General features: G+C 35.1%; 1 protein-coding gene across 1 annotated transcript; it reads right to left on the bottom strand.

The window, feature by feature from the left end:
* Positions 1–52,400: 52,400 nt before the first annotated feature.
* DTHD1 (death domain containing 1) lies at positions 52,401–66,814 on the bottom strand (the record flags this gene model as incomplete). Its single annotated transcript, XM_079306337.1, is given in 12 exon segments — positions 52,401–52,812; positions 53,353–53,410; positions 56,088–56,332; positions 57,498–57,787; positions 58,308–58,472; positions 59,273–59,517; positions 60,301–60,480; positions 61,134–61,223; positions 61,227–61,461; positions 61,954–62,789; positions 65,390–65,658; positions 66,628–66,814. Coding segments are annotated over 12 exon segments (3,090 nt in total). The 3' UTR covers positions 52,401–52,522.
* Between the last annotated feature and the right edge of the window lie 5,275 nt (positions 66,815–72,089).

Here is a 72,089-nt window from a genome sequence, read left to right as displayed (position 1 = left end):
AGCTGGAGGACTGATCTAACATTAGTGCACAAAATATTGTACATACAGATTGCTGGAAATGTAAATGTTAAGTTGGCAATGTATTGTAAAAAGCTTGGTAGACCTTACCTGATATGATTTAGCTTTTGGAGAATTTATTGTGGACTTATATATTGAGGGCAACACTAAGAAATTCTAACATTTTTGTAATTTTTAAGGATATTTTTATCCTCTTTGATAAAACTGTAGTGAACTTTAATATACCCAGCTCCAGCTTCTGTCAGGATTAAAAAGCTCCCCAAAGCTCAATACAGTTATATGTATCAGAGCAACATTTGTGTTAGAAAACAAGTTATAAATTCCCTAAGGAGAGAGGTCAAACAAACTGAAACCTTCAGCTCAAGGTCTCACGTGCTATTACTCAACATAAACTCATCTATTGGGATGCTCAGTAAATAAAAGCAATTTAACATTTTTTTACTCTTAAAAATAGAGAAAAGGCCAAGAAACCTAGTGTTCCACCACATGAGATTTCAACATTCTAATGGATGGATTTGGAGCACGGCAATTACCCAGCTGCTCAGCATTTTGTAATGTCAGTTTTCCTAGAATAGTTCTTACAGTCCTATTTTTTATATGTTTGCCTCTGGTCATCACAGCATGCTCTAAGGTGCCATTTTTCCCATTTGGCTATGTTCTTCAGATGAAAGTTTATTTAATTCTAGTAAGTGAAGTATTCTACAGACAAATTCCTCGCTTTCCAGCCCACTTTATTATTTAACTTAGTCCTTTCTCCTAATTTTCTGTTCTGTACTGTCATTTGACACATATTCTATATCATAATTATAGAAAAGATCAAATAGTAATTTTCCTTTTATTTTTGTGTTTGTTAAGCAATCAAAATTATTCTAGTATTCAGACATCAAAAGTATCAGTGTGAGTGACCTGAAGAAAGAACTGTTGATGGAGCAATAACAAACTTTTATGTTCTAATGAAAAGTAAATTCCCTTGAACTTTAATCTAAAGTGTTAGAAATTTATATGAGATTGTCCAATAGATTATTGGACAAAATTCTATGAATAACCCTTCTTGAAAGAAGACTTTTCAGTTCTGTCTGTTCCCAAACAACATCTTACACTAGTGTTGGGTTATAGCCATATGTTGCAATTTATAAGAAGAATTTCAGCTATGTCTCATAAGTTGTTCTGATATCTCTGTTATGGTTTTTCAGTTCACATAGACATTTTCAAATTTTTTGGCCACCATACTTTATTTTTTTTTATTTTTAGCTAAGAAATTAACATTGTGCATGCCGCTATCATATTCTCATGTGGCCTTCCCTCACCTGTCTATATCTTACTTGCTTAAATTCAAACTCCCTGAAGCAATGCTAAAGAATAACAGTCTGTTGCAATTTTTCTTGAAGCAGTCTGATTCATTAATAACTTTAAGAAATTTAATATATAGTCAAACCATGACTTATTCATTTCAATTAGGATGAGAAAACAAGAATTAAAGACTAAACAATTGCTTACAAATAACAAGAACGCCAAACCATCTGAAGTTTAAAATTATTGTGTGTGCACAAAAGATACTTTAATATGATTTCCATCTCTTCAAAGAATGGTGTTCTGTTTTTCCTTCTGTCACATGAAAGACTGCCTGAAAACAATGTGAATTGCAGTTAAGGTGACTGAGGTCTGAAGTTGCTTGGCTTTAGTGTCTCTAGTGAATAAGCTGACCAAGCCTTGTGCTTTGATAAACAGGTGAATACAGAATTATCTCATTTCTGCATGCAGTTCTGCTGAGACAGTCTGTTAGATGACTACATTACCTAAGCTATTAGTACATTGGTAGATGATTGGAATTGGAGAGTTGTAAGTCCTTACTGGTCTCCTGCATAATTTCAGATTTAAAAAAAAAAAATCCAAAAATTATACAGTACAGGCAAAAGCAAAGATATGGTTACATGAAAGTCAGAATTTAATATGGTACTTAATATGTGGTAAGCCAGCAGAATCTGTTCATGTTGGTTGTGTGGATATCTGCCTTTTTTCAACTAGTAGTAGCAGTTCAAGAGGTCTCTAGGGATAGAATTGCAGTACTTCCCTTATGAAACACATAAAAAGAGCAATGGTCTGCACCAGCCAATTATTACCCCACAAAATCAACCTACTTCACACTGGATGTCCCAAATATGAAGGACAAAACATACAAAAAGCCCCAAAAACTTAATACAAGATGTATGTAGAATAAGTGCTGCTTCCTGTCTTTGAGAACTTTTTATAACACTTTTGCCATTAAATGTGAGGATACTGAGCACTGAAAGATTTAGAACATGTGGGTGGGGCTGCAGGTCAGTGGCCTTGGGTGATGTGTTTTTTCAGCCTCAGCACTGTGTTGGATACCTGCTATGTCTGGAAAGCTATGGCAGAAAGCCCTGCATTAATTCCAGCTTTCACATCCAAGGTCATTTTTGGAGCTGAGTGGACGAGTTAAAGGTTGCCTGGACAAGGACATTTTTCCTCTCTGAATCCTGCAGATCTGCCCTGTTACTTTCAGGAACCAGGATATCTCCTGAGTCAGTTTTGCACTTCCCTTCTATAGGTTTATATCTTTTAGTGTAACTAATTTATTCCTTCCAATGAAGGATTAAGAAGAAGTGAAAAACACTGTGGAGACAGCAGCTTTTCCAGTCCAGAAAAGGACCTTATTTGCCTATTTTGGCCCTGCTTAGAGCATCTCTAAGTGGATTACCTTAGACCTTACTGACTGAGAAATGACATGCAAGATCCAGTCAAGGGCATTTCTGCCTTTGAATGTGTTTTTGTTATAGCTCATCATCCAAACTTCTCTGAATACACATCTCCCAGGTTTCCCTGTCTTACATTAGTCCAACAGCTTTTTCTATTCTGAACATTAATCACTGTTTACCCCAAGTAAATCCAAATGTCCTCCAACATTTAGAATGACAGATATTCCACTGCTTAAGCAGCTTCCATGTGTCCTTCCTCTCCTGGCAGGGCTCCCTTTTGTCCCCCCTGTCTCCTGGCACAGCTCTGCTTTCAAGAGTTAGTATTCCTTTCACTTTTCTGTTTGGCATTTCCATTCTTCTTGTCATTAATAAACATCTGTTACTTGAGTTCTGTGATACACTATTAATCATCCAGCTAAAGTTACCAGGTACTTTTTTTTTTTATTTAATCAATTTCTCCCTGCTTTTTCTTGCACTGTCATTTTCATTGTGTTTGAAAAATACTGCTGTCTGTAGATTATTCCAAGCAAAGATTTTCTTCACTTTCGTCAAACTGGAAGGTGTGCAAGTATTAACAAAATATGAAAGTTCTGTTAATCTTCACATGCATGACCCAAAGAAAATACAGTTGGAGCTCAAAAGATATAAAAAAGCTTTTAGAAATATTCTTCAAGGAGAAAATTCAAAATATAATAAATGAGAACTGGTTAATTTATTTTTTTTATTCTTAGTCTTCAGTCTGAAAAGAATTCTTTCATTGAATTACAGATAGATCTTTGTCCCTTTAAAATTATCAGCTGTAGGTTTTTCATAGTATCACAATTTAAAAAATCAGTTCTAAAGACTTGAATGATATAGCCTCCCTAAGAATCTATGATCTAGTTTCATGTTTTTCTTTTACGTACCTTAATCTAAAGCTGGAATTTCCAATTTGCTTTGATTTCAATAATACAATGTCAGTAGCTACCCCATTTTCATTAAATTTATTGCAACTATAAATCATTGTAAGTAGATGAGTATAATAAATGCTAAGATTCATCTTTTCATCTTTTAATTTATTTTACCTACATCTCCAGATTTTGAAGCTACAAAACTGCTTTTAGTAGTCAATCAAAGAATGACAAAAATATATATAATCAAATATTACATTTTTAACCCCAAATCACTGAAGTCAAGCCCAAAAGATAATAGCACTTACTTCTTACATTGTAGGTAAAGTAAAACTCTATACTTTCTGACAATATAAATTATTTTACTTTTTCTCAGTCCATTCCTGAATACTAGTACTTAGCTGGTATTCCTGGTAGAAAGCAGAAAAAATGCTCAAAAGATTTCCTCATGAATTTCCATTCTTCAGTTGAACCAGAAGTCAAAACAATGCAAAAAGCTGCTGCATTAAGCAGCCTTTTGAATTTGGGTACAGAAAGAGTAATAAAGAGTAATCCTTCCTACTAATTTATTGGCTTATTACTGTTAGAAGAACATATAGATGTTTGCATGAGCTAAATTTAATTAATATAATTTCTATGCTCTGAATAAGACTAGAGTCTTCTGCTTTCATTGAGAGTGTGCTCATGTGTGCCTGAATGTCCTTTCCATATGCATGAGCACTCACAATCTGCAGCACTAAGAAATTAATAGTCTGCACTGCCTTTCCAAAGACAAAGTCGAGACGCATGAGTCACTTTACTATTGATTCAGGGATTCATACTGCCAAGTTGTTACCAATAAAGTAATTTCCTAAAAACCTAGCAGTTGTGGTCTAAGATTTATCACTGTCTTTATGCAGCAAAACATCACTTTTGAAAGACAGAAGAAAATTAATTAGAAATCCAGTGAAGGCAGTAGCAAAGCTCCCTGAAATAATGCAATATATAAGAGGAAGATGTTTTGATAGTGGGGAAAGAAACTCTAATGGTTATGTTTTTTCTCTAAAAATCACTAGGTAAAAAGGATTTAAAGTAGTGATTCATCTATAGTATTACAAATTGTGTTATAGTTCAAGAAAAAAATTAATTGGAATAATCCCAGACAATGTTCTATACAGTTAAGGTAAAATAGTCTATTCACAAAATGTATGGTTACCTAAAATGTTTCTTATTTCTCAGAAATGGTTGTAGATTAATCAGGTGGTGGTCAGATCCACTGTGCTCTTTTCAGCACTCATGCTCTGTTACAGAGAAAGGCCATGTCATTTCTCCTTCCTATAAATATGACCTCATCTATCTTATTGCTGGGGTAACAGAAGCCTGTAGGATCCTGCTATAATTTAACTACAAAATTAATCTCTTTTTTCACACCACTATCTTAATGAGGTGTTATTGAGCTACTGATATTATTTTGCTGCTTTGTTTTCTTGCTTTCCAAACTTACTGTATTGCTATGGAGCCAGAATTTGAAGGCTCAGAAACACCTTCTGCAGACAGGTAAGCCCAACATTTTAACCAAGAAACAAGCAAAAGTTATACATATGAGATTTTTTTCTTTCTAGAGTTAAGGTTAACTCTACTTTAAACTGGAATAACCTTCTCCTAAAGATATTAAAGCCAAGATCTACCTCCTTAATTTAATCTCCATTCTCAGTTGGACTTACATAATTTGCTGTTACGAATATTTTCAGATATTTGTGCTAGTTTCCTTGGCCCAGTAGCACAACAAAATGTCCAGCAACAAAATGTCCTTGATAGATTATCTTGTCTAGAGAACATACAGTCACAGAAGAATATAAGAATCAACCCTTAGTTGACATTGAAAAGTATTACATAACTCCCCCAAAAATGTCAGTTCTGAGTTTATTATTTCCCTAGATCCAATTGCTACACTGAAACTTGGGCAAGGTACCTTTGCCCTCCACAAGGCCAAAACTTCCCCAGTGATATTTCTTCTGGCAGCCCCTTTCCCAAGTCCCATTAGCTGTAGCTATGAGCTCTCTTTTGCTCTGAACCCCATCTCTAACCATATATAGGTTATCATACCCCAGGGGACCCCTCTCCCTCCAGGAACCAAACTCTCCCCTGGAGAGTTCTAGCATCAGCCCTTGGTTGTTTGTACATAATTTTTCCCAGTATATAGCTTCAAGCATCCACTCTCTTTAATCTTCATTCTATACCCTAGGCTGAGCTACAGGGAGCCAGGGCCCTTTGACTCATCTAGAAACAAAATGATAGTTATTTAAAAATACCCAATTTCCTTTGACAGCTATTCATTATTATTATTTCCTTTGTAGCTCTGGGCTTTCCTTCCTCTCAATCCTAAACTGACTCTTAAACAAGAAATCCTTTGCCTTCCTCTCTTCCTCACAGAGAAAAATAGTTCTCATGTCCACCATTTGCCTCTCACAGACCCTCTCTGACTGTTTTACATCTGTATTTTCTGACCTTTTATTTCTTTCATCAGTTAATTGAACACTGAGCCATTGGTTGAATTCCATGCTCCATCCAGGGACTAACCAGTAGCAGCTCTAACACTGTAGTTTCTGGGGACCTCCATGGATTATTCTGAAGTTTGTGTTTATACATGCTTGTGAATAGTGTATGGGAGAATTAGAACAATAATGAAATATTAAGATTTTAGGGTATTTGCTATCCGAACAATGCTAAAGAAGCAAAAATATTCTTGTTATATTTTAGAAAATTGAAAATATTTGTAAATTGTTCTTACATATCCCTCTGCTTTTTATTTCTGTTTTTTTTGTTTGTTTGTTTGTTTTTGTTATTAGGTTTTGTTTTTTGTTATTATTATGTAGCCTGTACTACCAGAGAAATTCATACTATGATTGACTTCGCTCTAGAGCTCTCTACTACATCAGTACAAACTCTACTAACATGAACATTTATGAAAAAAGGGTCATGGAAACCTGCTACACATGACAAATCCCACACACTCTACATTGCTCCCCATCCTACACATTGTGTTCATATAAAAATTACCTTGGCCATGTTGTTCATGTAGTGGTACAAAATGACAAAAATATCAGTGAGTTTTGAACAGTTCTGCCGTCTTGGCTCTAAGGTAAAAGCTTACACTAATTGTGAGCAGAGAGGCTGAATTCTGCTTTTCAAGTCATCTGCTGTCTATGCACATCGTGTTTAAACCCCTTTCCCACTTCACCCCCAAAATCTGCAGTTAGCCACTGAGATTGAATGAAGACATTTAGAAAACCTTGCAAGAAGGCTGGAATGTTTCATTACCTGAGAGTATTTCTTGTAAGAGCTGAGATTAGATGGATGATCTTTGTCCTTAGATGAATGCTCTGGGCACAGTGACTGATTTTGCAAGAGCTGTATACTGAAATACAGACCTTAAGGCCTGCTTGGAGATAGATACAATCAAGGCGTGGCCCAGAAATTTCAGGAATTAAGAAATATCTCCTCAGCATTGGTTTTGGCTGCCTCACCTGATACATGATGTATTTTAAAGCATGTACATAGGGCACTTAAGGTTATAGAATGCATTCAAGGAGTCAGAAGCCAAGTTCACCATGCTTAATTAAGACTCAAAGTTAAGACCAAAACCACTTCAAGTTCTGAACTTTATTTTGTGCTGTTGAGAGTCTTATATCCTGTGACTCTTGGAGTACACTAGAAAATTTTAACCAGTCAGGTTTTCTCTTTCTTTTCGGAAAGAAATACAGAGAAATGACCCATATGAAATGTTGATATCCCAGCATCATACTGGCAGGTTTTATTATGAAGCATGTTCAATTAAATCTGTGAATCGATAATAGAGATTTATATAAACAATGTTTAATGCAGAAAAAAAAGTGTTGTCTTTTGTGAAAGGACTGGCATGTCTTCTAAATGCTAGTGGAGACAATGAATCAGTAAAATAAGTACCCCATTGCACTGGGTAACTTTATTTAATTTCTGACACTGTAAGTGAAACGAGCTTGTTATTAAATGTGAAGCCATAATGCCAGATTTTCTATGTTGTACCAAAAGAGAGTGCATTTCCATTGGGTAATTGCTATTTGAAATCCTTTTGTCATTACTTCAATATACAAAGTAAGCTTGAAAATGTAATTGGTCTGATTTCTGGAAATCCTGAAGGAAAGATTTATACTTAGCTACACTTTGTACATTACAAGGCATATCTTTCAGGCTCTTGACCTCTAGAATTACTTATTCTCTCTGTTAATTGGTGAAGCTTTCAAATGTGGTGAGCTAGGCACCTAGGGATAGACACTTGGCAGAAGAGGAAAACCTGCATGCCATCTCTTACAGCTAGCCAAAAGAAAAAGCAAAAAAAGGTGTTTCTGAAACCCTACTGCTCTCTGCAGAGTAGAAGGGATTTTGAGAAAACATTCTACTTCTATGAAATTTCCAAAATCACTCCTTAGAATAGGCAGGCATTCTTGCAACCAGATGAGCAGGGCTGTCTGTTTTGGAAGCATTCAACTCTGAAGGTAAAACATCTTCATGGTAATGGACAAGTATGAATCTCTTCAGGCTGTGGAGACCATAAAACCAACACTTTCTGCACAGCACTGTTACTAGCATGGTCTTTAGAAAAGTTAGTGACTGCAACTTCCTTTTACACTGCACTTGCTAAGTTCTGAGGAAGAACAAAAAATGAAATGTCAGGATTTAGGAGGGAAAAAAGATACTTTCTGCTTACTTATATTTCTCTGGTCTGATAACTGTTGTTAACTAAGAGCAGTAAGGGTTTGAATTGTGTACTAAAATATATTTCAGTGGTATTTGATGAAGTTATAACTATGCAGCTGTAAAACATCAGAAGTTAAAGATTTTCTACAATGTGAAACCAGAAATGAAGCAAGTAAAATCATCAGTTTAAACAGGAAGTGCTGAATTGAAAGAGCATTGTAAAAGGAATTGGGTCATGTGTTTACATGTTAAAGCTCAAACTGCACCCATGTTTAAGCTTGATATTACTGCTTTTCATATCTTACTACTGAAGCCTAGATTGGAGCATCTGAATATAAGCCCTGAAAACCAGCAACCCTCCAAATTCAGATGTGTCCTAAAGATGGATCATACAGCACCACAAATATCCATGAAGAAGCTAGTCCAAGAGCTATTTAATCTAGGTGATTTTGTTTTCAGACAGTTACAAGCTATTTTTGCTGTGAATTGCCTTCTATTTCCTACCAAAATAATTTTCAGAATAAAAAAGAATTTTTAATCTTCCAGTACCTGTCGATCTCTTCACACATTTTTAAAGGTCTATAAAATAGCTTAAAAAACCAATCCCAAACTTGAAATTACTTGTCTATAAAATTAGAAGTAAAGTGGTGACTGTGTAGCAAAAGAGAAAGAGAATAATTTTTTTTTTTTTTACAGAAACAAAACAAAACAGCAACAACAACAACAAAAAAAAAAAAACACCAAACAAAAAACTAAATAAAAAAGACAAGTTAAAAACCTAAAAACCTAACAAGTCACTTTATTCTCCTCCAGCTAGATGACTGAGTGTTGGGATCCCTTGTACTCATTTAGCAGTCTGTTAACCTGGCATTGCATTGAGGAGCAGAGAGGAGGGTAGGCAGTACACTAATAGTACTCATGAGGTACTTGTTAAATTAATTTTGCAGATTAGACTCAGGGTTGAACATCATATTCTTTGATTAAGCATATGTAAAATAATGTTATTACAAAGTAGTTTCAAACACAATCTCAAGATTTCAGTTTTGTTTTCTTATAATATTAATATGAATAAAAAGTAGTGCAGAGAGTGCAGGGAGTATTGCAATGGGGTGGATGTCCATTATTTGGGTTGCTCTCTTTCTCTGAGAAAGACCTGAAAAATCAAGAACTTCTGCAATTCAGTGAAATAACTATTGACTATTTGAATGCCATGGAATGAATAGCTACTACTGGGTTGCACATATTTCAATGCAGAATGCTCGGAGAAAGAAAAAAATGCTTCTGCATATGAGGATGGGAAGGATCCAAGCACTCTGTCAGGTGTGCTGAGCCTCTATTACATTTACCCCAGATAACAGACTTGATCCTAGGAGTTCTGCTGGGGATAAAATTATTTCACTCTTCCAGAATCCTGATGCTTCTCCTTTCTTTTATAATCTGTTTTCAAGTAGTTTTCTCTCATCTCTCATCTAGATTGCTTTTCATTTCTGAGCACTCTCTGTACCTGTTTCCTAATACCCTCAATGAGGAGGAGATACAGCACTTTTTTTGTCTGCTGTGTGTTTTGAGGATTGTTTGTTGCATGATATCATAGCTTTTCTTTCACCTTTTTCAACAATTGGGACATAAAATTCTCTGTCACTGAGTGCTCTATTTGCCTGAGTCCCTAATCCTCCCTTAATGCCTACTGCCCAAAGCAGGTTTAAATGAAGGAGGAAAAGGTCCTCAAGAGTGATAATGAAGGAGGTTCTTCCTATTGTTTTACTAACTACAAATCCCAAAAGACACTTAGAAAATTTGGAAAGGGTAAAGATGAAAAAATATGTCAGAATGAAGAAGGTTATGAATTACCTGCAAGTCTATCCTGTTGCAAAATTCTTTCCATGTTGACTTTCTGCTTGCTGTTTTTGTCACTCGTATTTTTTTTTAGATGACCAGATGAGCCAAAGGATTATTTAAAGAAGCTAATATGGGACTGCCCTATATAGTAATTCCCATTGTGCCACTAACTTTTCTCCTTGTATATCACCTTGTTCAGTCTCAAATCTTGGATAGACAATATAACGTGTAGAATTTTAGCGATCTACCTGCTTGAGGTTTTTCTTAAATTTTACTTGTGTAGACTGAGAAATTTCTTTGTGAGCTTAATATTTTTAAGGTAACAGCAACCATTTTTATTAGATGTGTTTGACCTATTGCAAATATGCTGCAGACAAAATACAGAGAGCATGTGCACAGCATTAATTATATTGGCAGAGGGATCAACAGCAAGGATACAGGGAAATGCCTCAGGTGTAAATGACATACAGCTGTGCAGTATGTAATCTCCAGGACAGATTCTCTCTGAAAAATCCTTCCTAACAAATTACTTTTTCCATCACAGTGCATAATGTCAGTAGATCCAATTATTTCACAATATGACTATATAAGGTTATGTATAAGGTTACAAACAGAAATGCTGTAGCTCATCTTGCTTTGAGTATTGCTGACTTCATGTTTTGCCCTATAATTAGGCAGTATTTTTTGGCACAATTTATGAAATGGAGATGTTATGCACTTTTAGGTTTTCATTCAGTGGGAGAATTTACTTTTCCTTTAAGTACTTTTAGCATGTGTCTTTTTATCATAGGTCATTATTTCTAGTCAAAATAATATCCTGTATTCTGAACAGGAATTTTCAATATTAATTGAACCCATTCAGTTAAGTGTGATTACCACAATAAGTGTGATTTTTCAGAAAAAATCCTTTTTCATTTGATGCTCTCCTAGTTAAAGTCATTATGACACCAACTTTGGAGCTATGGGTGAATCAGAGATCTTATTGTAGCACAGAAGTTAATGCTTATAAGATTAATAAGTTGATCTTATTTTCATTTTCAGGAACTGAATTGTGCTAAAAATGCTATTGCATAGAATATAGTATATTTAAAAATTTAAAAAGTATATGTGAATTAGTCTGTGAAGAGGCTTCTAAATCACCTAAAATCTGTCCAGAAGGAATATTTTTACTGGATTCTGTGGATCTTAGCAGTGTATAATGCTTATTCACTCCTTCTCCTGTTCATAATTCACTACTTGGGACAGAAGTTTGTGTTTGCAAATCAGACTCCTTGGCAGAAGCCAAATGTCTCTGGGACCAGGAAAGAAGGAACACCACCTGCATCTTACTCACTTCGTGGAGAATTACAGTATTACTATGTCATTATGCCTAGTGGCACATTTCCTAAATTATTTAGATCTGTACATATATTTGAGGCAAACATCTATTCATTTCCATCTTTTGTATGCAGAGAAGAAATGCTTTTGCCTTACTAATACAAGATATGTAAATATATCTGAGGACAAGCATGTTTTTTGTACCAGAGTTTCAATTCTCTAATGTTGTGGTAAAGTCACCTTTCTTTGTATGAGTGGGAGTTGGAAGAAGCAGATTAATTCTCAGCTCAGACACAAAAATGCCTGTATGATGTTAATGAGCCAGTTAACTGAGCTTCAATTTCCAAATATACAAAATAGAATATTATCAACTGCACAATTCAGATTCAACAACAATTTTTAAAGGCTGTGAGATTTGGAATTGCCTTTTTTTCCCCCTCCCAAAAGTATATGTGAATAACAAACCTTTTTAGGGAATTGTAAGGTGTGACGTTGACCTGACCTTTCTCATCTTGGTTCCATCTGTATCAGCAATAACTCTGCTACAAGATTTGCAAAGTGAAACAGTTATGCCAAGGATCTCATATGCAGACTAAAATAGGTTTTTTGTACTAGCATTAGTCTGATCCACGGAGTGGATGGTTGGAATGCAGTAAGTAAGCACCTGGATCAGATCTTACACTCCTGTTTCAACTAATAGAAAAGGTTACTCCACATTGTAACCTAAAGACATGCTAAATGTGGATGATCAGTACATTGAAAAGGACACTTGCTGCAAACTAAAACACTAATGTATCACATCCTTAGCCTATAGCAGGAGTATTATATTTGAATACAGGAGAGGTTTTTTCCTATGTTTTCACAGAAATGAGATAATATAAATTCCATCCTTTATAAGAAGACCTCCTTTAGGGTATTTGTTTCTTTCAGACCAGTCAGACTGATCAGCTGTGGTAGATCTTAACAGTCCCTTTCCCTTAAATTCTCAGTGTTATTCTGACAACAGATTCCATCTCCAAATCCTTTTAATGCCAATTGTATAAGAATTTTTTCTAAGGATTTCAGTTTTTCCAGACAATGCCTTTTTTTAAAATCTTCAGTCTCTTAATTAGGTCATTATGATTTAACTAAAAATCTTGTTCAGGACAGAATTTGTAGTTGCTTTATGCCTCTGTGTCACAGCTGAAACTTCTCCTTTGGAGAAGACCGTAACCAATAAACAATAAAAATCACTGCAGCCTCTCTTTTTTTGAATACAGGGAAAGCAATAATCTGTGTGCTTCAGTCTGGTGCAAGAGAGGGAAGAGCATCCTAACCCTCACAATTATGATAAAGGCTGGAAGTGAGGAGAGAAGAGGACCTGTGATAAAATCTTGACTATCTTCTTTGCAGACAGGGATTACCCCTCAACTGGGAGACTATTTTTTGAATACTTTCACAAGGATGGTGAGGTAGGAATATGGTAAGCCAGAGAAACTTTTTCTGCACACAGAAAAGCAATTGAAAAGTACAAATTTCAGTTTGTCTCTGTTGGAATACTAAGTGGAGTAACTAGGCATTTATCAGCTTGCACTTGGGGCTTCAGAGTAGTCCAAGTCTGTTCTTGAAACAGTCAAAATGTTTATGTGAAACTATGCAGAAAATTACACTAGTAAATTTATATGTAAACTTTAAATAAAATGTTCTGATTGAGTAATCTCTAAATGCCAACCAATTCTACCTCAGCCTGGGCAGAGTGCCCACACTGGTTTTCAAATGGAATCTGTTCTAGTCCCATAATGCAGAACGAACTAAATCTGTTCATTTTTTCAAAAAAAGACAGCAGATTGTTCAGACAGGTTTGTATCTGACTAAATAAATAAATTTGTAAAAGTATTATTAATACTCTTTCCAGTAGAGCAAATAATAGTAATTAATGGCTTAAAGAGATGCTTGTATACAGATATATATTTTAATAGTGGCTCCAAGCCTGGTTTTACAAACCACAGTTATTCTGTACTAATGGAAAAGCCCTGTCAAGCCATGGTTGATTGTCAGATGCAATCCTTAGCAGCTTAGTGCACAAACATTCCAATGAACTCTTCATATATATTCCTGTAAGAGCCAACATGTATAAAATAGGTAGCACAACTGCATGAAGTGTTTACAAGTTAAAAAAACTTACTTTTACCTCCTTGTATGCACCTGGAGTGGCAGGATTATCCTGAGTGATGTTTTTCAATGCTTCACTTTTTCATCTCCATTCTGATTACCTAAAACTGTAAAAAGAGCAAGGAATTGTGAAAATTAAACAAGCCACTAATGAAGATAATAATTGTTCATGCAATGGAAGCTGCAGTTGATCTCTAGGGATCAGCTGATATGAATATTAGTTTTTGCAGTCTCAAGAACTATTCTACAGCTAGCGTAATACAAAAACAGAATATAAAATGCCAAGCTCCAAAAGTTAAAACCAATTTTTTTGCACATTTAAATGCTTTTTTTTGCAAATAAGATAAAATATATCACACTTATTCAAATTAATTTTCACTAAACATGATGTTCAGAAAGCCTAAAAAGACCAGCAGGCTCAAATTTTTTGTATAATTAGATGTCTTTTTATAACTATCTCTTTTTGACTGTGAAATCATTCTTTCAATTTGTCAGGAATCATCCAATTAAAATAGCTTTACAGGTGTCATGAAAAATTATTAATATACTTTTGAGAAATCACATTAAGTTTATCCTAAAAAAAGAAGTTTTCTGTTGAGAAACTGTCTGCAATGAGCTAAGCTAATGCTGGATTTGCTGCTCCCACAGGCTCCACCTGGAATCATCTTTCCACAGTGTCAATTGTGTCAGATAATAAGCTCCCTAAGGAGACCATCCCTCCCAGGTATGTGTACTTGCCTTTACTAACATATAAATAATTGTCTGGAGTCTGTTCTTCCCATGAATGCACACCTGGATTTGTTGATAAGAACATTATTTTCCTCACCTCTTTCCTTTCTTTGAAACAGTCTTGGCAACCCACTGACAGAGAAAAGGGAGCAGAATGTCCCAGTGATCTCTTGCTACAATCACAGCTAAAAAAGTTTCTGTCCAGCCTGTCTTAAATTGTACATGCATTTTTATGCATAAATCATGAGAAGTCATGGGGTTATTTCACATCATATCTTTATTTTAGCACATTAAGTGGTACAGATGAGGATATCATGCATGTGGGTGGCTTTTTAATCAGTTCTACAAGCCACAAACACATTTAGAAATGGAGCAGTTAATGGTGTACATATGAAAACAATTAAGTCAGTAAAGATCTTGAAAGGTTGCTGGGATGTTTGAACGTTCTAGCTGAAGAAGTTATTGTGGCTTTGCAAAAGATTGCACACTTGTATTTGCAGAAAGAGTACAACATCACACAGAGCTAGAAATAAAAGCTATTCTGGACACATTACATATTAGTGCTACTGCATTGTCTGGAAAAAGCCTAGAAAACTGATCTTTGAGTTCAAACATTGTCACTTACACAGCTTTAAAAAGAAGATGGATTTAACCCTTCCTTGAAAAAAAAAATGGCTACACTTTCATAGGATGAGTAAAATGAAAATCATTATTTAGGTTGAGCTTGAAAAACTAAATTTTTGAGAAGAAATTCCACTGATTAAATGTAAAAGTAGAATATCTTTGGGTTTTAAATGTCACTGGATAAAATAATGTGATTTTATTTGTTCTTAATTTCTTTGTTGAGAAGAAGTACAAAATATATTAGTTCTTGATATCACTGATATAGCATGCAAAGTCAAAGTGTGGGTAATATTAATTTTTTAAAATTTATATTATCATTACTGGCTGCTCATAAATGCTTATTATGTCAACCAACATATTCCAGTAGTGGTTTTTTAAATTTTTTTCCTACAAATACTCTATCTTGGGTGACAGTTGTGTAATTGTAAAGGGAGGAGAAGAAAGGTGATGGCTCAGAATTGTAAACCAACATGTATGTTAAAGAAAAAGATGAATGCAGAGGGGGAATCCCTCTTCTCAGCTAAAATGAGGTCATACTTACCTGGGTAAATAAAGATGCAAGAGGCTAGGATCATGTATGACTTGTAGCCCTTAAAAGTGAGGTTCATGCATTGCTTTCATTTAAAAAAAAAAAAAAAAAAATTGCACTTAAGGAAAAATTGCTTCTCCCTTTCCAGAAAATGCATTGATTCTGCACTCTTCAGAGAAGGAATTACCATAAGATGGTACCATAGACTATTTTCCATCATCATCTGAATCTCTATTTTGTTTGCATTATTCTGTCAGTTCTTGCCTTTGGAGTTCATAGTATCATCTGGAAATGAAATATTTTGCTAGGGAGCTGCACTAGTGAAGAGATCAAAGACATGCAGCAAACTAAACAAAATACTCAATGTCTATGCAGTGAAGCTGACTAAGTGATGCTATTAAAACGTTTTTCTTTCCATTGTTCAGGCAACTTCAGTGGTGCAAAAAATTCAATTTTCCATTGTAAATACAAATAGAAGAAGTTGAATTTGTGTAAGGGACTGATCTTTTGAGTGTAAGATCCAGGCAGCTTAAAACCTAGTGTCACTGTGTAAATTATAGTACTGGCATCTGGCCAATCTCAGTCTAAAACTGTCCCTTTGACAGATTTTCATAGTTATTTGGAAGAACTTTTCATTTTCTGTTCTTCTGCAGAATGCTGTGATATATGAGCCTCATGCATACAATTGTCAAATTGTGTATTTGTCTGTCTACATTTTGCCTATCTTTAAGGTGCCATTGAAGAAAATAAAGAAAAATGAGCATATGCTCTCTTGTACAGAGCAAGCATATCCTGAGATACAGATGCAGAGTTCAGGAAAAAGTAGGTAGTACAACTGAAAACATCTGATCAAATTCAGTCATTATGAACCTAGAATATGTAATACTGGAAGAGCAGTCATGGGATAGAAGTATTGAAATTTTTAATAAACAGCTCTCTATAATGGGAACACATAGGAGAATAACTTGTAAAGGAGGTGTCAAACCAAGCATACAGAAGGGACTTTGGTTTATTCAAACTTGTATGATATTTCTATCAAACTCAAATATTCTTTGCCTTTGACAATAGTGGTTCTTCAGTCCTACAAGCCTTTTACTGATATTACTTATATCCTTTGTGGGGTAAGAATTTTGAGAAGTAAAATTTAAGTGTAAAAAGGAACAGAATTGAACTTGCCAAGAAAAGTCACACAACAATATGGGCAAGACAGACCATGCAATTAACCAATCAGATTATATGAATGTTATTATTACCAAATGGGAAGGTTTAAATTCTCAGCAGTCCAATGACAGGACAAGAGACAATGGGCACAGATTAAAATACAAGAGCCAAAGAGAAACTGAAAAAGAAAGTTGTTGTCTTGGTGTCAGTATTTAAGATTGGCTTAGCTGATCTAAGAGTTCACTGATGACAAACCAGGAAGCTCACACCAATCTCTCCTGTCCCACTGCCAACTGACTGGGTCTGTTTCTTTGTCCTGGGGGCAGTTTTCAGGTACCTAGATAAAATAGAAGGTAACAGCATAAGATCACCTTGGGGCTGGATGAAAACCTGGAGAAGATGAGGGAATACAGTGCTTTTTTTGATTAGGAGCAATCTCTTATATTGGTTCAGCATCTTATTTCAGATGTAGGTGTAGAAAATTGCAGAACCTCATGTTATGAGCAGTGAAGCCTGTGTACATCTCCAGAGAGCCAGCAATACAACAGGAATCATGAATTTAATACAATGCATAAGTGGTATTTAACAGCTTTATGTTTAGTACATTTGATGAGAAGCAGGCCCACTGAAACCTACAAATGAGAATTAAAATGGGCTAAAATTCACTTGGGAACAGGTAGTGAATATGGGCAGATACACAGAAGTTAGCTCATGTGATCTGAAACCTGACATGTGCCTTGGGAAGAAATAACAGATTCAGAACTTGCATCACAGATGAGGGTTTATCTGTCCTGACATGTGGGATTCCTGATGCTGAATTCTAGAACAGGTTTCGAGTCAAAGGTTTTGCTTTAATTAAATCATACTGTACTTCTTATTATCTGAAAAACTCAGAAAAACAGCTCTTCATCTGAATGCTAACCTTCAAATGCCACTAAATACACCTTTTCCATGGTCAGCTGCTAATCTAATCTATAGCTAAAGAAAAAGTAGATATTGAATTGGTCAGTTGAAGGTTTCTCCACAGATGAATCCAGCTTAGGTATCCCATGGGATAGCACCATATTTTTTTGATGCTGATCTTCTAACTAACGTTTTTAAAGAAAGAAGATTCAAGCTGATGTGTCAAGCTTTCACAAAGTGTTGTTTGTAGTAGGTGCTAATATTTTCTACAGGGAAAAAAGGACTGAAAAACTGAACGTAACTCTGGGAAAATCCAGAAATGTAACACTTCACCTTCAAAAACTTTGATTAAGTTTTAATCAGGTCCCAGGAAATGCAGCATTAGAGTAATTTTCAGAAGCCTCAGGCACCTGAAACACACAGTGACATGTTCTCTATTGGAGGTCTTAATCAACTCAAACATGATATTTTATTTAGTCACTAATACTGGTACTCTCCCAGTGTTTTCAGTGGAGTCAATGACAGTTTATTTTCAAGTATGCTGCCTGTTTAAATGAAATTGCTGAAACTCTAGCTCTCCTTCAATACAGCACAAATCTATTGTTTTTAACTGATGTACACTGATATAAGCATATTGTGATGTGAAATGTATAAAGCCATTTAAAGTTTTCTTGCACGTTTAGGCAATACCTTCCCTTTCCTCCTGCATTTGGAAGACTTCCTAGACCAAGGCTGGAGGACTTGTGCTCGTGTCCAGTTCCACCTGCAGAAGGCATTACCACAGAATCTGTTAAAGTTGGTGTTGCAGTTCATAAACAAGCATTAATGTAGGTTGAAATAATGGCATACTACATTTCCAAGGCTGACTGCAAGTGTTGATCAACTTCAAAAGTGAGTTTCCATTTTATTAATTTGAATATACATAAGATAAAAATTACCTTATAAACTGGTCAATAGGAAAGGTTGTCTAACCATGCATGACATTATTTAAATATTTTTGGTCAAAGGCTATTTGGATTATCATTAATCTACCCAGTAACAGGTAGAAGTTTTCTGGCTTATTTTATGTGAAATAAAATTATATGTTCATAATGATGCCATCTATCTTCTGTAAATCAGAATTGTTCTCTTAATTAGTCTTGTCATAAATAATCTCAATATAGCAGCAAATATAATGGCTTTTAATCAGCATTTTGTGCAATGCAAATTTAATTTTTGACTATGTGAATTTTAGTTAGTTGTAAAAGCTATTAAATACAAGATTTTTTCTTTGCATCTATATGGTTCTCAATGCATTTTTGGTTTCCTTTTAAACATGATTGGTGTCTTCTTTTGAACACATTTCGAGGGCTCCACACAGATAAAGATGTTCTGACTTCTATGAACTATTTTCCAGCAGTATTTCAGCAAGGGAACAGAAATGTCTTTGCTGATTTATATGTTGGAAACTTTTAAATTTGCCTTCCCTCAGGAAGACTTTCATTGCTTTCTTTCCTCTGTGCCATTTTGCTGCTTTATCACAGATATTTTTCAAGTTCCACTGTCTCCAATGCCTGAACCTGCAAATGTTCACCCTACATTGTCTTCTTTTTGTCCAGAGTTTTTCAATTTATATATTTGAGAAAAAAAGGAGAGAGTAATAGGTCATGTAAGTTGACTTCAGACATGTTCATTGCTGTTGCAATTGCTGAGGGTTGGAAGTTCAATAATTGAAGAATCACAACAGGAAAACATGGAAGTGGTTGCCATCCTGCTCCAGACTCAGGATATAATTTCCATTTAAAATATTTAAAGTAAGTTCACTGCTGCAAAATCCAGGTAAATGAACAGGGAAAAAATGTATTGAAGAAATGGTGATAAAAAATTGAAGAGATAGAAAAAAAAAAGAAAAATACTAACTTGTTTGTAGAATCAGAGGCAGAAGAGAACACAGGCTTAAATGCAAACCAAGGAGGTATTTCAAACACATAATAGGAATTCTATCTGCTTGAGATTTTAGAAAAAACACATCTGCCACTAAATTTAAAATGAAAAATGCAACTGAGGTTACTGTAAAAGAGAAATGCAAAATTATTTGTAGCAGTTTAGACTTAAGGTTTTGGGTTTTTCATCTACTTTGACAGTTTACTATTCTGTCTTCCAAGAACTCTTTGTGTATCTCATCTAAATATTGTTTACTGTAAAATCATAATTAACTTGCATTCAATTACCTGTCTTGCAATTACTTGTATTAATCACCAGGAGCAATAGATCATCTGTTGTCAAAGGTATTCTTCTTGGAAAAGAGACAAAGAAATCTGAAACTTAAAAGAACAAATACCAAAGTGAAATAATTTCTTTGAGTCTGAGGTTTTGGGAATATGGGTGTGAATGCTGGGGATGGTAATTCCAGTGATTGGTTTTTATCTGTTGGATATGAAATATAGTACTTCATACTTTATGGATTAATTCAGTAGTCACCAAAAATATTTGTTGATGGCAGAATTAGAACACAAGCAAGCAATAAATTAATGGCAAGTGAAATTCAAAGATACTGTGAGTTACAAGTAAATATCTGACTCTTGCTGTTCACTTCAGTGAATGTAACACACACTTCATGGGGTTTGAAATGGAGCAAGTGGCATTATACTCTTCTTTGTGGTTTATATTAGGATTACAAGTATCATTTACACCATGATATTTATTTTGACCTATTTTATATGTTTCAAGGTAGAGTTTAATGTCTCAATATCCATATACACTATTTTTATAACAGCTTTTTATTGTATTTCAAAAGAGCATTTCTCTTATCTTGTGCATGCCTCTAAAGTGTTTTAAGAGATTTGCTAACAGAAATCCTTCTTTCCTTTTAAAGCTCATGTTGACTTCTTCATGCTGCCAGCATTGACTTAGTGCATATAGGTCTGTTTTCACCCAATTTAGTGGAGTAAAATCAACATTTACCTTTTGAAATTTTTTTCTCACTATATGCTAAAATTACTCCTGCATTTGAAGGAATGAACAGACTGGTTATATAAAACTGCTTTGCTTGCTCAGGTTCAGATGCCCCAGTTTGCTCATAACCAAGAAGCTGTCTGTGCTGTGAGACTTAACAAGCCTGAGAGGAAAGCACCTGTTACAATCTCAAGTTCAAGAAAAGCATTTATCTTATTAGAACCTCCTCTAAAATAAGAACTACCGAGAAAAATGTAAGGAAAAACAAGCTGTCAGGTCTTTCTAATGTATGCATTTTTTTCATCAGCTGCTTCCATTTTGCAGTTTACATGCCAGTGCAACAACTTTTAGAAGCACATAATTCCTGCAGTGCCTGTAAAGCCACAGACTAGTGTGTAAAACCCTGTGTAAATCACTTGCTGGAAGAGGAAGGAAAGATCTTGAGGCTGAATTTCTCATTTAATTGGAAGTGTTTGTATCTCGCAGATGAGCAAGGTTTATGGTTTTGTGCTGAATATTTTATATTTGCAACAGTTTTGTAAAACCTCTTTGATTCTTGCTGCAAGAAACAAATTGTGGGAGGGAATGAGGATGTAAATGTACACTTGAAGGGAAAAAATTGAAGCTATTGTGGCTGAGTCACATTGATATAGATTTGAATCTTATATACTTCTCTGTGTAGTGTCTATATAGATTGTGTGGGTGAATGTCAGGGAACCTTATCCCCACTGCAGAGAGCTAAATGTGAGTAAATGCTCTGCATAGTAGAAATACTGGCATGTTCTAACTGTACTAACATGGATTAATTGGAATTCTAAACTCAGGTTCAAGAATTATGTAAGAACAAATGCAGCTAAATTAATGAATGTATTTTAAATGCTGTATTTGAATTTACAGGTATTAAAATGGAAAAAAACCCACATTTATTCTGCCTTTTATCTTTGAAGCACATCCAAGCTGACTGAATTCTCTGCATGAAGGGAGGAAGAGAAGCACCAGGTGACAGTAATGGGCAGCTATTTGGACAAAGTAGAAGAGGAGTAGGTCTGGACCATCAGTCTGTACTTGGCTTATGTCTAACTTCACTGTTCAACAGGAGTACAGCTGCAAAAACTTGAATGGACACATTTACTTGAGAAGGTAAACAACCACTATGGAATCCTATTATTCTTTGCTGTCAATAGCACAACTAGAATTTATCCCATTGAAGTAAAAAGGATAGACCTAAACATTAAAACTAAGTGCTAAATAGAGCTGACATGAGTTTGTCCTTTGAAGGGTACCAGATTGCCCCAAAGGATAGTTCTCAGCATCAGTTGAAATCTTGGATATCTCAGATAATGGAAATGGTATTTGCTGAGAACTACAGCTGCCAGTTTTCCAGTTGACAATATGAGTAAATACTTGGGCTAAAAAAATAATTTACTTGATATTTTTTGACAAATTATTTCTAAATATCTAGTAAATTAAATTTATCTCTGAATTTTGAGCTATTATTTCTACTCCTGGTGATATCCCCAAAGAAATAATAACAACACTTTTGAAGTGCTGACTTGTAGAGATTTTAAATGCCTGTGTTCCTACCTCATCCTTTATAATTGTTAAGCAAAGACATGCATATTTATGTTAACACATATTTTTAAATATCCAAATCAAATCCTCCAGATTATTAATGGTTGTCTTTATTTTTTTTTTCCTGAATTACCTCTGCAACCTAGAGTTAGTGAGGTGCCTCCTTTTTCCCATACATATCTGATTGATATCAGTTATGGAAAATAGTGTTCAAATATGGACGGTTGTTTTTTCACATCTAGAGAACTAAAGCTATTATGTCTTTTTGAATATGTTCTAATTATTTTCTATTACAATTAAATGGCAACCTGAATTATATAGTTCTATTCATGTTTGTGCTTAGTAAAAAACTATACAGAAACAAATCAATCCAGAATCTTTCATAAATATTTTTTTGTACAATAGCAATTTCCACTGCTGTTCAATGAGAAGGTTAGTGGATTGACATTTGCTTTCCTTTCATTTTAAACAAAAGGATTAGTCAGACTACTCACTAACTATTCACAAAGTTAGAACACAATAATTTAAAAATCATTTGGAAAATTTAATATACAAGTATGTTACAGGACAGTATCCAATTATTTCTTCCTTGCCGGTCTGTTGTTGTAAATGGGTAATTTGGTCTAAAGTGTATATTGGTCTGAATTACAACCAAAGATCTGGACATTTTCACCCTAGGAAAATTTGACATGCATGCTTGAATTTTAATCAGTAAGTCCTGTATTTCTCCAATGAGCTTCATCAAAGCCAAGATACAACAGCACTTTTATAAATTTTAATAAACTAATATGTTTTGTGATAATTTCTTCAGGATTTGGTAACAATGTCTAATGGCTTCATAGCTCTAAGATCACAGATATTTGGTCCAAAATTCACACTCCATCTATTCCAAAATAGCCCTGTGTAATATGTAGCATATGTGTTATAAGTTCCTGGTATAAGTGAGGAATTTTGACACGTACTGGTTTAATCCATTAATTTACTGGTTTTGCATTTAATAGTAATGTATAATGTGCTAACACTGTGTATTGGATCCTGCAGGAGCAAAGAGTGTTTGCATTGGAGAAATATTAAAAGGTTGTGACCTTTCAAAGACAGTTTCACACAGTGTAGTCTGAGACTTACAATCAGATTCTCACCAGCAACACCTCACACAAACCATCATGCTTTTTAAAAAAAAATTTTCTGTTAAAAAGATGAAAATAACAACAGCATAATAAGACCAATAAGAAGAAAATTACAACAGCAGAATAAGAGCAATTATTTTTCTTTCTAGAGCTCATAGTTTAATCTGTTAGGAGTAGTTACTTTGTCAGCCAGATTTTGAAACCAGCTACTCATCTGTGAATTAGTTGCATGTTGTTTGAGGCTATGTATCATTATGCAGATATGCATATTGCTAAATGACCTTTGTGGTTAAATTTAGATGATCACTTAAGGAAAAACTGTCAGTTTCATTTCATTTCCCCAAAATCTTTGTCAGTGCATTTATGGATCTCAGACACCCTGGAGTAGTGGTTTAAAATATGTCAAAATGCATTCAAGATATGTGATCAACTAACTCAACCAGTTTCCTCTTTGTTCTTGTAGCCTCTTTTTGTTTGAGAGATGCTCCTTGATTTGTTTTATTTAAAAGCATGCACTATAAATGCATAAATGTTTTATGATAAGTATCATTTAATCCACATTTTCCCTCAGAGGCTTCAGTCAAATTTGGGAAAAAAAAATTCTGAAATAGCACTTCTTGAGACAAAGGATGGTGGGTTTCTTTAAAGTTAAATATTTTATTGTAATGAACTGGTTTTACTTGTATATAAGTGAGAGAACAGGCCTTCCAGGTTTTTAAAAGAGGATATCACAGCAAATGTTTTCTTAAGTAATTGCAGTGCATTTACCAAATAGAAATGCACTGATATTTACCACATTAGTGATTACAAGGCAATTATAAAATCACACCAGCTTATTAAAATTGATGAGAAATGTTATAGATATACGTGATTTGTTAAAAATATCACTGTAGCTGATAATTTTACAAAGTATGCAGAGAGAAGATTAAGAAGTTATGTTTGTGGTAAAAACAGGAACATTTAAATTCTTCAAAACATTTCTTACTTACTTTTTTGACTGAGAAATCACAGTTTAAAACAACCCTTACAATTAAATGTTTGAGTTTTTTGCATTGAAGTTGTAATACCAAGTCCACTTAAGATCAAAACCTTCCCTGAAAACAGTTCTGTATATTTCCTCTTTCCTTTATCAGTTTTGTAATAACAGCAATAGTGAGATACTTTAATTTCCTATTCTGGTTTAAACTGAAATTTTAAATCACGCAACTATTTAGATAGATTTGCTTAAGAAATTACTTAGGCTCTTCTATGATCTTAAATAAACCACAGCTGTTTAGTACTTCAGATATGTTTTATTTGAAGTCTGTTGAAGCTCATGGGGATGTTTCTACTGACCCGCAATGGCTTAGGACACACATTTTTTATTGTAATTGTTAGGGATTGCTGAATTCAGTAGCCTAGCAGGGATGAGGCTGCTGCAGCTCTATGGGAGTTTGAGGTGACTGAGCATGTGAGTCTGTGAATTTGTAGAGTAGTGAATAGATAAAGGATTACTGCTGATATTTTTTTTTAAAGAACAGCAGTCACATCCATATCTAAAAATATTCTCAGCTATGTTTCTATAAATGCAGGAGTGCTTAGCTAAAGGGCAGAAATATTAGCACTATTATCTGACTAATATCCAGTGTGCAATACTTAAATTTGGAGTAATATTAATTTTATCACAAATATTATAAAAATCTGAATAATTACCAAACTGAAGGAAGCTGAAGGAAGCTCCTAAGATTTCAAAGGCAAAAACAGCTGCTAAACTACACAGATTATTCTTCATGAGATGTCTGCTCAGATCTAATATGTAGCTAATTCAATTTTCATACCAAATGTAATAAGCAAACTAGAGAAACTAGCATAGCAATTTCAGGAAGAAGTAGGGAATGATTTCATCAAATATGTTACTTTTAAACTTTGTTGTTCATCCAAGAGTCATAAAAGTGACACCTTGTGGTAATGAAGAACATTGTTCCAGTACTCATTAGCCACTGAAAGGGTGTTCTAAACTTCCTTCCCTGTAATACAAATAGAATAAGGGTATAATTCAATCACAGAGTTGGACAGTAATCTTTCACTCTGAAAGATACACACTGAGAATCAGGTTAATGTTGTTTCAGATCCAAACTGTCTTAAATGTTTTTCTAATCTTGGACTGGTGCTTTTGTAGCAATTTCACATCTTTAGAGTATTTGACTGGGTTTAAAGAATGCTCCTTGGATTCAGCTGAATTTGCACTTGCTCCTGATGCAGAGGAATACACAAAGCAAAGAAAACCTGAGAATCAGATTAATGACATCTTCTGTGCACAAACATATCCCTCAATGGCAATACAGACTGTTTAACTGTGCCTGCAGCACACTCAGGGGCTATACCTTGATATCTCTGTTTGCCACCTTCCTTTTTGTCTATCACAGGCATTGCAGAGCTAAAGGCCAAAAGGATAGTTCAGTGATCTTAAGCAATATTGATAAGTGGTGTAGTCAAACTGTTTCCCACTTAAAGCTGCTCTCCTAGCAAGTAGTCACAGTTTGATAATTACAGCCACACTGTGCTGAGCCTGAGTTCAGTGAGGTCTCTAATTCTGGTAAGAGTCAGCTCCTTTTCCTACAAGATGTGGTCATAACTTACTTAGAAACCAAATTTATTAAGAAATCTAATTATTCAGCCTTCTTCTCATTCTAGTTTTCAATCCAGCTTTAGCAATCCTGATGCTCACTACAGATAAACTTACACATAAACCAGTTTTCCCTCACTTGGCAGCAGCTCACATGCCTAGGAGGCAGGAATGAAAAAGCATATTCCAACTACCTTCTCATCATCAGGCTCAAAGACTACAGAAATTGAGAAATGTGAGACAAAAGTTGGTAAAAAAATTTTAACAAATGGGTGATGGATCTTCCTGAAGAGTTGGCCAAACACCATCCAAAAAGATAATAATATTTTTGAAAGCAGTAGTTGAATTAATTTCATCTTTGTTAAATGATTCTTCCAGGAAACAACATTGAAGAATTTGAAATATTTCCTGACGTGAAGGGATTTATTAAAGGAGTAACTAAAATGTGTCAGAATGATAATCATAGTTCCTACTTTTAAAGCCTTTTTTCTACTGGGACAAAAAATGAAATATAAGGGTGATATTGAATTAAAAACACTGTAACAATGTACTGAGGAAACAAGACAGAATGGGACAAAGATCTTTGCAGGTTTATATAGTTTTAGGAAGTGATCAATAAGAATTTTACTTTAATCTGAGGACTTTTTGTGGTATTCTAATGCCACATATGGTTGGAATTAATGGTTCTGTAGCTCTATATGAAATTGTTGAATACTTAAGAAATAATAGGATTTTTATGTTGCTGCATTACATAGACAGTAGAATTAGTAATGTGGTAACAGGTGTAGATATTGATGACTGTTGTAGCAAAATTCAACATGAAATATCTCTTAATACAATGAGCAAATAGCACCACAGTATGGTATGAATATAATCATGACTTATTACAAATTAATTACACTGGAATATTAAATGAAGAAATATATTTAAATCTCAAATGCAAGTTATGGTGGAATGAAGTGAAAACTTGCAAAGTAGTCAATTGTACTTATGATCATACTGTAAAGTCAGATCAATTGATTCTTCTTTTAGTGAAGGATTAGGCAGGTACAAGGTACAGGTGGTTACTGTGGAGAGGCTGATATGCTGGATTTTGCTGCATAATTCATACTTATTCATACCCCTTCCATTAAGTACTCAATTTTAAAAGGCATTCTTTCATTCATCAGCAGAACTAAGTACAACCAACTTGTTAAAGGACTAGTTGATACAGAGCCGGTACAGAACTGTACAAGACTATACAAATCAATAAAACCACAAGGAGTCAGGATTTCAAGCAAAGGGGGTGTGGAAGAAACTTGTATAATTGAGGTCTAGCCTGAATTACCATCTGTGAAGTGCCAAACAAGCTGATAACTTACTCAGAACAGAAAAATCATCTGAACAGAGAAAAATTGCTAACTCTCAGAGGTCATATGCATGGGTAACATGAGAATTGCCAAGGTTCAAGGAGAATTACATCTTGCCAAGATAGTAAAATAAAGTGTAAAATAATTTTTTATTTTATTTTAAAATACAGATAAACCATTCACACTCAGTGCCAGAGTCCTATTCCTGCTACCCAGGGAATAACATTGGCAGGTGGTGTGTAGGACACAAAAGGATCAAATAACTCTTCAGGTTCCTAACAACTAGGAGCAGTGGAACATCAATCTCTTTGTGCAGCTGTAAGATCCAGGATAGGGAGTAGGTTTCAAGGCTGTTACTATTTTCTCTTTCTCCAGTGAATAGTTTCAGATCTACTTGTCAAAGAAACCCACATATTTACAGGAGAGCCAACACACCCAAGAAAGTAATTAGCCTGCATCTACTACTTACCTTACTGACCTTTGCTGACATGAACTCCCAGACCATTTGAGAAAGACTTCTCTTATCCAATATGACAAAATATAGAGTAGATACAATAGCTCAGAAGAACCCTTACTAGCTGCTGCCATAAGAGGAGAGGAGCAAAGCAGCATCAAATCTTGACCTCTCTGAAGGTCAGTAAGTAAATAGTGGCACTGTCACAAGGCAGGTCTTCAGGCACATTTTGTACTGACTTTTAGCATTTGACTGATTCAGTGACCCCTCTCACATCAAGCCTGGGTAACTGTGCAGCCAGCAGGCAGGAGACAGAACAGACTGATTGTGATGTGGGTATCAGCAAAGACTGACACATAGACACTTACACACACACACACACGTCAAAAAATATGGAATCCTGAGAATGCAGACACTTGAACTGTTCTGTCACTGTCACAAGAGGAGCCACCAATATCTATTCTGAACAAAGGTCTTGCTTAACATTTCAACAGATGACTTCAGAGTAGAGTAGAAAATGAGAAGCAGTCTAATGAGAAGTACACAAATAAAACAACATGGTAGAGAAGAACTGGAGAAGACAAAAACAGTGCAATTGAGAAAATGAATATAAAATTTGGAAGTACAAGGTGGTGCGCTAACAGATCAGGGAGGGCTGGCATTGCCATCCAGACCTTGCAGCTAAACTCAGCAGCTGGAATCACATCTGTGCAGTAATTGAGTCAGACAGTGACAACTGCTGAGACACAGCTGCACAAAAGAAAACTTAGATATTTCAATCAGCTGAAGCATTTACCAGTGCCAGGAAAAATCTAATTAAAGCAGTCTTAAATAGTCTAGGCCTGATGACAGTTCCTGCAGGATGCTTAGAGAATGGTGAAGTGTCCTTAATTCAGTTAGAGGATATCCCTGAAAATCTTTACTGCTTGGGAAATACATCAGTCTGGAGAAGCTATATCCTCTTGACAAAGGGGATATTGTTGGGTAGAAAAACTGGGTGAAATTTGGATTCTAGCTGTTGGAAGAAAAAAATAGCCAGAAAGTGTAAGTGTCAAGAATTCTGTATATAACAGATCTGTGTTGTTTTTCAGGGATGAAGTATGATAATTAGTTACTTTTTGTGTTAGGCTAGCAGCTTTGCTAGACAACTGACACAACTGTATTTTGCTTATTTTCTAATGCAGGTAACAATTCTGGTTTTGGCAGTCCTATAACTGTTTCTCAGTCAATGTATATTTTTTTCTCTTTAAATAGAACGAGATATTCCATCTTAAAGAAATGGACAGCCATATGTTAGGCATCAGAAAAACCCTTTCTAAGTTTATAGGAGGTTTCTCTGGAGAAAAAAAAAAAAAAAAAAAAAAGCACATTTTCTATTTTTCCCTATGGGCAGATTTCTATTTTAGTTTATTAACTCTGAATCATTCTTCCCAGATGATTTCCAGCATCTGTGTACTGTTTGTTCAGAGCATAGCAGATGCTTGTTTAGAACCTTAGAGAGGTGCTGTTATATGTTGTTCTGTTATAAGATTAGAGTTAGAAACAGTCTTCAAATATCATGTTTGTTCTTGCTCCTAGGAAAAATTCTCCATCTATGTATTTGAAGTTCAAGATACCAACAGAACAGTCTGGGATTCTGTGCTTCTCTGTGCCTCTTTATCATATCACCTCCTGCATGATTTCCAGCAATTTTAAATGAATATGGTTAAATAATTGAAAGAAAAGCCCTTTGAAAAAATTGAAATATTTGAATTCTTTTGTTGTAGGGCACTTTTACTTCTCTGTGTTATTCCTCTTGTAGATTTTGGCTGCTATAAAAAACAATCTGCTCATGGCTGCAAGAATTCTTCTCTGGGGTGTGATTTGAAACATTTACAGACACTTCCTACTCAAATATGAATATTAGACAAGAGTATCATAAAAAGATTCTAAAAATTAAAAAAATACATCCTGGCAAATATGTATGTATAGGCAGTTTAATTATAAAACCTGTTGCAGAGGGGCAGAATCAATTCCCTCAACTTACTGGCCAAACATGCAGCCCAAGATATGATTTGCTTTCTGGCCTGCTGGAGACCAGAGAATTGATAGACTGACTAAAAACAACTAGGTAGACAGTGTGTGTGTGTGTGTTAGGGAAGGGGCAGGGCAAGCTCTGTGGAGGTGGGACTGTGCAGTGCTCCACACTCTGCTCCTGGAGCCTGTGGTCTGGTCCTAGAGTGTCTGCCAAGCCACGTGGCACACTGACAGCCCAGAATTGCTCCTGACAGCCCAAAATTGCTCCTGATGGCCACGTGGGTCCCTGGGGTATGTTAAGGTGCAGGCATGTACCTGGGGGAGGGCCCTGGGAGACCAGAGAAGATAAAAAGCAATGGCAGTGTTGTGATGCTGATGAGCCCCACTGCCTTGGATTTACAAGTAGCTGAGGCCATGCTGGATCTAAGGCATTGACTATATATATATATATCTATCTTTATCTTTATCTTTATCTTTATCTTTATCTTTATCTTTATCTTTATCTTTATCTTTATCTTTATCTTTATCTTTATCTTTATCTTTATCTTTATCTTTATCTTTATCTTTATCTTTATCTTTATCTTTATCTTATCTTTATCTTTTTTTCTTTCTATCTTTCTTCTAATTTATTGAAATACGTTTTAAGCTGTGTCTGGATAACTTGAAGTTGGCTAATTCTAAGTTTCCTAAGATAAAGTTTATGAAGTGACTTATTTTGAACTGAATGTTGTTTTTTAAATCTGCCAAGTACCTTATTTTACCTTACTGTTTTAAAGTTTGCAAGTAAAACTTTGTTACTAATTCTCCTGATGATTTTGATGCTTCTCTTGTGCACTACCAGAGTGAACCCAATTACCTTTCCCCTTCAACTCGCCCAGCAAGATTGCAACTTATTTATGGTGTACATTACTTACGCTTTCCACCACCTGTGCATTTAAATGCTTCTTTCCTTTTAGTTTAACCAGTAGTTCCCTACTCTGCCATGTTGGTCTCTTGCCTTCTTTACTCTGCATCATTCCTAGGATTGGCAAGTGTTGCTCTCTATGGAAGATTTTCTTAAAGATTTGCTAGCCCCATTGAGCTCCTTTGTCCCTGCAGGCAGCCTCCCAGGGGATCCTATTGACTATTGCCCTGAAGAGCTGGAAATTTGCTTTCCTAACGTTCATGATTCTGACTTTACTCCTTAACTGACCCATATCCCTCAGGATTGCAAACTCCAGACTGCATCCCAGGCTGCCTTCAATCTTGACATCTCTGATTAGCCCACTTGCATTGGTGACCAAGAGACCCAGTACTGCCTCTCCTTTGGTAGAGCTGGCTATTACCTGGCTGGAGAAGTCATTCTCCATGCACTGCAGGACTGTCCTGGACTGCCTGCAGCTGGCTGTGATACTTTCCTAGCAGAAATCAGGGAGGTTGAAGTGTCCCAGCAGGACAGGAGCCTGTCTGTGTGATGCTTCCTGAAGCAGGAGCAAGAAGGTTTCATCAACAGGCTCCCCTGCATCAGGTGGTCTGTACTAGATATCAGCTATTAGGTTATCTTTGCTATTTTGATCTCTGATTCTTACCCATGGGCTTTTGACCTATTCTTCTAAGACAGCTCTTCATATTTAATTTAGCCCCTGATGTAAAGGGGCAATCTCCTTCCTCTCTTCTGAGCAGTCTGCAGCTGTCACACTCCAATCCTGGATTCTTCTCACCAAGTTTCAGTAATGGCAACAAGATCATATCTTTTCAGCAGTACAGTGGCTTCCAGCTTCTCCTGTTTGTTGTCCATGATATGTACATTAGTTACTAGCAATATCCAGCCAAAGAGAGAAGGAATTTGTCTGATGCGTGGTGGTGTCTTATCTGTATCTTAATATTTTAATTCATTCTAATTTCTTAATTATTGTACTTGAGCATAACTTATTTGGCATTAATCTCCCTCAACAGTGAGACTTTTTGCCTTCAGTAATGCTGAACTATTTGAACCTGAGTCAACAGGCTGTCAATTGCTGAGCTGCCTGTTAAAATAAATGCATATGTGATCAAAAATTGATCTGATTGAAAACTGATTGCTTCAGTTCCTCTTTTCCCAGTATATTAACTTAATTAAAGTAACTATAATAGCTAGGAAAAAAGATAAAATGAAGTGTGCTGCATCTTGTTCAGATACTATTTGCAACAGAGAGTTAGAAATTGCCTAGTGAAGTAAAGCCTCACGGAAATCAAGTTCCAGCATTAAGCACAAACCAACAATGAAAGTGTGAATTAAAATATTGTTTTAAAATAATGATAGCTATTTTTCCAGTATACTTGTTCATAGTTCAGTTATCTCTTTCTGAACAGCTACTCTATAATTCAGCTTAAGCATTCTGCAACCCATGATTCTATGCTTTATCTGGCATGCATTATGCAATATCTGCTTCTAACATAGCTATTGTTAAATTTCATTTCTATGAATCACTTCACTCCAGAATGTGCATTTCTTGAATGATCACACACAGCGGTAAAGAAGGAAGGTTTTCTCTGACTGTGAATCAAAGACATAAAAGCATCAGTGTCAAATCTACATGGTGAAGGAGTATTTAACTGGAGATATCTAGGATGTTGAGGTTTTTTTCAGAGTACATGCATTCTGTAAATCTGAATTACAAACTTCCTTGGTTTCAGGTAGATTCCTGGACTCTGAGAAATTCTGCAACTAAGCTAGAGGTGTTAGGCAACATAGAATGAACAAAACCCTGAACAGTCTGGTCTAAATAGAATGCCTGGTGTCATGTGAGATCTATTTTCAGATACAAACAGATTACAAAACTGCCAATAAAACATTTTCAACCAAAGATTTAGTATTTCCAGCAATCTTCCACCTCCTAGGGCATCCTCCATACCTAATACTGCAGCAAAGAAATTTATTGCTAGAAAAACTCCAGTGCGGACTTCAGTCTTATCCTTCTTGCAAATATCTTTGACAATATGAATCAATGTGTTGGAGTTCATAATTGTGCTCTTTAAATGTTAGTTTGTTGGCTAAGAACCACTAAGTAACAGCAGGAAGTATCTTCCTCATGGCAAAGTACATCCAGCTAATCTGGGTGTCTGGATAATCTGGTAATCTGGCTCCCTGCAGATTTAAGCATTGATTCCAGTTGCCAGTTAACCACATGCGTTTCCCCTTGTCATTTCTTTTCCCACATATTTTATATCACATGGAATTTCATGCCACATTGCCATTTTTATTGGAACAGAAATTTACTTCTTATTTCTAGGACGAAATGCCAAACATTTGAGTTCCCTCATTCAAAGCACAGTCATTCCAGACTTCAAAGAAAAGAAAAGGTCATCAGATTTTCTTTTATCCTCTACATTTTTTTGCTTCAAAATTACATTTATTTTTGCAATAGCAAAATCTCTCTAATAAAAATAGAGAATACCTTCAAATATGACTTGTCAGTGGAAGAGATCTGGAAAATATCAGTTTATATTTGAAGCTTGGCAACTGAGAAGATGAGCTCTTATAATGAAGAGGCCTAAGAAAGTTTTAGTGATAAATTATAGTATTGGTCCTAACTGTAACTATTCAATGTTGCATCCTCTATCCCAGATGCTAATGGCAATACTTTCTAAACCAGCAGTTTTGATGACAAATGACAGCTGTTAAATGAATTCAGCCTCCTCCTGCATGTAGACCTAAGCATTTAGTATTGTAGTATCCTGTCATCAGTCTCACAACATCAGGAAAATACTATTGCCCGAAAAATTAGATTAAAAAGGTAGGAGTTAAGAAAATTAATGAAAACTCTTTACAGGAAACAGGTATTTCTGCATGCTGTAATTCCCATGCAATCATTAATTGGGCAGGCTGCCTAAGGTAAAGAACTGCAAGATCACAGTAGTGCTGCTCGCCCTTTGTGAAGGCAAAGAAACCACTGAACTGAGTCATCAGTCACTTTAGAAGGTTGGTGCCAGGGCCCAGGTTTTGCCTTGACCTTCTTGGGGATTTAGCTACCTGGGCTCAGGGCCAGCTTAGAAGCAGCACAGCTGAAGCCTTGGTGAGTGATCAGTGCACCCTTGTGTGTGCAGGGGCAGCTCTGCGAGGAGCCTGGGCTGGGGCTGCCTGCTCCTCCACCTCACACTCTGTCAGATCATGGCTCAGCATCAGCCAGGCAATAAGTTTACTTCCAACATATTTCCATGCCTTTGATAAAGTTGTTTCTGTTGTATTCATAAGTCTGGGAAATTCCAGAAACCCTATGCTAGTACATCCATCTTTCAGTGTTGCTGTGTTCCACTCCACATGTTGCCCTGTGCTATAACTGTATCTTCTAATTCACATGAAATAATTCTAATGGTTTATGGAAAGCTAAAGCATTTGTATAATAGAGTGTATTTGCCCACTTCTCTTAAAAATAGATCCAGATTGTGTTTGTGGTTACAGCTGGTGGACATCCTCAAGGACATCTCCCACAGAGGGAGGAATGGCTGGGAAGTGCCATTACAGAGAAAAATATACTACTAGCTGTGCTCCTTTCCAGGGTCTGAGCTGTGGTGAAACAGAAAGGGGAAGTAAAATTCAGTCATACAGCGAGAATGATCTACAAAACTATTGATTCCCTCTAGAAAGAAAACAGCATTTTTTCAAAAAATTTCAAAGCTGTCTCTTCTACAATAGAAAACTCACATTCACTTCTTTCCAAAAGTGAATTTCCACCAAGTTTCCATCTCCAATTCCTCCAAAATACAGATACAGGTGTAGAAGTGCAAACATCTTTTTTCTAGAGAGGTGGGAATGCTTGTAGGCAACAGAATACATGTCACATTTTCAGAAGGTTACTTCAAGTCCTGTTTTCTTCAAAAAGTTTTACTCCCTTTTAAAGTCAATTGAGGTTAACTATGTAAAATTGAAAATAAAATACTGAAAATTTTCTTTTAAACTCCATTTTTTTAATTAGTAGTGAGCTATTTGCCTCCTAGGGTCTGGCCTTACTTTGTAACTTGGAAATACACAAAAAAACCTCTAAGTTTTTAAGAGGTGAAAGTTATTTCTCTGAAATAGCTCTACAATACACACAGAGAAGTAAAAAAAAAAAAAAAACAAAAACCAAAAAAAGTCTTCTTTATTTTAGCTGATTATTCCCAAGAACTTGAAAAATCTGTGATGTTGAGTCCACATTATATGCTGATGTAAACACATTTTATGTATTCGAAAAGAATACATTTAGATTGTGTTCCAGTGACATTTCAGAAAATTTTTTTGACAATAAAGGTTTGCCTAAAGGTTAAAGTAGGTTCTGAAAATCTAGGATGAGATGATTTCATATAAATGAAAATGACATTTTCTGATTTAGAATAGGAAAAAATATAACTAAAAAAGTGCATATAGAGCAAGGTATTTCTTTGGCTTACAAAAATGCTCTTTGGCTCAAAAACACTTCTAGCCTGAAGAGACTGTGGCTTCCTGATTTTCTATGTATTGTTGGAATTAGAGCTAGAACATATTCCCTCAGGTATAATAGTTATCTTGAACCTAAACCAGAGTTTTCTTTGTTTATGTAAGATTCAGAACCCACAAAGATCTCACCTGCAGTGTTCTCCCACTAGTCATTCCAGTAGTTAACCATCTACACTTGAAAAGACTTGTTTTGCTCTTTTTTTCCTCTTAATTTCTGTGTTCATCTGTAGTGAATTAAATTTATGAGCTGTAGAAATACTTCTAACTGCTCAATTCATCTCCCTTCTTTAAGACAATCTGACAGATATTCTTGAGGTTTGTTGGGATTTTTTCTATTACACATTTTTTATGACTTCTAGTGTTTTGACTAATTCTTGTAGTGCTTCTTTCATCCATGTTCCTTCTAACTGTAATTTAAAATCAGGGCTTTGATCTCATCTTAGTACTATAACAGCTTCTCCCTTGGGATACGGGAGCATTGCAATCCTTCATTTCCAATCTCTCAGACCCATGGAAATGCCCCCCTGTCCTTGTGTGTCACCTCTTTTCCTTGACAGTCACTATTGCATCTCTTTCTGTTATCACTGGGACTGGGTCCAGGTGTGTTTCTGTGAACTGTCCTTGTTTATCATGCATTGAGATCTCTGGGGAAATAATCAGATACTCAGGCTGATTGCAAAGGCAAAGAGACTGAGTTGTATCTCTTAGATATATCTGAGTCCTGCCTGGAGAGTCATAGACAGGTTTGTGTAGGAAGGGACATTAAAGATCATCTAGTTCCAGCACCCCTGCCATGATCAGGGACACCTTTAACTGAACCAGGCTGCTCAAAGCCCCATCCAACCTGGCCTGGAACATTCCAGGGATGGGGCATACACAGCTTCTCCAGGTAACCTGTTCCAGTAAAGAATTTCCTCCTAATATCTAATCAAAACCTGTCACTTTCAGTTAAAAACCATGTCCTATCACTACATAGTTTGATTCTGACAAACTCTCATCCTCTTCTCAGAAATGCAGATATTACCATATTGAGTTTTTTCTTCATTGATTGATCCTGTCTTCTTTAATCACTCATTGAATCAACAACCAAATTTATCAGCACTGACTGAATTATTTTTGTCCTCAGATCTATGAAAATACAAATAAATGTAAGAGCACTCCCAAGAAAATGTGATGAAAGAAAAATAGCCATTGGTGATAGTCCCTATTTGCACAGCATATTGAGATTTGAGATGCACGTTACTCAGTTCTTAAACCATGGCTTGATAATTTTTATCAAATGTATTTATAATTTCATAAAAATTATACCAACGTAATTTGATAAGATAAATTTTCCAGGTAGCCATGTTGATTAGAAGTAATTATATTACTCTCCTTTTCTTGCTTATTTCTTGAATCCTGTATCAGGCTTTATACAATTACAACAATCTTTGACTGATGACACTTAAATTATTTTCCTCATGGGAATGCAAGGTGTCTTTTTTTCCCTCTAAATAATCCAGATATATGCTTAAATACCTATTTATCCTAAAATGATATATTAGTGTGAATATAATAGTGAACTGAGTAATATCCTGTCTCATGTTTTATTTGGTGAAAGATTTGACCAGAAAGTTCAGAAATACTTCAGTCTGAGTTGTCACTTTCCTAGAAACTTGGGGCTTTTCATAGTCAGAAATATTTTTGCAAGATTTCAGTACATTAACACTTTTTCCTAACAAAGGAAGGCCTTTCCTAACAAATTCAAGGCCTTACTTTCATTCCTGAGAATTCTCTGTGTTTTTCTGTTTCAGTCTGAAAGATTTGATAACTACATTTTATGCATCTTATGCAGGTACATGTTACATAAGGAAGAAAAGAGGCCCATGAAAGTCCCACAAGGACGACAACTCCAACTGACCCTTTATGAATATTTTTAGATGCACCTCCCAGAAAAAGCAACTGGCCTTAAAGCAGGAGTAGTATGCAGAGAATGAGGGATGGAAAGAATCTTGATTACCTATCCTCTGCTATATTTTTTCCCAACAATTTAAGGTTTATTAAACTTTCAGTATTAGACCCTATACATAATTTAATATCTTTATGCATTCACTAGCTAGACTGTACTTTGAAAATCTTATTTTAGTTTTCTGCAAAGTGTCAGTTTCCTGATGGGTCCACAAAATGCAGTCTAGTACAGAGCTATATGTTTAAAACAAAGAATCATTTATGTTTCTCCTACAGAAGACAGGGATATATTTTTATGTATCCTTTTGTAAGCAGATATCTATTTCTGGCATTCAGAATATCAAAGGCACTCCTGTGTAAATAACATAATGAAGAACAAATTCATAAATTAAAGATCAAAGTCAACTAGACATTTTTATCCTCTGTGTAATCTTAGAGATTTATTTGGTCCAACAACAGTATTGTTTTATTTCCAATTAGTAAAATAATTTGCAGTAGCCTATGCCCTCAGATATCTGAAGAATGGATATTCAAGTTAATTGATTCTGTTTCTGATTTTGTTTTGCTATGATTTTATTTTAATAATACAATGCGATCAATTGTTCTTTTTTATCCCATTCTTTCAATAATTTTAATTAATGAAGTCATAGCATTTTTAATTATAGGAAGCCTTTAAACACAGTAGAAAATCAGCATCTATAGGACAAATGAAGGCCTTTGGAAAGTTCAGGGCCTAATTAAAAGGCAGGGTGTAATCCCTCTCTTTGCCTCAGTGGGCTGGATTTTATGCGTGTGGTGGTTGAAGCCCCACGCGGTTCCGTGCTCACTCCCCCGGTGAGATGGGGGAGAGAATCACGAGGGTGAAAGTGAGAAAACTGTGGGCTGAGTGAAATACAGTTTAATTAGGAAAGCAAAGGTTCTGCACACAGCAGAGCAAACAAGGAATTCATTCACTGCTTCCCATGGGGAAGCTGATGTTCAGCTATGCCCAGGAAAGCAGCACCCTGTTGTGTCTGGTGGTGACTGAAGAAAATGAACTTTGCCTCAGCACAAGACCTTAAAAGCTTAAATAGATGTAAAGCGATTAATACTGAGGCTAGAGGTTGATGTCCCCTATTTTTTTTTTTAAATATCTGAATTTAGTTGAGTATTTTACTTTGTTGCTGTTCAGGAACATACTTCTTTTTTTCTGAACCATAACCTTGCTTAAACTGTTTTATTGTTATTGTTGTTGACTTTATGGGTTTGTTTTGTTTTGTTTTTTGTTTTGTTTTGGGTTTTTTGTTTGTTTGTTGTTTTTTGGTTGTTGGTTTTTTTTTTTGTTTTGTTTTCTTTTTTGGTTTTTTTTCTTTAGATCAGTGAATATATAATATTCTTTTCTAAGTAGTTTCTTTCCTTTGGAAAGGTCTCTTGAAAACTGGTAATTTTTTTCTGAGATAGATTCAAGGTATGTGATCAAAGGAATGAAGGGCATCTATGCTTCTGTCCTGTGATGATCATGGCTGAGCCAGCATTGTTTTAATGATAATTATTTTCTCAAATGAAGAAAACAATTAGGCTTGGGTTGGTTGTTTTGTTTTGATGGGGTTTTTTGTTTGTTTGGGGGTTTTTTTGGTTGTTGTTTTGTTTTGGTTTGGTTTCTTTTGTTGGTTTTTTTGGTTTTTTTTTTTTGGTACGGCTATTCAGGGAATGATTTTCCCGGATTTTTGTTTGGAAGAAATAAATGTAATATTTTGTATCACCTCCTATTCACTGAGTAAGCACTTTCTTTATCATTGTACATGTCAGTGAAATTTGAGATTGATGTGAACAGGAGCTTGAGTAAAGGTGAAAAAAAGGTGCTCTAAGAAGATGATGCTAAATGATTTTGAGCTGAGAATGACATATATTCATGTTTAAATAGTTATTCTTATGTGATTTTTAGTGGTTTAGTGTGATAGGAAATTAGGTTGGTGGCTAAGTTTCTCGAATATCAAGGCAGGAATGTCTGATTGTGGATGCCAAAGACCTCCAGTTATGTGTAGGAAATAAAATGTAGAGCACATTACAAAGAAAAGGAGCTGTGGGTTGATCCTTAGCTACCCTTGAAGCACAGTGATTGCTATCAGGTACCTACATGATCCTAGACAAAAGGCCTTATCTGATAACTGAGTGGTCCTATATTCTCTCAAGTATTGTTTTGGAAGTTTTTATTTTTCTATTAGTTGTTTTTAGAAGATGGTGGGGAGCAGTGTCAATCTTTCTAAGTTCTGAATCTAGAATAGCACATCAATCTGGGAGGCTACCACAGAGAGGAATAAAATCAATGCCTGCTAAAATGTTTTGTAGAGAAAAAAGAGCTATTTAGTGATTAAGAGGTTATTTTTCTTTCTTTTTCTCTGCAAAACTTCTAAAGGGAAATTGACTGGTAGGAAGAAAGAAAATATTTATTGAACTTTTGCAATGGCTGTTAAAATTCAATACTTCAGTTCAGGCTGAACTGTATATCACTGAATAACCTTGAACCATCTTTAATGATCGTTCCTCTGTACCTTGAACATCCTTTGAGTGGAGTGGCAGAATGTGCTGTGCAGGGAGGATCCATTCCCACACCAAGTTTTGAACACTCTACACAGATGCAAGGCTACTGCTGAGGAGTCATAGTGATTCATGAATCCTATTAAGTGAAGTGAATCCTATTAAGAAGTGAAAAATGTGTTGAAATGGCCAAGTGACTGCATCATGCCATGGAAAAACATCTGTTTGTCAATAATAATCTTAAATTTTCATACATGTTGAAGTATGCATTCTAGTGTATCACTCACTCTCCAGAAGTGACAGAAGGTTGAGTTGCTCAGTGAAAATTTTCCAAAGACAATATTAGTACCCACTGGGAAAGTGTTGGGAGAAGTGTTCAAAGAATATTCCTATTTATACTAGAGATTATGGGTAATCTGATCTTCAGATATGAGCTTTAGTTTAAATAGCAGTGATGGGAAGTTAAAAGCAAAAATATAGGAAGAGATATTATACATGGATGGGTCTGCCATTTAGAGAAATGTTTCTCACTGCAGTTTTCAGTAAAGATGTGTTAAAAAGACAAAAATTCCAAAAATAAGGAATTTGCTTCAGAAGCAAAACATTTGTAATTTACAGAACTGTCATATGATGACCAGTTTAGAATGATCTGCCATATAAACATGAACATTTGAATGGAACTTTCAGCCAACTTTTGAGACTGGCTTGAACAAGACAATTTGAAGATATGCAGAATAAGGCTAAAGTAATTGTTACCATCAGAAAGAGGCTGAATTAAACTTGCTCATGGAATTCTCCATAAAGCAGATCCTTTTCTGCATGAACAAGGAAAGACTTTACTCTAACCTCTTTGTTAATTTCTCTCAAGAGAAGACCTTTTTGAGTTCAGAAGAAAAATTCAATAGAATTGCTCACTCTAGATAAGATTTGAAATTTAAAAGCTTTCCTTTCAATGCTCAAAAATTAAAAGAGCAATAAATATATAAAAATATACACATTTAATTTTTTATCCCTATCCCCCATTCTGAGAATGTAGCACTTTTTTGCCCACAAATGTAAAAGAAATTGATTGAATTAAGTCACACCTTTTCTAGGACAATTTTTTTATTCTGATGTCAAGCTTATAACCTTTTCTGTCTTGGTGTCATGTACTATTTTTAAAGTATATTCTTTGTCATATATAATAGACCTTAATAGAATTTGATTCTCAATTGCTTTCTCCTCTTGTTACCTGCCACATTCCACTGTTTTTGTCATCTTAATCTGTATTTATGCTCCTTTAGTTTCCTTCTTGCTTTAAGGATTTTTCTCAAGTTGATTATTAGCCCTTAGGCTGTCCATTTCTGCCTGGTGACTCTCCTTCTTTTCTCTGAGCCTTCCTAAACACTGTCTAGCTTTACATTAACAGTCTATAGTAGAAGCTTCTTGCTTCACTTTCTTTAATTCCAGTTGTTTTTTACATGGTGTCAGCATTTTGCAACTAGCATTCAAGCCAGAAGAAGAAAAAGCAAAGGTTTTACTGTCAATCTTTACTCTTTTAAAGCATATACAGATTATGCAAACATGGTGTGCAAAACCATACTGTCATTTATGTACTAGTTCTGTGAAGTACAATGAAGACAAAATGTTCAGGAAAGAAAAAGGGTTCAGTGCAGATGTTGTAGACACTTCTGATGGCACAGCAGATCTCAGAATCACAGAATGGATACATTTGGAACTGCGAGTCATCTTGTTCAGCCCCACTACTCAATCAGGGTCATCCTAGAGCACAAAGCACAGGAATGTGTCCAGTTTTAAATATCCCCAGTGAGGGATGCTCCACAACCCCTCTGGGCAGTGTTCAGTCACCTGAAATGTGAAGTCTTCTGCATACTCAGCTGGAAGTTCCTGTGCATCAGTGTCTGCCCATTTCCTTTTGTCCTATTGCTTGGTACCACTGTGCAGAGCCTGGCTCCATCCTCTTGGTCCCTCTTCAGACACTGATAGACACTGATGAGATTCTGTCTCAGTTGTCCCTTCTATAGGCTGAACAAGCCCATGTCTCTACCCTTTCCCCATAAGAGAGATGCTTCTGTCCCTTAATAATCTTCTCTGACCTCTTCTGGAACTTCACAGGAGCTCCACACACCTCTCATACTAAGGACCCCAAGAACTGGACACAGCACTCCAGATGTGCCTAACCAGGGGTGAGTAGAGGGGCAGGATCACTTCCCTCAATCTGCTGGAAATGCTTATTCTAATACTCAATATTGGCAAATTCCATGAGTAGTAACCTACTACCCTGAGGGAAATGTATAATTGAATGTATTTTCCTGGCTGTGTAATGGGGTGCAGGAGATAAATATAGCTGAGCTTTTTTTTTTGAGTGTTTAAACCTTTAGGTTCATTAAGTTGGCTTTTTTTTTCAACTCAGAAATATCAGACATGCAGCATAGGACCACTGATCCTAGGTCTGATTTGACAGGGGCTGTAATTTGGTGCTCCAGGAAGGAATTGCTATGGAGTGCTGTGGTGACACATTTTCCTAAAGCAAAGCTGTTAGTGGTACAGCTTTGAAGCATGGTCTCACTGTGTACAGGGCTATTTAATTTCACCCTAATATAACTCTGGAGGATGTTCACATTTATGTGAATATCTTTGACTTGTGGGGCTTCACTGTTGTCTATGTCAGTCTTGTTGTGGCAGTCATAGCTCTTGCTATATCTAGTGCTCTGAGTACATAAAAATATATTAAAATGCTGGTTTACTTCTTCAGACACTATTTTTTTCGAATTTCTAAGAAACATTATGGGATTGCAAATAAATCTGATTCACCTGGCAATTCCAGGTTTCCCAGTTACAGGCTGAGATCAAACTCCAGAGCACTGTCACTCCTGTGAACATGATGCTTGGATGGAAAAAGAGGGATTAGAAATGAGCACTTTTTCTCCAAGTACAGGGTGTCTTCAGTGCATTGCAATATGAAATTCCAGATTCTCTAAATCTCAGTCTTTTCTGATAATAGTGGGGTTTATTTTGTTACAGTTTTAAGGAAAGTCACGAAACTTCACTCTTGTTTTACAGTTTGGAATTGCTGTAATTCTGATTATTTAGTGAGAATAAAGAGGTTTTGTAGAATTTGAGATTCATCAAAAACTGCTGGTTAGATTTGAAATGTAAAAATTGAAAAAAATAAAGCTGGCTGCAATCCCACCATAATTTTGAGTGTAGTAACAGAAGGACTGTAACAGATTTGAAAGCTCCAACAGCATTAATCAGGAGCACAAAAAAATAAGTCAGAATTGTAATTCAGCATACTACAAAAAAAATTTAAAGGGTAAAAATTTCCAGAATAAGTTTTCTACTTTGGTTTACAAGCTTATTTAAAAGATTTTCCTTGAATTTTTATGTCTTAGAGGTTACATGCTAAACAAATTTTTTTTTAGATAAATTTTTTTTTAGAGAAAAAATGCAAACTGCATGCTTTAAGTTTTCTTTTTGGGTTTTGTTTTTTTTTTTTTTTTTTTGTGTGTGTTTTAAAGATTCAAATTCTCAGTGGAGAAAAATTCACTTCCATATCTTAGAGATTTTTATGGCAACTTAATGTACATCTATTTTTTTTTCTCTTGTATTTAATTTTATAAGCAACTCTCGTAGCTCATGGATGGACTTAGAGGCCTGTGGAGACAAAATGTTTTAAAATTCCTTGTTGCATTGGAGTAGTATCATGGAAAAGAGGAAAAATAAGTAAATACTTTCCATTCCATGGCATGCTATACTTCTTTACTTCTTCTTTTTTTTTTTTTTTTTTAATTTTTAAAAACCATTATAATAAAATAAGCATATTTGAGGCATCTCATGAAAGCATGCTCTCAAGGCATATTTGTCTGTTACTTGTAATCTCAATTCTCCCAGATTCAAGCATCTAGTGGACTGAAATAAATTACCTATTGGGGAATCAGCATTTTATTTGATGTCACTAAGAGATTCTGTCCCATTTCATAACACAGAGTGGCTGAATTTTAGCACAAGTGGAAGCAATTTATGAGATACATTCCCACAATTACTTAAAATTTTAAAAAAATTAAAACTCAAATACTTTTGGTTTGTACTCTAACATCAACCATCTTTATGGCTATTGGGGGTTGCACGTGTATGGTACTATAATTATCTTCTGTTCTCTCTCCACTACAGATATTTCTAGATTATTTTCTCTCACCACAGTTGATTGAAAGTCCTGTCTTCTTCTAAAGAATCTTTTATTGAACATACTCTACTGCTGATCATTAACACTGGACCACTACCATAAGAAAGATCTGAAATTATTCCACTTCTAATATTCAAGCCTGTATCAAACCCTTTAAAGATGAAGCAGCATTAATCAATCATGCAAACACTTTCCAATATTAACTTATTTCAGAATGTACTAGTTCCTTAAACTTAAATGAATCTTCTTGCTTTTTTTAATGTTTAAAATTTTCAGACTAATATTGCATATAACCTAATTTTTGAATAGAATTCTTGCTCATTAATTTATTTTTAGGTAGCAGAAGGTGTGTTTACTGAATGAGACCTCATACCCCAGAAAAACTAATTTATCACCAGGGACTAACATCACAAATTTATGTGCTGAGTTTAAAAAAAGTCTGAAAAGCCATAGCAGTAGAAAAGTAAACTAGAGGTCACTTTCTACAAAATTTGGTTTCAGATTTTAAGACTGCAATTCTAAGACTATTACAGATATAAGATTTTGAAATAATTTCTTAGATATAAAAAATAGGAAAGAAATTAACTTGTCCTTTTATTACCAGGGTGTTTTTAATGGAAGTTTACCTTACCCAAGCCATATAGATACATTTAATGAGTTTATTGGGCTTTTGAAGAAGATTATTTATATTCCTGACCAGAATGATGAAAATACAAATAAATTGTTAAACTGAATCTGTAGTTCAGGAAGAGCTGACAGACACAGATAGTCCTCATGGAAAAAAAACTTTGTCACCTAATCCAAACTCAGTTAAAGGATCCACGTTCCTGTTCCTTTGGATGTAGCAGTAATAACACTTTTCTTGCTCCTTACATTTCTACACAAACCTTAGTTCTTACACAGACTTTTTGTATCTTTTACCCCAGAGTTTACCCTTAGTCCTGACATGGCTAAGTAGAGATAAAAAACCATTCATCAGGTAAATGCTGCTGCTCCAAGAGGCCCATCAGGAATCCCATGAAGTAGGCATCCAAGGAAAAGGTGAAATTGGAGTGATATCTATACTATCAGTTCCTATACTATTTGTGGAAAAATAGTTCAAACTAATTTTAGTGACAAAAAGCAGCTAAAATAGAAATTATTGGATGAAATTATAGACAGCTACACAGTGGGAAACAACAAAATCATGCACATCAGGTATGTCACAGTCTGATCAGAATAAAGTGAAAATTTACAGCTGCTATAAATTTAAACTTTGGAAAAAACCACAAATGTAAGTGCAAACATTGCATCCAAACACTTGTAATTGAAACACTTATGCCCTCTAGTCCAATTATCTTTTTTCCTAGGTCTTTTTTTTTCCTTCAGAAGTAAACTTTAAATTGGTATGGAAATATAATCTGTATTATAGAGAATCATGTTACTACTGCTTGAATGAACTATAGATTTTTTATATTTATGTTTTATAGATTGAAAGAAAGAATTTTATATAAAACAGATTTTTATCTTTATTAAAAGAAGCAATGGGTTAAAATATTATCCCAGCTAAATCTATTCAATATAAAATGGCTAGAAGAGCTTTGACAAGCTCATTAAAATTAATATGAACATTTCAGTGGGGCAGACTGGCTGTCATAAATTATTCAGGCAAAGTAATTATGCTGTTCAACAAAGCATGCTTTTTAAAAAATTATTATTAAAACACAAGCAAAATTTTAACTAGTAGCCAATTTCCATTTCACCCTGAATTACTAGTTTTATCTTCTGGGGGTTCTGTAACAAAAGCAGCTACAACAAACCCTGAATTACAGCATTGTGGATCAGTGAACTTTATTGCCTTGGGTATCCATGGTTACCAGTCACTGAAGAACAAAAGAGACAAAGATTTGACAGCAGTTTATTGTCAGCCAGGAAACCACACATCAGGTTGATTTTATACCTGTTTTAGACACGGACTGAGGCTGCTGCCTGTCAGGTTTAGGAGTGTGTATGTGTGTCTGTCCATGCACACAGTTTGTAATGTGATAAGGAGTGCCAGGAACCTGCTTGCAGGAGGAGGATTGAGAAACCAGTATAAAGGATATGTTGATGATTCCTGCCCAGTTTATATCAGTTTGCATAATCTAGGAACACAAAAATGTACAAAGAATGCCTCTCCTTCTGATTTCAGTTCTCCACTGTTGGAGACTGCTGTTCTAAAGCCATTCATGAACTTTAATAACTGCATTTTAAAAACTTGTAGTATTTAGTCCCTTTATCCTGCTGGAAGATCTTGATACCTAGGGAAGTACTTATAAGCCTCTATCTGTTTATGCTCTGCAATCAGTATAGTATTTATCTAATTGAAAATAACTTTACAAAGTTTCCTTTTTTCTTTTTTGTTCTTTTTTTTTTTTTTTTTCCTGGCTAAACAAAACTTTTTAGTTTTCTGTGAAGAAACTTTCTCCCTTTCCCTGCTATTTTACTTATTCCATCTCTACAGAAGGGCTCAGCAAATATTTGGTACTTTTAAGTTCACTCTGTTTGAAAATACATGAGCAGGGCCATGTACCACACTGAAGAGGACATCTCCTCAAGCTCTATTAGACTGGCAGTGAGAGTTTGCTGTCCCTCTTAAAAATATTTTCTGAGTATTTACTGGGATTTTATTTCTCTTTGAACAGCAATGATGAGAAAAATGTGAATTCATTAAACCTCACAGTACTACTATTGTATGCAACAAATGAATTTAAAAGACTCCTAACCAAGGCCTGAGGGCAAAATAAATGGGGTGGAAATGGCTGACTAAACCCACACTAGCTTTCCTGACTTTACATGTTGAGTAAATGCAAACCTTGTCTTCTCTCTTTAGTTCTAAGATATTCAGCTGTATGCACATCTCTTGGTAACATTTGCTCTGGAACATTTTGTAAATTGTTTACATAGTTTTAAAAAAAATAACAGGATGCTTTCTTTCACAGTTTTACCTCCAGCCTGATAAAAAATCTAGACTTTTAGGAGTTTCTCTGTGTGTAAACAGAGATGAGCTTAAGTATTGTCCATTTGAATTTAGTTTTAGAACTATTATCAAATCAGTTATTGTATCAGCTTAATTCATTTCTTTGTAAATATTCCCAGTAAACTTTCAGATATTTTTCTAGTGCCTTGTTTTCTAGGAGAAATGACGTTTCATCAAAACTTCATAAGAAAAATTTAGAGAATGTAAATTGGCTTTCTTCATTAGTGATTATTCACTTAGCTCAAATCAGCTTGCTAATTTCTTAAAATCTTTGGAATTCTGTAGAAAAATAAAATCTTCTGATTTTGTTACAGGTTTCCTCACTTTAAAATAATTTCCTCTTTCTTTTTAGAAACAGCCAATCCAAAATATTTTTACACATTTAATTGTCTACCATTTCAAACATTTTTTATTCCTTCAACCCTTTTTTATTAATTTCCTTAATTCTTCAGGCATGAACATTGATTTTAACAAAGTATTAGTGTTAATAGAATGAAAACATTCCCATTTCTGATTGCATAATATCTGCATCTTAAATGATTTGCTTCCCTTGACCTCAAAATGCTCTAAAATGAGGTAACTCATTAAGAGACAAGTGAATAGTGCACAGCCTTTCAGGAGTTTGTCTTTGATTGTCTTAGTGAAATGACTTTTTACATATTGATTTTAGGTCTGAAAATACAGAAAATAGTGTCTTTGTAGAAGCTCTTCTGCGATATCTGCTGGCTGAATTGGAACTTGCAGTGTGAAACTGCCACATAGTAATACTAATCCTGGCTGGAATCCTTCCAGTTCTATTAAACTCTTTCAGTTTCTGGTAGATAATTAGTCTGCTCTGGTCATAATCTGACAAAAGGACATTTCTGGGGGTCATACTATCAAAATTGGACTTCTAAATAGAGCACAATGATGAAAAAGGTTATGTATGGATTTCAAAGTATAATAACAGGTTGAGGAGGCACTGTTTTTATCCACTTGGGAAGCTGTAGAACAAAAGGTCTTAATGGGAGCAATGGTCTTGTAGGTGTTCAAAGAGCAAAAAAAAGTGAGTGACATGTAAGACTTCATATAATGCTTTGAAAAATCTGTCAAGGGGATATACCACTGTGAAATAAAGATATATGTAATTTATATGTATAATGTATATGTAAAGATATATATAATAAAGAGTTCAAAAAACACATGAATTTTTTTAAAGGACTAAGAATAGGGTTACAGTAGTAATGATGAAGCCTTGTCTTTCATGAAGACTAGAGATAAGAACAAAGTCTTACATACTTGCATTATTATAGAATAATTTTTTCTTATATGTATGACATTTTAATTGTTCTGGAGAAAGGCTGGAACATTAACTCTGTTCTTCTCTTCTTGTGAACTTTGTTATGATTTAATATAATATTACAGTAGATTACTAATCCATAATAAGTAGTTTGGTCATCTCTAATAGTATATGAGAAAGTCTAAATATTTTTGAGGTATTGCTAATATTGCATTTCTTTGGTTGACAGTTTTTATAATTGTATTGGAGGTTCTCAAGGACCTGTGTCTTCATGTAAAGTGCAGAGATATTATGGGAAGGAGAGAATTATTTCAACTTAGCTATTTTATGCCACTTTCTTGGGTGCCTCTGCCTTTTCAGGGAGTTATCTCACTGCAATTAAGACCTGCTCACTGAAATGAGCTACTGAGAAAAGCTGGAAGGCTTTTCCTTTGGCTCTCCTGCCAAAGTGCTCTGCCTGTGAGCTCCCTCCCAATTCACTTGGGAGAAGCTCAGACTCTCATGCTTGAAGATGTCTTCACTATAGATAGTTCTGTGTAAACAGTAATTACTGAAGGATATCTAAAGAAAAAAATAACTCATTTGTTAAAGGAGCTTGGATGGGATACTGATTAAATACCATCTTCATTGTTTATATTAAACATCTGTTGTATTAATCAGTTTACAGATCTTGCTCATCAAGTCTTGTTTCACTAAGCAGAGAATTTGTTTTTTAAATGTTGAATATGCAAAGTCTGCTTTATGCCTTTGCACTATATAATCTCAGATGTAGTTGGCAATCCATGCTGTAACAATATCACAAAAGGAATGTTTGTTTTTCTTCCTTTTTTATTTGACTAACTGTTCAGTGCTTAAATAATGAACTACTGTCTTCAGTTAGCCAAATTATAGTTGTCTAGGTGATTTCTTTCTGAACAACTGGCTTCCTATGTTAGCTCCTTTTCCTTTCAGTTGCCTTCACTGTTTAGCAGAAATACAGAGTTTCACCTTTTCTTTAGAGTTAGAAAACATACACATTCTAAGCCATAAAGCTCAGATATTGCTTTTCATCCTACATATTTTTAATAGTCAATAAAAATACAAAGCACAAAAGTAGATTTTTCCCATATAGTTCTCACGCTTTTCCACATTCACCTGCAGTTCAGTGAGCTTAAATCTCACTAAGGGAGCATTTTCATTTAGGAGACAATATCTGATTGCCTGAAAAGCAAAGAACAGTGTTGGAAAGAAATTGGACTTTTCACTTCAATAGTTGAGCTGTATCAGCCTGTGACTGGAATTTGCTATTCACAAAAGGTAGAAGTTAGGTATTCTTCTTCCATAAGGTTGGAGAAACAGCTCATTTGACATCCCACTACTCTCCTCTGGAAAAGGTCTCTGAATCTTTTTACAGCTTGATCCTAATTTGATTTAGCCATAGAGAGCTACATTTTTGGATCACACTGCTGCTGATGTCATTCAGTTGTACAGAGGGCCTCACATTTGTCTGAAACCTATTTTTTCTGGAGGTTTTATTTACAGCCTATGAATTTTAGAGGGTGAAGATCCTCTTTTCTGACCAAAAAAAAAAAAAAAAAAAAAAAAAGGAATCAAAATAATTTCTGTATATAAGCTCTTTGGTTGAGACCTAACATGAAGGGAAATACACTCATGCCACACCCTGCATTCCCTCCTCCTGCCAAGAGTCCCTGAGGTCAGTGAGACCTAAACAAGGCTTCTGTGCCTATCTGGTAGAACAAAAGAAGCAATGGCAGAAGGCAAGAGAATATTTGGCCTGCATATATCTGTCAAAATGCTTGTGTGAGCTGGGAAAGTGTGTGCTCAATGCTAGCCTTGTTTTTTTCAGATGATGAAATATCAAAAAAGTGGAAATAAAAGCTGTGAAGGTTACATAGAGCAGCTAGGTAGCAAAGTCCCAGTACAAGGCAGAACTGGTGGGAGAGATGAGGAGGGAGAAGAATAGAGGAAAAGTCTGCCACCAGCCAGCTCAGCGTTGCTAGACCACAGGAAGATTAGTTACTCATTTCAAGCTGCAAATGAGAATTATTACATGCAGAGAAAAATGCTCAGGAGACCTAAGGCATTCCTCAGAGGTAAAGAATATCAGGTAATATATTTAAAAATTTCAATATTTTATTCTGCCTTATTAGCAATTTTTGCAATATTTAATAAAATATGCTTTTATTTAGTCACTTGATTAGTGCTAATTAATAATAAGGATTAGATTTTAACATGACAAATTTCATTTAGCTTTGCTGTTCAATTATGTAAACAATAATCTCAAATTCCTGGGAAAAGAAAGCTGAATACAGCTTTCCTTTTCTATAGATGTTACTGAGGTGCTCACAATTCTTAATCCCTTGCCCTAGTGTGTTGGTCATATAGTAGTTGAATGGTTTGTGTTCAAAGGGACCTTAAAAATGATGTATTTCCACCCCCTCCTCCTTCCATAGGAGGAACATCTTTTACTAGGCTAGGTTCATGGTCCCATCCTGGCCCTGAACAGCTCCAGGAATCCCACAACTTCTCCAGGCAACGTGTTTCAGTGTCTGACACTGTGTGCTGTATCTAAGCCTTTAAGATGGCTTTTACTTTTTAACAGTTTTATACACGTATTTTTCAGCATTTGAAATACGTACATTGTATTTTTTGTTATACAAAGATGCCATCTTGTGGCAGAATATTGGAAGTTGTATCAAACAGTTTTAATTTGGTGGCGAAACGAAGTCAAATTTTTAGCAATATTTCCAGTATTGTTTGTCCATTGAACCATGATCCTAATACACATACATTCTGAAGACATCTGATGAGCTAGTAAGTGAATATTAGCCCTCAAGAGAAGGCACTTATGATAAATGCCTGATGCCAAAAAGTGTTTAGCTTTGGGAAAAGAGTGATAATTCTTTCATCTATTAATGTCAGCTTACAGTTAAAAGACCCTCTTTATTAAAAAATAAGAAAGGATGGTTGTTATCTTTTATTCTTAGAGAAGGGGTTAAATTACTCATATATTTGTCTTACATTTAAACATTTATAATAACATATGCTGACACATTAGTGACTAGATGAATAAAGCTACTAATTAATACTGTTCCTATTAATCTTTTATTTTACCAAGCAATTTTCTCATTTACAGTAGCAATTTGTAAATGCTGCAAATATATGACGTCTATAAATAAAATACACAGGCTATGTATCACAATTAAGATTTGCCCACAAGAGATACAGGATTTCTAAATAGCCTAAAAATGAATAAATTTTAGATTATTAACATTTTGATTGAGATTAATATTTATATAATATATTATACGATTAAAGGAGAGGTGAAAAAGGAAAATAATTGGTGCATTGAATTGGTATCAGAAGGATAACAGTAATTAATTGTGCACAGGTGGACTTGAAGAAAGAGGCATCTGTTGCACATTGCTGAAGCAGAAGGGAAGTCATGCAGATGTGACAGCCTGTGTAATCACAATATGAGTAAGTACCAGGAAGTCATCTTGCTCTCAGAATTGTTTTTCATTGACTCTTGCCAGCTACTTTTTGCCTTTAACAGAAATCAGTTTAGTGTTTAGATAAATTTCTGGTGTGTTTTATGAGGTGGATTGCAATATAGAAGTAAATAATAGAATATGGTAAATTAAATATTATTTCAATAGAAATACCATTATAGAACACCAACCTTTCTCTTGCTCTGACTTTAAAATAAGGTTAATCCTACAAAGTATTTTAGAAAGAAATGATTCTTTAGAGATTGAAAATATGAATAAGGGACAGCAGAAATACTTCTTGCTTACTATCTGTGCCTTCAATAAAAGAACTTAGTATAACAAACAAAAAGTCAAAGCCATAAGTTTTAAAATTTTTGTGAAGAAATAGCTATTTTTCCATATTTGATGATAACCTAAAAGACTCTGTTACAATGACAGTTTAAAGTGAGGCAACAAATCTCATAAATTCAGGAAAGAGGTTACATATTCACATGAGCTAACCCTGAAATCTTACATGATGTTCACGAGGATGAAAAATATTCATGGTGAATATAAAAGTAGAATTAATTACTAACAAATCTGAACGTAGGAAGAAGTTACCTCTGTCTGTACATTAGTACATCTGAAGAATTTTGTAGTAATTAATACACAGAGTAGTCTATATATTATAGAATGATTCATATGATTTTGTTATATTGAATAATTTCTGATGTTTAAGATATGTAGAAATATTGTGTTGTCTGAATATGGCATGTGCAAACAGTTAAAGTCCTCAGAAATCTGTGAAGATCCATCTATAATTCTTCATACCTGTATTTTCAATATCTCACTTTCCTGTATAAGAAATATTCACTTTTATCAAGCAAGGGCATGGCTATTATACTTTGTTTTAGTAATAAATAAATAGCCTTCTCCTGACTGATGTCCCTGTCACTTGTTCATCCAGAAGTATCATGGATATATTCATACACTTCAACAAGAAAGAAGACAAATTGTGCTGTGAGTTGCCAGTGATTCTGTCAAGTGAACACCTTATTTTGCCACTTTAAACGAAGTTCTTCTGAAAGATCACTTCTGCCACTTTTCCGTAGATAGCGAGACAGGAGCTGCAGTTTATCAGCTGACTTTGGAAGGGTCTTTTTCCAGCAGCAAAGCAGCTCATAGATCTGGTGTGTTAAATTATCAGGGCACTTCAGACTAACAAGCTGAAGCACGCTCCGTCGAACAGGTAAACATAAAGCAAACAATGATGTATTATCTTCTGCAAGCTCTTCTGCAAGCCAAAACAGCAAGTTGTCCCACTGGGCCTCTGAAGGGCAAAAATTAGTGAAGTAAGTATAAATCTTCCATTTTTTTTTTTTTTTTTTTAAAGCTTTTTAAAGCTGGAGGCTCAGTGGGTAAGCTCCCCAATTAAACAGGGTGTGTTTTATACTTTGGTGGAAACCATCATCCTATCTCATTTCTAATGCCATTTTTGTTAACTGCTCTGCGGTATGAAATGGATTTAGTCAAAAGCAGATTTAGCAATGATGTGCAACTTTTGGTACTGAATGGGGAAACTTAGCAAGAAAATAAAAGGATTTCAATATTTATTGCAACTGATTCACAAATTATAATGGAGCTCTCCAGTACAAACTGAATTTCCTTATTGACAAAATTATATGCTGTTCAAGCATCCCACCACAACAGTATCTTACAAGAGCTTTTGCATTTCCTGGTAAATAGATCTTTTTACCTTTGACTATCTCTCAACACATTAACTATTTTCTTCCTGGCATTTTCAAGTGTCAGTAACAGCTGAAACAAATCTTGGACTATATTGATATTCATTTAATGGTTGTTTTCTTACCTGATGAATCAGAAAAAAATCTTTTTGTGCTTTGTGGACGGTGGATCAATTTTTCATGCTATTAGAGAAAATGTGTTGAGAAAAGAGAAATTTTGATGAGTAAGAGGTGAGGCATATGATTTGGGAGTGGACTGCAGTGAAATCCTGGGGCTTTAAGTCTTAGCATTTAAATTTTTTTCTACTTACATAAAATGTTTTTGTTGTTATTAAAAACCAATTAACACCATCAGCAAGCATAAAATAGTATATAGCTATTAAAATAAAGAAATTAGTAAAATTTTCATCTATCAAATGGATATTTATTATCTCTTATAAAAAGTTCATCATTCATGAAAATTTACAAATGTTTGATTAATAGCATTATGACATAAGTAATGTATAGAAACTGGGTGTATAGAAGATCTGCATAGAACCTCCATAGATGCTACAGATTCTAATTTTGAATACTGCATTAATTTTGCCTTCCTTTCAAGGAAAAGAACAATTTTTAGAAATGCAGTAGTTATTTTTAGGTCAGGTAACCACACTGTATTTGCTGCTACAATTATGAATTTTACATTGTTCAGCTTTTAATAAAACATCATGAAAAATTATCAAAATTCCAAAGATAAGTTCCATTATAAAGTAGAATTTTTTTTCTCTTTCTTCCTCCAAATAGTGGACAGAAAGAAAAAAATACTTTGTCCTGTTCTATCTATGGCTGAGAAAGATTAAAGTCTTCTGGGCTTTTCTGATGTATCAGATCTGAATCTGGCTCATTTTGCATGTTTCTATAGCAAGTCTGTCATAGGATGTGCCCCAGTGCGAAAATATAATGACATGGCTAAAAAGCTCTCAGAATAAAAGGAATATAAAGCTCTTCCAGAAGGGGGCATTGCTTTTCTTCCAAGGCTCGGCCTTTTCTGGCTTTGTTTCATTATGCATTTGTATTTAAATTTATTTTCATTCATTAGTGAGAATTTACCTCAAAGGTCTGTATTAGATTTTCAAAGTTGTTGTAGATGAACTCAATTATCCATGCACTGACTTTAATCTGAACCACTTTATGCTGCCTAATGTTAAAATAGTAGTAAAAATTATACGAATTGAAAATTAGTATTGTCCAGAAATAGTGTAATAATATACAATGCATTAGATCTAAAACAGTAAATTGCCTTTAAAGATTAAGTGTCTGTGATGAAGTGCTAAATTCACCCATGGTTCAGCTGCACTGGCATGTGGTCCTGCTGTTCTGGTTGACAGCTTAAGTAAAATGCTCTTAGCAGTCAAAGCAGTTTTCTAGTCTGGAAGGCCCTTCAATTAGCCAAGCAACTGCCTTTCAGAAGCAGGGGACAGCATGCTATTCTGCTGTTAGACAGTCATTAGACATGAAACTTCAGCAGAATAGTAATTACATAATATCTATATGTATTACAGCAATCTACTTTTGCAAAGCATTCCCAGCCAGTAACATTGATGTGCTCTGTCAAATGGACCTCTCAGACATGACCAGACTCTAGCAGCATATTAAACAGGATGGGCAGAAAAGGAGAAATTAATCTTTTACCTCCTTAGCCCACTGTCTCACATTAATACAAAATCTTTGAAATCAGTAGATAATGCACACACATACTTGACATCAGAACTTAATGCACTGTATCTGACTTGTGTTTAACAAAATAGGTTAGAGGAACAAGTGCCTTCTGTGGCTGAGGAAATGAAAGCACCATGAAAAGGAATCATCCAGACTAATTCTATGAAAAAATATGTTTAAAGTAAAAACTGATGTGAATGTTTGTATGCAAACTAAACAAACACTATTTTGATCACTGTCAGAAATATATTTATAAGTGGATAATGATGGCATATACATATAAAAAAGGATTATGATTGTATAGTTCTCTACAAAAGAAATTTAGGTGGGAATTTTACAGAAATTAGTAAAAAATGTAGTAGTCAGAATAGCTGCATTAAAAAGATTCCATATGTCATTGTCACAACCAAAATCAGACATTCCAGATTATTTTAACTATCATCTAGAAAAAAAAGTAATTTTGTTGAGAAAAGTGTGAAGATAACTAAATTCAAAAAGAGAGACATCCTACTGTTTGTTACCAGAGATTTAGCCCAAGTGTTTCTGTAGATATTTTGATACCAGAATGTTTTCTACTTTGATAGCAGTAGTTTAGTGGAAGCATTTTGTGCAGTATTGTGTGCTAGTACATAGGCTCTTTGAGAAGTTTACAGTGAGATTTCATTGCAGGAATATTAAAGATTAATTGATATAGCATTAGCTTTCACCAGAGATGGAGATAATTTCCCACATGATTGTACTGCAGAGGCTAATCAGGAATAATAGAATAATCAGGTGATAGGTGGAAGACAGGTTACTATTTAATAATAGTTCAAACTATTTAATGATCCTACAATTTGCAATTCTGTGCTCCCAAGACAATGAAACAAAGATGATATAACTGAAACTTCAGCAATAATTTCACAGTGCCGTAACATCTAGGGAAAGTAAATGGTGAAAATTTTCTGCTAGAAATTTTTCCATGCTTATACTTGAATACAGGTCCCTTCCTACAGCTAAGAGAAATCCTGAGAATATTTGTACTTTGCTGATGTACCAGAAGTCCATCAGTGACTCCTGAGTGTATTTGTAAGTCAAAAATCATACCAATATCCTTTTTCTAATAAATATAGGATAAGGCAGAAAGGGAAATGTCTCTATTATTATCAAGTGAGAAACCCACCTTTGGCAATGTTAATGCTAATTTGCACAGTGGAGACTGGTGTTGATATTCATCATATGGTAAGATTTGTTCCCATTTCTTTGGTATCATCTCTCTGGTAATTTTATAAAACACTGCTGTTCCTTTGTAATGAGGTGAGCTGTAGTTACCAAATTCATCCACTTCTTTAATTTGGAGCTCCATCCTTGGTTGTCTTTGTGAATGAAATATCAGTCTGTAAACTTTCCTGAAGTCTTCTCCATTCTCTGCTGTCCATATAATAATTTATTTTAAATTTTTTTGCCCTGTATTCAGATGCATGGTATCTAAAATAATTCATTTACATAAGTCAAGTAAATGTAATCACATAACATTTGGCTGTTCCTTGGTTGTTCTTTATTATTATTATTCCTTTATTTTCTGTCTGAGATCAGTCTGCTTCAGCAGTAGATATACCTTTGTAGCTAGCTTTCCTAGCCCTTTAATAGCTGGCTTAAAGAATAAGTGGTGAAGGCTGTGCTACAAGTTGAAAATCGAGGAACAGAAAAAGAGGTATGCACATAATATACAGAAGAATAAAAATAAAAAAGTGATGTGAGTGGAATCAGAAGAATGCTTTCTGGTTATTCAGGATGGATATCTATCTGTAACTACAAAATGAATGGCAGCAGAGGGGTAGATGCATTTCAAGGTTTTCTAAACCCATTTATTTGATGCATCTAAATACACTATTCTTTGTGTGTATCAGCAGACATCTCTCAGGAACTGGAGACTTCTCTTTTTGAAGAATATTTCTTACTTTCAGGTACATGCAGTTTTCAATAGAAGAGTTTATGTCCAAAATGTTCAGAGGGCCAAAAACATATTTATATGTTCAATCTAAAACAGATGAAAGAGCCTATATGCTTTAAACAAGTCTGTGAATGGTGGCAGCCACTACATGGAACTTTCTAGGCTGCTAGCAGAAATGGCATAACCCTCTCTCTCTCATCACCTCAATTTACAGTGCAACTCACGACAGGCAATATTTTGCCTTGGTTTCTTGCCCACTCTAAATGAATTTACACAGAAAAAACAGCAGACAGAAACCTGTACTTTGAAAATAATACATAAAATACCACATGTTTCTGAGGGACCGGGTTTCACAGAATTCACAGGGGTTTAAGACATCTCTACAGATCATTTGTCCAACTCTCAAAGCAGCATCGCCTAGAGCACAGTGCTCAGAAGCTCCTTCAGGCTGTACATTTTCCTTACAGCTGGAGTAGCTTCCCATTAAGCTACACATTCCTTTCTTTGACAAAAAACAAAACACTGAAATAACTAATTGTACTGTGACTAAGTTCAATCTACCAGTGTTCCCATATAGCATTTTTAAATAGCTGAGGTAATTGATAATGTTCATACCAATGCATGAATTAATTGCCTTACCTGAAGCAGAAATATTTCCCCTAAATCTAAAATGTATCTGCTCTCCTTGTCTTATTGGGAACTGCTGTGTAGGTTCTGGGGGACCAAAATAACCCTCCTCATGGAGATTTTGAAGTTCATTGGTCAATTCTTTGGAGGCAGATAGCAAAACTACTATTTTATATGGGTTTTCTCTCTTCTGATACAGTATTACATTAGCCATGGTGCAATGGAGAGCTTCTTCCAGAGCCTGAGCAAAGAGGAGAAGATAGGTGTTTTCCAAAAGAAATGAAAGGCGAACAACCACAAAGCTGTATGAAAAGGGGGATAAAAAGAAAGAAAGAAAGAAAATTAAATTTAAAAACTTTACTTTAAAAAACTTTATCAACTGCAAATAATTTATTCTTATAAACATTATGGGAAGTTTTGTTACTCTCTTTTCATCCTTGTTTCCAACAGGTGGAAATCTGCTTGTGTTTGTAGTGTAGAGTATGTTGAATATGTAGGTATGATTTAGAATATGAATTTTACAAGAAAGTAAGTTAATATTTCATAATAAGCACTATTTTAAAAAAAAAATTTAGTTAGGCAAATCACATTTGCCAATTAAGACCGATATCTGCATTTCCTGTTTCCAGTTTCTATGAACTATATTGTGTACATTCTATAAATGAAAAATTGGGTTTTTTTAACAATTATGATCAACAAATCTAAGAGCAAGTTAATGGTTAAAAATGGATGATTTCTTAGCACTTCTAATTTCCACTTAATTGCGAACACAGAACTAAACATTTCAGTAAATAAAATTTTGTTAAATTATTCATACATTACCTTTCTAAATGCTTGTTTAGTTCAAAAGATACAAGCCCATTCTGTGCATTCTGGATTATAACATCATCAAACACCTTCCACCCCTCTTCTTTGTTTCCATGACCTAATAATTTCAAAGTATCACTGAGGTTGTCCCCACTTTTTCTCACAGAAGTGCTCAAAGCCCTGGAAAGCCAAGTAATTGTAGAAAAAAATAACATTAAAATAGTTCTGCAGAAAATGTAAGCTTGTATTTGTAGGTGTTTTCCCCTTCTGTTTTCCCTGATGACTTTTTCTGGTTTACCCACCTTGCTTAAAATACTCCAGAGTACGTGAATGATAGAATTAGTAAGAGATTTTTTTTTTCAGTTCTCCAGAAACTACTGAAATGTTGAGATTATCTTTTTTTTAGGAGTCCCCATGTTATAATGCTTTTTAAAGACATGCCAAAAAGTCTAAGTTTTAGAAATATTGTACTGCATACTTCAAAAAAATCTGGTCCTTTATCTTGTGTGTAAAAGTGACCTAGTATAAACCATTGTGCCATGCATTTTGATTCAGGCAGTGTTGAAATGTGTAGAAGTAGAGATGGGAAAATTCCAAAGTCAGACTCAAATCAGCTTGGTGTGTTACGAACACAGCAGCTTTAAGTCATATGTATTCTTTGTGATCAATATATTGGACTTTGCTGAAAATGCCTGAATATTTATTGCTGAAAAAACCTCAGTCTTCATTCTTACTCCTGCTAGAAATATAGTAGTTGGCATATTAAAAGAATATACATCTAATGTATTAATTTTTCTGGTGAAACTACAGCATTAAGATTTTGAGGGTTTGCTCTAGTGTTTCTAACAATGCTCATAGTTATTGCAGTCTATATTCAAGAACAAACACATTTTTAATACAAGAAATCATAAACCAACAACTGTTAAAATTAATTGACTTTGATGTTTTAAAAAATGGTGAATTTGAAATGAGGTTCTTACCGAGGATGGTATGCTGCAGCAACCCTCTTTACTGTAGCACTAATGGCTCTTGCATGTCCTGTCTCATCTCCTTGCCTTTTTTTGTCTGGGCTTGGAGGACAGGGTAGAGTAATAGTGACTGAGCTGTTAAAAGGTTGGGCTGAAGGATGCTGGACATGAACCAGTGCACTAGTAGATATCACTGAGTGATATATATCATGCCTTGCTTTCAGTGCTGAAACCAATGATGGCTCAATTGGCTGAATCTAAATATAGAAATAAATTGTACAATCAACTTGCAAAATAATTCTTCCATTACATGTCAGGATTTTTTTAGAAATTGGATTGTCTTTTGAATATCAGAGAAGAGTCAGACTCTTCTCTTTAACCCAAGAGCAGCCTTACCCAAGTAACAGCACTTTATACAAAGCACAGAAAAAATCTTGAAAGCCATAAAATCTAGAACTTTTATTGCCTAAAATATTTATATTGTTTTGTTCCTGATTAAAGTTCAAGTTTTGAAACTCATAAGCTTCCTCAGATTTTGAAAAATTTCTGAGATTTTTCTAAATTGTATTTTTTTATAAGTTTAGTTTTTCCATACTCCATACTTCCAAATTAACATCTTAATGGAGAAAGGGAGAAACATAACTGAAGCACAATTTGAGACTAAGACTAATACATGATAAAAACCTTTTGTTGCACTTGCTGGCACTAAGGATGAAGTCAAGTGACAAAAATGGTTCCACTAACTTAACCAGTGGGCCAAGCAATTAAAGTTTTGAGTTGACACATCTTTATTAAAAACAACAGTATTTTCAGAACAATATCAAACAAAGGTAGATAGATCTTTTTAGCTAGAGATATCCCTGACATGTGGTTTTAACAAAGTTGACAGGAAATCTGCATGTACAGGATGTGAAGCTGCAACCACTTCTTGTCAACTTCTGATATTGGAAGAGATTGCACTGTGACATCATTGGCATACTCATTTCAGAACTGATCAGATAATAGGCTTATGGAACAAATAACACAGATTTCAAGCTTACCTTTAACTGCATAGGTGCTGGAGAACTGAATATTTCTGGATGGTAACAGAAAGAGATTCTAGAATCCACGTTCAGCTTTTGTAAGAGTCCTACCTTTGGAACAGTAAATGTTTCCTTCTTTAAGCATGATAACACAGAAAAAACACCCAGATGATAAATTTTCACTTCTGCAAAGCTTTCCTGAGTAAAGAGGATGTGGGGTTAGAGTATTGGAGGGAAAGGAGGCTGTTTCACAGTTTGAAAAGGTAAAATTCTCTATAGAGCAAAGTATGAAATGAAAATAAATAGAATATTATTGCCCCTGCATGCCCAAGTGATCCCTAGTCATCATGTGATATTCATATTCCAGTATATGATTGGGGTGAAATGAAATAAGCTTATAATGATGAATCAGGTGATGAATCTGGTCCAATGCAACATTTTTGCATTTAAAAAAAGAGAATCATCCTGTGTTCATTTGATATAGAATTTATACTTATGAAACTGTGTTACTCTTTTGTGATCTAAATGCACAGTAATTCCCCCAAAGCTTTGCTTTTATCAAATAATGCAAAGCAGTACAATTATTTACAATAATAATGAAATATTATTCTACCATTATTGTTGTGGGATCAAACACTTACTTAACATTGTAAGTGGAAAAAAAAGAATGTTATTAAATAGTAGTTTTCAAATAAAATAAGTGCTTGAGAATGTAGAAATAAAAGTTCTGTTTAACCATACATTATGATGGGCAATATGATTTAATAATGACAACTTCACTTGAAGAATTCCAGAGTCTTAACTAGAACCTCAAATGATGTTTTTACAATGCTTTGATGAGAGTTACTCACCTTATGGTTTCTTTGGTGTCCTTGCAAAGAAATAGGAGTTAAGTAGTTTGACTGAAAGTTCATATCAGTCACCTTCACCATAATCTCCCGTTAATTTCCTCTGAAGCATGATGTAAATGGGATTGCAATGTGGATAGGGAAAAGTAATTTTTCATAATCATTGCATTCAATACTGATGACATTGCTGACCAGCTCCTCATAGTCATCCACCACCAAGGAACTAGTGTCATTGAGTATATTACACTTCAGATTCTCCAGAACACTTGCAGGGGCTTTAATAAAACAAGCTATTTCCTGTTTATTTTTACCACTCCCTTTGACTAGAAATCTATTAAAAAAAAAAAAAAAAAAATAAAAGAGTGAGGTAGTGTCCTGTATTTTTACTTAAATACTTCAATGTAATAATATGCTATAATGAAACATAAGAAGATAATTCAAAAAATATCTTTATGAATAAATGAGAAAGTCATGAAGATTTTTATGCTTAGCCTGTTTCAGAATAGATTACAAAGTACTGTAAAACTGATGAATTGTAGTCCTTTCCTACTAATTTCCAACAATTAGAGGTTTATTGACTTTACTGGCTGTAACTCAGTCCCTCTCTGGCATAAAAAAAAATTATGTAAATAGAACCTTAGAGTTTACTTTAGGCCAAAGGGAAAGATCTTCACTGCGCATGTTCAAATTGTAAACTTGTTATGTGCACAACCAGGTGTTCAGCGCTTGTATATTGAGTTTCTGCACCCACACATGTTTATAAGTTAATAAGCAGTAATTATGTACATCTCTTCCTAAAAAAAAAAGAAGAATATGTGCTTACTTTTTGTTCATCCAGTACTTAGATTTCTGTACTTCTGAATCACTCACAGAAGGATTCACATCAGTAAGATCATAGGTTTGTGCTGAAGATGAGAAGGTACTTAGGTAATTTCTAAAAATTTCATTATTTTTTTCCATTTTACTGTCTTCTATTTTCTCTGTCAGTGTGTGCTCTTCACTTTCTAGCCCTTTTAAATTGTCCCTGACTACTTCCTTTTTCTCCTGATCAAAACAATTTGTGATGCTTCTGTCGTGAATGTCCTTCAATGTCCCAGAGAGAATGTCTTCCTCACTGCTTGTGAGGGCATCCCGAAAAGCCAGTCCTGGAGGCTTTTCAGCAACAGAGCTGTCTGCATGAAGTTTATCCTTTTCATTGCACTCTTTTTTCTCTGTAAAATAGATGGGCAGTAGTTGGTGTTCACCATCTTCCTTTTTCATTGGAGAGTCTCTGCTGGTGTCCTGTTCTTGAGGAGATTTGTTTTCAACTAAGGATACAACTTTTCCCACAGTTTTAGTTACATTTGTGTGGGTTTGATTAATATTTCGACCTTCTGTCTTGTTCAGGGAAGTTCTTTGGAATTGCTGACAGGAACTGGAAGATGCTTGCACAGAGTCTGTTGCTTCTCCTTCTGAATAACACACATCTGTTTCCCTAGAATCATTGTCACCAGTCTGGTTCTGAGAACCACTATCTTGTCTGCAGCTTTCAGCATAAAATTTATTTTCTGCCTCTTGAAGGTGTGAGATCGTATTTGTCAAGTACTCCTTCACTTTCTGCAGATAATCTATAATTTCATTGTATTCTGAAGGAAAAAATAAATAACCAATTAAATTTTGCTATGAAAGGTAGACAAAAATATGAAAACTATTATATACATACTTGCTGAATTCACATAGTCCCACAGTACCATTCAATACATGAAGCACACCCTATTTCCTGGCTTCCTTTTAGTATTTTTACATATATCGCTATTCAGGTGGAGTCAATTTCTAAAGAACTGAATATAAACAAGTACATTTTTGTACTTGTCTATGAACAACCATCCGTATATTTGTCAAAGTTTTACTCTGCCAACTCTAATGAACACTTTTCTAAAGATCAGACACTAGCTGAATTCTTAATGACAATCAGTCCAAAGCATGGTATTGATAAAATATGGTCCAATCAATTTGGTGAGATCTTTAAAACTAAACATAGTATTTCTTGCAAGGTCTAATGTGTAGGACTCTAGCAAGGCTGTTATACATGCATGTAACTTTAAACTCAGACCTTAGCAGCTCTGAATTTTTGCTGTGAAGAATAGATGATAACACAAAATCACCAGCCCGCATGTAATGCTGAAGCTCAGTAGTTTGTAATACCCAGTACAGGAATGGTGAAGGTTGCCCTTGTAATTAAAACCACTTTGTGAAGAAGAATGCACAAAAAGCACACAATCACTATGTGCCATTTATGTAAGATTTTAGCCTATATTTTATGATGCCTTATTTTTCTTATCTTACACTTTTTCTTGGAAATTATTCCAAATATTCTCTCCAAGGATTTAAAATATATTACTTAGAGCTCTCCCCACTTCTTATTGCTGCCAGCCTCTATAATTGTAGCAGTATCTTCATTAGCTAGATATATTGCAAACCTTGGAAAATTTTTTGCTTATTTCTGTTTGCTGCATGAGATCTTGGAAAATTTTGTTTTAAAGATTAAATCTCCTGAAGGTCAATACAAATAAAACAATAGTACCAGACAGTATGGTGTGCTCTCCACTTGCAATGTGCAGATACACACAAGGAAAGGAAAACAGAAAGGGCTGGTACAAGTCTTACAGGAAGTCTTTGACTTAACAGTCACATTTTTTAATGATGTCATATGAAGTAAATAAATACCTCAAGGTTTCCAGCTTAGAAAATACTTTTATTAATAATGCCATCACATATCAATAAGCGATATTATGTGATCTAGATAGGCCTCTCATCTCTATTTACATCTGATTAATTCAAGCCTACAAAAAGTTCAGAATAGTTTTTTCTTATTTAACTTGGTCAAAAAATTATTCTCTTCTAATACTTCCTCAGTTTCCAAGTGATTTATTAGACTTTGACTATATTTGGAAAAAAAAATAAAGGAAAAAGGAAGCAAATACATTTAAAAATATTGTTTGCACTGGTTATTTAAAAAGAATTATTATTTTTCTCTTTTTTCACAGGCATTTTTACAATAGAGAAGAAATTCTTGACAGTTTAACAGGACTGAGAAATAAAACAAAAGATTGGAAATAACAGAGCTTTGTTTGCAGAAGAGGTTGTAAAAGACCACTTCCCAGTTTCACTGTAAGGCAAAGTTCAAACTTAGGCAAAACTACCAAAATTTACATTTCCCCCCTGATTTTTGCATTTTCTAAACAAAACGAAAAAATCTTCAAACAAATTGTACAGCTCCTTAAACTTCCCTAAAATAAAATTTGAAGATAACAGAGTAATTCAAAACAATGGCATTTTCCTATGCTGTAAATGTGACTTTTCTGATAAGGGCAAGAAAAGATACTGCCTTGTAACCATATACTATCCAATTGTGTCACATGGAAAGACACTTTTTGCATTCAATTACAAGGTTAACCATGAAATAAGTCTTCTTTTGTGTTTTTCCCATCCCCCATCTCTTTTCTAACACTTTGCTTTCTGTGCTTTTTCTGATGTTTGATAACACAGCTTTAGAATACAGAAGTAGTTTATATGCAACTGTCTCCAAACCTCTTTGCCCAGTGCTTTTTGGAAGGAGAATGATTCTTGGAAACTGGCAAAAGATAATTGAAAATAAATTACAGAGTTAGCTTGCTTGGAGCCTAGAAGGAGGCTTTTTAAAGCCAAATTATTTTTTATTACAGACTTTATAAATCTGTAGGTCAAGAATCAGAAACACAAGCATAGGTAAACATTCCTGTCTGCAATCTCCTTCTTTCTCTCTTTGTATCATAGAATCATGAGAGTGACAGAATGGTTTGAATTGGAATGAGATGATCTTTAAGGTTTTTTCCAACCTTCCTTCCTGTCATGGGCAGAGACACCTTCTAGTAGATCAGATTGCTAAAAGCCATGCCCAGCCTGGCCATGAAAACTTTCAGGAATGGGGCATACACAAGTTGTCTGCCTTCTTCTCCCTCTTCCTGTGTCTCATTACTCTCTAAGTAAAGAATTTCTTCCTAACATCTTCCTAACATCTAATCTAAATGTCTCCTCTTTTAGTTTAAAACTGTTCCCTCATGTTCTAGCACTATATGTGATAGTGTCCATGTAAACAAAAAATCACTCTTCCTCTTTTTTGAAAGCCTCTTTTAAGAATTAGAAGAATGCAACAAGGTGTCCCCAGAGCCTTCTCCAGCCTGAACAACCCCAGGTCTCTCAACCTCTCTTAAAAGGACAGATACTCTGATCCCTCTGACCATCTTCATGGCCTTCATTTGGACCTGCTCCAACAAGTCAATATCCTTGTGCTGGAGACCCCAGACCTTTATGTAATACTTCAGGTGAGGTCTTACAAGGGTGGAGTAGAGAGAGAGAATCACCTCCTCTGGCTGTTGAAGACTCTTCTTTTGAGGTTTAATGCTGACAGACCTTAGATAGAAATGTTTTCTCTTATTCTTTGATAAATGTTCATTAATATGTTGATGTCCACCTACTGCAGGACTGAGCTGAGCACGGAGCAAAGCCCCTGTGGAAAGATATTTAAGAAAGGAGAAAACGGAGGACTGAGGAAAAGAGTGTGAGAACCAGCCCTGTGAACAACAAGGTCAGAGAAGAAGGAAGAGAAGGTACTGCAGACATGGGGCAGAGATTCCCTTGCAGCCCATGGGGGACCAGACTGGAGCAGATATGGGAAGGATCTGATACCAAGAAAAGTAGATATTCCCTGAAGGAACTGCAGTCTGTTTAGAATCCATTTTTTCCTAACAGGAACTGTGGACCATGGGAAGGACTCACAGTGGAGCACAGTGAAGAATAAGCAGGAAGGAGTGTAGAGGGAACTGCTACAGACATAGTATTGCCCTCATTTGCCATCATTGTCCTGCACTCCTCAGGAAGGGGAAGAGGTAAAGGAATTGGGAATCAAGGAGTAAAGTTGAGTGTGCAAAAAAGAAGGGGTGGAGGAAAGGTCTTATTTCAATATTTTGCCTTTACTTCTCACTATCCCAATCCATTTAAACTAACAATAAATTAAATTATTTTTTCCCCAAAATTAAGTCTATTTTTCCCATAATGGTAATTTTAAATGCTTTTCTCTATATCAACTCAGGATTTTTTTTCCATCTTATTTTCTTTCAATTTCCTGTTGAAGAGAGGGTAGTAAGTTACTGGGTTGGCATCTGTGTCTGGCCAAGAAAACTCCACTAAAGTATAGTTCACATAAAACTTTAAACAAGCCTGTTAAGTTAATTTTATCTTTTTCTATAATATTTTTGGTCACATAATGAGAATTATGAGTTTCACACTGAATCTCATGGAATGACTCAAAAGCAGTGTGATACAACTGTGGGAATATGAATTAATTTGGTCTAATGAATTACCAAGTACTGAAATACTATGAAATTAAAATTAAGGTCCCCCAGCATCATCAGACTGCAGAACTCAGGATCTAATATACCCAGTGTGTCTGCTTATAGGTAAGTCCTTCCATACTTGCCTGGACTCCCAGTCAATTCCTTGTATTTATCATGGAGAGCACTCAGCAATTGGCAGGTGTCTTGAATAATTTCTGTAACATTCTCGAGCTGGTGGCTGAGAGATCTGCTCAGCTCTTTTGCTAAAGAGGCCAGTCCAAGCACATACTCCTCCAAACCTCCTTTATCCAGATCACTTTTCAGAAGCATGTCTCTCACCAGAAAGTTCAGGCAACAGATTTTTCCTAGGACTTGTCCTGATTTCCCTGCAGGTGAAATCTTACTTTCAGCCATATCAATTTTATATTCAGAATATTCTGAACTACAATTTTTTGTTCTGCTCAAACACTTCTACAAGTTGTTTCCCTTGCTTCAGGCTACTACACTGTTTAGCACTTCTAGCCTAAACAGAAATTTTAAAAGTACTCTATTCCACAAACCAAACTCTATCTGAGAAACTCTGAGTTGATGTTGACTATTGAAAAGTTACTAGGTGATGGGAGGGAGTGGCTGTTCTGTAACTACAGGCAAGGATTGCCAGGAGATGCCAATGTACACCACGCACCTTCAAGGGAAGTTATGTAACTCAGTTATGCAGCAGTGACTTAAAATTTCAGGATATCTGAGCAATTTCTTACTTCAGTGGCTACAAATGATTAGTACTTATAAAATCAAGTTTGAATGGTTATTTACAATTATATACTCACTAACAATGACAGACAGGACGCACAGAATACCAGTTTGGAAGAGACCTTCAAGATCATTGAGTCCACCCCATGTCCTAACACTGCAACTAAACCATGGCACGGAAAGTCATATCCAGTCTTTTTAAAACACATAAGGGATTGTGACTCTACCACCTCCCTGGGCAGACCATTCCAGTACTTTATCACTCTTTCCATAAAAAAGTTTTTCCTAACATCCAACCTAAATTTCACTTGGCACAGCTGAAGACTGTATTCTCTCATTCTGTCAGTGCTGCCTGGAGAAAGAGACCAACCCACACCTGACTACAAACACCTCTCAGGGAGTTGTAGAGAGTGATAAGTTCACCCATGAGTCTCCTTTTCCCCAGACTAAACAGCCCCAGCTCCCTTAGCTGTTCCTCACAGGGTTTGTGTTCCAAGCTCCTCACCAGCCTTGTTCCCTCCTCTGGATGTGCTCAAGTGTCTCAAGGTCCTTCCCAAACTGAGGGGCCAGAACTGGACACAGCACTCGAGGTGCAGCCTCACCAGTGCTGAGTACAGGGTGAGAATGAGCTCCCTGCTCCTGCTGGCCACACTGACACAGGCCAGGGGCCACTGGCCTTCCTGGCCACCAGGGCACACTGCTGGCTCATGTTCAGTGGGCTGTGGACCAGAACCCCCAGACATTTAATTTTTAAACACAGGATTCTATACCAGATCTCATGACAGTAAATGAGGCGGTAATGGCCACTTAAATTACAGTTGACTCTTCCAGGTTTTTTACTCTTCAGCAGTCTTAAAGAGAATCTATATTTAGGCTGTCTGATGATCTCATGATCAGCATGTGAAGATCTTGAAATTCAATTATTCATATAGGAAAACCATTGTTTTAGTTAAAAAAAAAAAAAAAAAAAGGTAGGTCCTTCATCCTGTCTTAATTTCAGTGCCACTGCTGGCCTATAAAAACCTATCTATTATATTTTGCTATCAATTAGCTGTTTCTCCTTAGTTGAAGAAGGCTGAAAAATTATGTAAATGAATTTTCCTAATCTTTGATTGGTGTTCACTGAACAGCCTTATAATTTAAGGCTGGTGTTTATGTACCATATTGACAAGCATTAGATAATGTAACTATAAAGTCTTTGGGAAAAATCATATGGTTTTTATTTGACACAAGCTCTTGCCCAAAGAGATCCAGCTGGTGCAGTAGTAGCTTTCAGGGCTCTGCCTGCCCCCAAGGGGTTCCATGGTCCAGATCAGGCTTACCTGGTGCGTGCAGGTGATAAGCCATGCCATGCTTTGTAGCTTTCTGTACATTACAGATTGTAAAAGAATATGTTGCTGCATTTAGTATATTATAATTGGAAACCAAGAAGAGTAAATAAAGTAGGCAACACAAGTTATTCAGATGTACTACAGTATATATCCCCTGAAAATATATGATTGCCTATATTAATATATAATCTAGAGTACCCAAGAAAATAATATTGTAATATCACACGTGAATTCACTGCAATATGATAAAGAATTTAGCATAAAGGTTATTTAGATAGAATAAAATTTATATCATACAGTAAATGCTGGAGTCACTTTAATCTTGTACTTTTCTGAAGTTAATTCAGCCTGGATTTAGTTCACCCTGGATTAGTTACTGAGATGGTGTACTGTGCAGATCACCAGTTACAGTGAGGATGTTGAGACTTAAGGAATAAGCAGACTTGATAAGTTCAGTACTATTCAATTCTCCAGCAGTCAAGTTTAACAGTGAAAGTATAGTTTTCTCTTTCAGCTTTTACTACAGAAAATCTGAGCAGAGGAAAAAAGACACAGGTACACAAAGAGAGACACAAAACCAGTCCAGGGATATCTGATCACAAGTAACTCTCTAAGATTTTGCCACTGTGGATCCTCAGCCTCACTGGAAATCCCTGCCTAAAATACATCCTTTAACTGAGAAAAAGATCAGACCCATAGTGGTAGGATGAAGACAAAAGCTGTCATGTTATCCACTGCCCATGGACATGAGTAAATTACTATTACAACAACAGACTCACAAGAAAAGAGACAGGTGCCCAACAACCCAATTGTTAAAGAAGGGCCCTATGTCCAGGTAGGTAATGTAACACAAAAGGAAGAAAATTAATGTCATATATTTGAGAAATAAAAGTGCAAAACCAATTGTGATAAATATAGAATTTTTAATAGATTATGTTTCTTTCCAGTCTTGTGATGTTATTTGTTTGTTTGTTTGTTTGTTTATTTCATGTGAAAGAACTAATAACAAAAGACCTGTGCACTCATTCTTAATGTTTAATTATCCACAGAAATTTGATTTTTTTAAAGAGTAATCTTCAACAAAGATTTTCTGCAATAGCAGAAAAAAACCCACAAAAAAACAAGTTAGAAATATTGGCTCTGTGCTTGATTTTGTTTTAAAATAATTTGTGTTCCTGGGTTACATTCACATTTAACTATATTCTCTAATTATTTGAAAAGACCTTTTAAAAAAGGACTTTTTCATTCACATTAAATAATAGCCTTGGATATAGAAAGAACAAAACATCCAATTTAGGAAAACAAGGATCAAATCATACATTTAAATTAAATGACCCTTTAGCAGATATTCATGTTCTTTTCAGAATACTTTAGAAGTGTTGCGTAGCTGATAACAAAGGAAGTGGACTTTGTTCTGCCAGGAAAAGAGATTAGAGTGTATGGTGCAGATCCAATAAGTTCTCCCTATATACTCTGCATATAATTCTAAGTGACATACTTATTTAAAAATATGTGTAATGGTTATTGTCCCCATCTCTGGTATCCTAAGGCCCAAGTTAAAAAGCAATAATAGTATAAGAAAAACTTAGAAAGTGCTACAGGTGCACTGTGCCATAGAATTTATGTCATACGTTCATAGTAAGGTACTACCCAAGCAGCTTGTCTACTTTAAACAATTAGCATTTTACATTTCAGGCTGTAGCTCAGAAAGCTAAGGAAACTGTTGGTGAAATGGGATGTATACAGTAAAACTTCAAATACTTGGTAGTACTCAGCTTCTAACTTACCCTAGTAACTTTACAAGAAATTATTCATGGACAGATGGGGTGTTTTTGCTTTGAGTTTTCTATTGAAGTGTTATTTGTACATACAGTAAGCTTCCAGTTTAACACCTTTGATAGCATCAGAATGCTGTGAAGTGAGTCAGCTATAATGAGTTGCTTTATTTGGTTGGGCAGAGAGCAGTGAGGAAAAGAGAAAACAGAAGGGAGAGAACAAGTTGTCCAGAGAAGTTATTCCAAAGAACACTGTAGCTGGAAGTGTTCAAGGCCAGTTTGGATGGAGTTGTGAGAAACCCAGTCTGGTGAAAGATGTTCCTGCCCATGGCAAGGGACTGGGACTCAATGACCTCTGAGGTCCCTTCTAAATCTGGCCATTCTACAATTCTATGATCGTATGATACTGTGTGTTCATCAGACCTAAATAACAGTGTGAAATTGTGTTTAACTATGGACAATTTCATGTGTGATTGTACTATGTACTTTTTTTTCACTTGAAATAGTTCTGTGATGTTCATTATATTTCGTTACTTTCCATGACAAATTTGCTTAAGCAACAAGTAAAATGAAAGAGAGAAGAAAGTGCCTGAAATGGTGACCTTTAAATCTAATAACATTGTTAAAAGTGTCAAATGTGGTTTCTGTTGAATTCAAATAAGGCAATGCTGTGGAGATAAAATCTTAATGATGTGTGATTCATTACAATTCAATGAACTGTGCAAAGATAAATATGGGGAAAAAATTACCACTTTGATGTACAGAAAATTTCCTCAGAGGGATTTATTTTCAAGTGAGTTAAACAATGCTCCATTAAACTTCTCAAAGATGACAGAAAGCTATGTCAAGGTAACCAAATCCCCTAAATTAGACCAATAGAAAAGAAATAAAAAACCCCCTTGAACAAGCCACATGCTTTGAAGGTGCATTTGTACTCAAAAAGCTTGAACACATTTAAATATGAGAGACAGAAGTGCTAGAATAAGGTCTCACTTGGAACACAGGTGCTTTGAGAAAAAGTATTAAAGCCACTAGATTTAGATTTTCTAGTGACAGATTTCATGCAGAAATCCTAGTCAGCAACTAGAAACCTTTCATTTACAGCAGGAGCTTAACTCCCTTGCACTGCTAGAATAAATTGTCTGCTTTCATTTCTAGGCTTGTGAATTCAAGCAGTATAAATAAACATGCAATAAAACAATACTGCAGAAAAGAATCTCAGCTCTGCAGGTTACTGCATGTACCAATACAGAGGGAAGAGGGGGATCACCAGCCCATGGGGCTGTATGCAGAGTTTGGGTGCAGGCCTAGCAGAGCACTTGCAGTGGGTTAGTCCAGGCAAGTGTCTGTGCAGTACTGTGTGCTTTGGCAAAAGACAGCAGATAGAATCTTAACTTCCTGGAACCTCACGTTGTCCCAGGGAATATATTTTGAATCGCTATCTTTGCAGACTTGTATTGAAAGTGAAGTCAAGTTCAATGTTTCTAATTCACCCATCACCGCTATATGAGAGTTGTTAATTAGAGCAAATTTTACCATTGGTTTACAAGTAGTTCTATGATAATTAAGAGTATGTCAATTAATCTAATGACTTCTTAAGAGAATTTTGCATGTGCAGTTGAGTGATATGCACAATATGTAAGCCAAAAACTTCATTCAGATTTAACTGTGACCAGAATAAAAAGGAAAGAAAAATATCAATACATTGCAAAAGTAATTAGTACTCTGTACACTTTTACATATTTATTT

This window comes from Erithacus rubecula (assembly GCF_903797595.1).
Source record: "Erithacus rubecula genome assembly, chromosome: 5".
Lineage (NCBI taxonomy): Eukaryota > Metazoa > Chordata > Aves > Passeriformes > Muscicapidae > Erithacus > Erithacus rubecula.
The sequence above is the reverse complement of the archived record's forward strand: the minus strand, read 5'-3'. Positions and strand labels throughout refer to the sequence as shown.